Source organism: Urocitellus parryii, chromosome 4 (genome assembly GCF_045843805.1).
Source record: "Urocitellus parryii isolate mUroPar1 chromosome 4, mUroPar1.hap1, whole genome shotgun sequence".
Lineage (NCBI taxonomy): Eukaryota > Metazoa > Chordata > Mammalia > Rodentia > Sciuridae > Urocitellus > Urocitellus parryii.
In genome coordinates, this window is record NC_135534.1 from 13734448 (window position 1) to 13806536 (window position 72089).

At 39.0% G+C, this 72089-nt stretch overlaps 4 protein-coding genes and 2 pseudogenes across 4 annotated transcripts; 4 read left to right on the forward strand and 2 right to left on the reverse strand.

Moving 5' to 3' along the window:
- Positions 1–14354: 14354 nt before the first annotated feature.
- LOC113198799 (olfactory receptor 5AN1-like) lies at positions 14355–15293 on the reverse strand. Its single transcript, XM_026411643.2, has one exon. It carries the CDS (start codon positions 15291–15293, stop codon positions 14355–14357), a length of 939 nt encoding a protein of 312 aa, XP_026267428.2.
- An 8391-nt stretch (positions 15294–23684) lies between these two features.
- On the reverse strand, positions 23685–30832 carry LOC144254180 (olfactory receptor 5A1-like; annotated as a pseudogene).
- A 3751-nt stretch (positions 30833–34583) lies between these two features.
- Positions 34584–35525, forward strand: LOC113198776 (olfactory receptor 5AN6-like). The gene has a single exon (XM_026411624.2). It carries the CDS (start codon positions 34584–34586, stop codon positions 35523–35525), a length of 942 nt encoding a protein of 313 aa, XP_026267409.2.
- Positions 35526–40139: 4614 nt separating this feature from the next.
- LOC113198797 (axin interactor, dorsalization-associated protein pseudogene) lies at positions 40140–40916 on the forward strand (annotated as a pseudogene).
- Positions 40917–56064: 15148 nt separating this feature from the next.
- On the forward strand, positions 56065–57012 carry LOC113198775 (olfactory receptor 5AN6-like). Its single transcript, XM_026411623.2, has one exon. The coding sequence runs from the start codon at positions 56065–56067 to the stop codon at positions 57010–57012; it is 948 nt and encodes a 315-aa protein (XP_026267408.2).
- Positions 57013–71102: 14090 nt separating this feature from the next.
- Positions 71103–72047, forward strand: LOC113198773 (olfactory receptor 5A1-like). The gene has a single exon (XM_026411622.2). It carries the CDS (start codon positions 71103–71105, stop codon positions 72045–72047), a length of 945 nt encoding a protein of 314 aa, XP_026267407.2.
- Positions 72048–72089: the final 42 nt, after the last annotated feature.

The window sequence follows — 72089 nt, forward strand, 5'->3', positions numbered from 1 at the left end:
AAAAAAAACCTTGATACAAATGACAATGGAAACACAATACATCAAAACACATGGGTTGCAGGAACACCATTTCCTAGAAGTTCATAGCAATAAATGCCACGTTAAAAAGAAGAAAGTCTTCATAAATTGCCTGACCATATGCCTCAAGGAAGTAAAAATTTAAAAAATGATAAACTAAATACAAAATTAACACAGGGAAGGAAATCAGAACAGAAATAAGTAGACAGAAAAACCATAGAAGAAAATCAATAGAGTCAAGAACTGGTCTTTGAGAAAACAAAATTAGCATTCCCCTCACTAGACTAAGAAAAATACAGATAAAAAACTTAGATATAAGCAGAAAAGAAGGAGGAGACACTACAAAGCACCTCAGAAGTAAATGGGATCACAGCACTAGTGGGAAGAATTTCAATCTAGAGGAAGTGGATAAAATACTAGAAAAATGTAACCTACCAAGATAGAACCAGGAAGAAATGGAAAGTTTGAACAGTCAAATTGAAAAAAAGAAAGAAAGAAAGATAATTGAAGCAGTCATTAAAAATCTTTCAATAAAGACAAGCCTAGAAGCAGATGGCTTCACAGCTGAATTTTTACCATTCAATGCAGAATTATTACAGATATTTCTCAAACTCTTCCAAAAAGTGTGACTAGAGGAAATACTGAAAAAAAAATTTAATGAGGCCAGTATCACCTTGTTAACTAAGCCAGATAAAAACGCCACAACAAAACTATTATCAGGTTAATATCACTGATGCAGAAATCCTCAATAAAATACTAGCAAACTTAATTCAATAGCACATCAGAAAGATTATGATCATGTGGAATTTATTCCTGGTATAAAAAGCTAGATATAACATATGCGGATCAATCAATGCGATGTCTCACAGTAACATAATGAAAGATTAAAAACCACATCATCATCTCAATAGAACAGAAGAACATTCAATATCTTTTCTTGGTTAAAGCTGTGAGTAGTTTGGGTATAAAAGGAAAGTTCTTCAACATAATAAAAGCCATTTATAAAAAGCTCACAGCCAACATCATAATCAGTGGGAACAATTGTTATTTTCCACTAAGATCCAGTACAGGGCAGAGATGTTCACTCTCAGGACTTCTATTCAACCAGACCTTGAAGTACTTGCAAAAGCAATCACACAAGAAAAATAGCTAAGAGGCATGTACATTGAAACTGAAGAAGTAAAATCATTTATATTTGTAGATGGCATGATCTTATATATTGAAAACCTCAAGGATTCCACAAAGGACTCTTAGAACTAATAAATGAATTCAGTAAATAAACAAAAGGTTATAGGGTAAACAAACAAAAGTCAGTAGCATTTTAATGCACAAATAACAATCTACTTCTGAGAAAAAAAATTCACTTATGACAGCACAAAAACTTATGAATAAACAATTGAGGAGGTGAAATATTTGTAAAAAAAAGCTAAAAAATGTTGATGAAAGAAATCAATAAAAAACACTAATAAATGGAAAGATATCCAGTGTTCATGGATCAGAAGAATTACACTGTAAAAATGTTTCTATAACCCAAAGAATATAAAGATTCAATGAAATTAATATTAAATCACCAATGTTATTATTCATGGATATACGAAAAAATCTAAAATATCCATGAAACCACACACACACACACAAATTACTGAGATTAGAAAAAAGTTGGAGTCATCACACTTACTAACTTAAAACTATATTGCAAGCAGAGCACACCACCAGCGATCCATCTAAAGACTAGGGAAAATATTTACAAACCATATGTCCAATAAGGGACAACATTCAAAATTCTTAAAGAATTCTTTTAACCTAATAACAGAAAAACAAATAACACATTTAAATATGGACATAGGACCCAAACAGAGATTTCTCAAAAAAGAAGACATAAAAAAATAACCAAGTGGTAGAGACCAAGTTGTTCGAGATCACTAATCATCAGGGAAACGCAAATTAAAATCACTGTAAGATATCACCTCCTATATGTTAGGGTGCTACCTATCACCAGAAATAACAGAAGCTGGAAAGAATGTTGATAAAGGAAAAAAGCACTTGTACACTATTCATGGGAGTGGAGATTGGTGTAGCCATTTCAGAAAACAGGAGACAGGTTCCCAAAAGAACTAAAATTAGAGCTACCATATGACCTAGCAGCCCTCTGCTGGGGCCATACTCAGAGCAGATGAAATCACCAGCTTGTAAAGTCATCTGTGCTTCCATGTTCCTTATTCTCCATAGCCAAGATATGGAAAGAATGTACATTATCCCATAATTTCTGCTGTAAGCTTTAAATAGGTCCAGTTATTTATTTATCTGATAAAAAGAAATAAGATTGGTGAAGAAAACGGCAGGTGGTGTGACAACCTGGGTGCGTGTCATTTCTGTACCTATAATACTTATCAGCACCTCTGTTTTCAAAAACACAACCACCAATTAGGGTTTTATCTACCAGGATTCTATTCATGGAAACTGGCTTTTAAAACTGTTTTAGCTGGGCGTGGTTGCACATGCCTATGATCCCAGCAATTAAGGGTAGGGGCTGACGCAGGAGGATAGTGAGTTCAAAGCCAGCCTCAGCAACGTATCGAGGCCCTAAGAAATTTAGTGAGACCCTGTCTCAAAATAAAACATAAAAAGGGTATTGCTTCAGTGGCAAAGTGTCCCTGGGTAAAATCTCCGATACAAAAAGATAAAAAGAAAACCACACAGCCCAAACAAAACAAAAAAAACTGTTTAGTGTGGGTCTCAGATGGCACAACGATTCCAGGAAATAAGGAAGCCTGGTTCATACATTTCTCTATGTAGCCAAAAGGTGGAAAGGTCTAACATATTCTTATCACCTGATTCCTTTTAGAGACCATCCTCACTGTTACTGTTGCTGAGATAAAGATGCCACTTTCTTTATGACCCTCGTGAGGGCCTCTTGGATCTCCTTGTTCCTCAGACTGTGGATCAGAGGGTTCAACATGGGGATGAGGATGACACAGAAGACTGACAGCACCTTGTCCTGCTTTGTGCTGTGGCTAGAGCTGTGGTGCGTGTACACAGAGAGGGCTGTGCCATGGAAGAGCGTCACCGTTGCCAGGTGGGAGGCATGGGTATCGAGGACCTTGGCACAGCCTTTGAATAAGGGTATTTCCTGGATAGAGGCTGCAATGAAGCCACGGGACCACAGGATGAGAAGAAAAGAACCCAAACCTACAGAAACCATGAAGCAGCTTAGTGATGGACGTAACAGAAACCGATTCTAGAAAGTCCCCTGAGGAGTTAGATAAGACGAGGTGGAAAGAACCACTGTGTGCTCTGTTCCCTGCAGGGAGTTACTCTGAGATACACTGCCTAAAATGGACGAATCTTGAATTTCTTGGTTTCTTTTGGATCCCTGGACTCTGCACCCAGGAAGGTCAACACTTAGACTTTTGCACGCACTGGTTTGGGATTCTCAATTACCCAGAAGCTCACTGTGGTTCATAGGTTAATAACTCATGCTGCGAGGGAGCATGACTGGAGCTCATGTAAGGGTAGTGAGCTCAGGGGAGGACTTGGATTAGGAAACCCAGGCAGCATTTTGAGAAATTCTTTTCCCTTTTTTACCCAGGAGCCAGTCTATGGAAGGTAAAGCACCGGGTCTTCCGACCAAGTCGTAACTAACTGAAAGAATACTTCTCCACGGGCCACTGTATGTTCTCTTCCAGATGCTCTGGCTATCGTGCTGTCTAGATAGTAGAAACCCCTAAACCAAACACATTTTCATTTGGATTAACTCAGGTTAGGAAGAAAATCATGGGAATCCTTGAAAGGCAAAAATTAGCAGTCAAACAGCCTGAGTGTGTGCCTAAGGTAGTAAGTGAAAACCTTGGGCATTCACCTTGAGAAAGATTGTGAAATGTCTGGAATAAGTGATGTCTATGAACTACCACTATTTTTCATTATCTGACACTGAAAATGTCTTCCTTCTCCCCATTTTCCAGTCTCCTAGTTCTAACAGTGAATAAAAACAGTAAAACTCCAAAGAAAAATAAGGCTATGCCCAGAGAAGTTAGAACAAACTGTGTTCCTAGAATTAGTTCAGTTACTGTTTCCTGAAATACCATTTTGAAGAGTATTTGGGAGTATGAGGTGATTAATTGGAAAAGAAGGTCAAGGTGCTTGTCATTGATATGGAAGGGGTAAAGATAGTATAAGGCTAATGCATTTGCTACCCCAGGTTGAGAGGTGGTTCTGTCCATAATGAGACTAAACAGAGAGAGAATTTTGTGGAAAAGTGCAAAAAAATTTGATTCATTATCTTTTTCATCATCATCACCACCAGCAGTCATGAAAAAAAAGTGACCCATTGGCAGCTCTAACACACTCTGATTCTCTCCATCTACTCATGAAAACTTGCAGAACTTTCTCTATTTCCCATTGATGCAAGCTTAGGCCTTGTGCTGTTTGTTAAATGTGGTGCTAACATTCACAGAATTGCTCCTATGCTTCTATTGTGTATCTCTTGACTCTCAATTAAATGTTTGTTGGGTCCTCTTGCTCTATTCTCCATAGCACTGAAATACCCATTATTTGTATTTCTGTTCTGTTTAATTTTATGTGTCTCTACTCCAATAAATTCATTATATCATAAGTTGAGTTATTTGCTTATTTAACTCATCCATGGAATTGTAAATTTCATCATAATATTTTGTTTTCTCTTTGAAAGGTTCCATTCTATTCTTTTCCCAAATATTCAATTCTGATCATCTCTTATTCTTTTATCATGCCGTTAATGGTATCATTTATTTTACAGATATTAAACAAACTTATTTAAATTATTATTTAAGGATTTAAAACATCCAACAATTTAAACATGTTAAATAATTTAAAGTCTGACCGAATGATTCAATCGTGCAGTTTTACTTGTCTAATTCTATCTTAATGCCATTGCTGATTCTTGTTCAAGGTGCCCTGCTTACTTGTGTGTTGAGTGGATTTTGATCAGAAGTTCATGTTCTTATGAACTTTATCCTCAGGACTCATTGAGGCTTCAGTTTATTGGATGTGTTCCTCCAGAAATGAAACGTACTAATTCTGTCAAGTTTCTTGGAGGAAATATCAACCAAGATTCTTTCTAAAAATAAATTGTGTCTTGTGCTTTTCAGGAACTCCATAGTGATAAGATGTGGTTACATGTCTAAATAAGTCGATGCCTGAGGTTAAGAACTCGGGACTTTCTTTCTTTTTTAACTTTTTATCAATAGATAAGACTGAGAAATATCTCAGTCTAAATCTGAGGGCGTTGTGCACATCACTAATTTTGTGGTGCAGATTTTCCCCCAGAGATTATCATCTTTAGGGTGTATCTGCTTCAGTGTCATGAGATCATCAGGCCTCCAACTGCACAGACTAAATTCTTCTACTTTTCATACACATGTCCATGAAAAACCAGGCATTAGGCCACTAGGTTTAGTAGACTCTCCTGAGAAAATGCTCACCCCAGTCTACTAAACTCTAAGTTCTGTACTTTCTCATCTAAGTCCAGGAATTTATTTGCTTTCTCACTGACTGAACCATAAAAAAAGGCATATTAGATTTATGGGTTTTGTGAATGTAAAAATCCATCATATTCCCAGAAACATGCGTTAAGCAATATATTTTGAAAGTTTTTGTTATTTCAGCATAGGATTGGCCAGTTTTTAAAAAAATTATAAGCACTTTGATTTGTTTATGTTTGTTTTCTCACTGTCTTTCTAGAGCAGGGACAACCTTGCTTCTCTCCTTGAACTTTAGAACTCTGGGTTCTCTGGGCAATGCACCCAGGACTTGCAACAGTGGCCCTTAGGTTTTTAAGTCTTTGGCCACAGAAAATTACACCATTGCCCCCTGCTTTGATCCCACCTCACATATTTCTCTTTGACTGATATCTGGAGAACCTTGACTTAATATGTCAATCAGTGTGGAAAGAAACCATTCCTAGCAGCTGGGACTGCTAGGAATGTGCTTGCCTGATCTTGACAGTGAGAGCTTCATCAAAATTTTCATAAAAGGTGCTTCACCGAGCTCTCACTCTAATCCTGACCCTGAATCTTAGGACAGAAATGAAGGGCTCAGTTGATAGTTTCAGATGGAGGTGAAATGGTTTCTTTATGTGGGCCTTGGGCATTTGCAAACTACTCCCTTAGCAGGAAAATCATATTCCAGGCAGTCACCTTGGAGGAAGTCAGCTGGCTTGTGCTACCTTCAGGGCCTTGGAGGTCAAGGGGGAAGTGGCTGGCAGTGGACCTGTGTGGGTAGGCATGGCTTATGGAAACGAGACCTTACTGTTTGCACTTACACATCAACACAACATTTCTGTGCGTCCCGTAAAAAAATCTTGGTAATTAATAATCTTTAATAAAGACTTAATATCAACAATCCCTGTTGGAAATTAGGGATAAAATTAGAAGGGTGAAAATTTTTCTTAAAAGCAGGGCAGCAACCCAGAACACAATTTCTGACCGTGATTGCAATGACAAATTGCAATGATCTGGAGAACATGCTAGCATTTCTTGCAGCCCCTCAGGGGTATTTTCCTAGACCCATCAAGGGGAACCTAGAAAAATACTGGATTTATGTAATCATGCACAATGGGAGCTTGCATTATTAAATTTTAATAGAGAAATCATAACCTCATTCACGTATATCTAAAAGGAACAAATTTAAAAAGTGGGAAAAGAAAAATTATAACCTCGGATCTCAGAGTTACATGAGTTAATTCTGCCAGTGAATTTTGTCTCATACATGTGGAAGTGAGAACAAAGGCCTGAGTTATATTAACAATACTCAAAATTTGATTAGAAAGCTGAATGAAGCAATAGAACGGACCAGACATAACTTCTATACGTTCCTATACTAATAAAAGAGAAGTGAAACTTCACGTCGTGTTCAACCACAAGAATGGGATCCTAATTAGAATAAGTTATATTCCATATATGTATAATATGTCGAAATACACGCCACTGTCATGTAGATCTAAAAAGAACACACTAAAAAAGAAATCTGAAGGATGAGTGATGTTAACTAAACTATGAATGACCATCAAATAGCAGATCACACAGACATTAGCATCAGGGCAATGAGGCATTTTAAATAACTTGGAATGTGACCGTGGATATAGAATAGTTCTAATTTGTACAAGTAATCCCTACCAAAACACTAGAAAAGGAATCATGGTACCTTTCACTGGCTACTAAGAAAATGACAGTGGCACTTACTATGTTCCAAATGGTTATTAACTCAACCTTAACCATCAAAACCAAATAGGTCCCTTCTAGTTCTGGTTAGAAAGAAAACGTGGAACTTGATATGCTTAGGCAGGAAAGCACATTAGGTGAAGGGTAGCTCTGGTGCCAGACTGCTTAATTTTGAAACGTGGCTTTGCCACTAATGAGGAGGTAGTCTTGGGCAGACCACTTAATACCTCTGTGTCTCCAGGGTTCACATCTATGAAATCAACATAAAAATCAGCACCCAGCCTTTTCGTATTGAGTCATTATATGTAGAGTGCTCATAATGTCCATGCTTTTCAGCTCTAGGTGGCTGATAATTCTTAATTGGATCTTGAGGGGCCCATAGAAGAATTCAAAAGGGGAACCTGCTAAGAAAATTTCCCAGTCACTTTCTTCCATTAAACACTCTTGAGAATAATTAATGGAAAATGTTGTCTTTTGCTAATTGCTTCTCTCTTCTCATTGGACCCTAAGGACTCCTTTAGGAGACTCCCTGGCTAGAAACTTGCCTTCTGCTTTCTGCTCTCCTGAGGGCCCAGGGCGAGGCTGAGATACAGGACAGGGACAATCCAGCAGTGTTGGCCATGGGCCCACATGGTTTCCAGGCAGAGATTGTGAAGAACACCTTTGCAAGTGACATGGGCGGGGGCATTAAGATGCTTGGGACAGGCACCGGCTTCTGCTGCATGTGTCCAACAGGCTGCACCAAAGGAAGACAAGCTCACAAAACAGTTTGTAAGCAAGAATGAAAGAAAATACAGAAAGCATTGAGGAATCTAGGGACTTGGGAAATTAGAAAAGAAAGCTGATCTTCATCTCTAATGAAAACAGATAAAAATGAAAGTAACTGTGATCAGAAAAGCCCATTATAACTCAGTCTGGAAGCAACAGCCAACTCCAGGCTGTGGTGAGATATGATCATTATGAAACTTCCATGATGCTCAGTTATCTCTTCAAATTGACAAAATGTTTCATAGAACATAGTTTTTAAAGAGTTCAACTTTCTGAAGTGTTCTGATAGTCTTCAGGTACTTGAAATTAAAGAGAGCAAGCAAGATCAAAAGAAATAGAGAACTTATCTCTGTATATAGATATATCTCTATGACAGAGAGAGAGAAAAGAGAGAGGAACAGAGAGATAAGAGATATCAGGAAAAGATTCTGAATATGGCTATTGATCTATAGGACTGACTTGTTTAAGTAGATAAGAAAACAACTATTAAATCAGGATGCACAAAAATTTCCCTGTGTTAGACTGAAACAAATCCTTGGTTCATCAGTCTTCAATGACCAATGAGCAGACTCAGCTTCTCAGATGTAGAGATTCTTCAATTTCTGCTTCAAATGTGGCCGGGGTGGATAAATGTCAAAGTAAAAGCTTTACAGGAAGTGGAGCTAAGTGGTATGGAAAGCAAGAGGCTATGGAGAAAGAAAAGTCTCTAATCACCCAATAATCTGCACCCCTGATGTGGGCGGTTCCTTATACAATCTGCAGGGTGGACTTTTGGCATTGTTATGGACCACTGAGTGCTACATGTCTTCAGTCTTTCACTTGCTAAAGAGAAGTTTTATTGTCATCATTCTATTCATGTTCCACATTGACTAATGAGTGTGTGGAAGACAAATAAATTGTCTTTTAGTTTACAGTTCTCCAAACCAAGAAATACTACAGAGGTATCACCAAGAGACTGCTAGGAATCCCTCAGAGATCCTGACCCCAGAGCGTGAAGCAGTGCTGGAAAGGAGTTTGGACAGTCTCTTTTATAGAGGACATGAGTAGAGTCTTTGTGCCTCTGGGAATAGGAAGAGACAACTAGTATGTGATTAGAAGGACAGACGGGAGGAGGTTGCACTACTGTTCCTCCATATTTATTTTCTTCTCTATTGTCAGAATTACAATTTGTAAATTCTCAGAATAACTTTTGACTGTGAGATATTTTTGACCAAAGAAATAAGAGCAGAGATATTATGTAGGTTATAGGTAAAAGACTTAAGAAATAGTTTAAACTTTGCCATATGTGATTTACCCCTTTGTCACTGAGATGGGTCATGTTGATGGTAGTGGCTGTTCTATTAGGGGTGGTATTGGAGTTGAATGGAGTAACTGACCCTTGATGAATGTAGTGAAAGAAATAAACTTTTGTTTTTTGAACTACTATTTTCTTGGTTTGCTGCAGCAGAATAAAGCTTATATAATAATAATATAAAGTTTATATAATAATAATAATAACAATTAGTAAATAATAATGTATCAGACTATATTAACTAAGCCTTGATGCCTACATAATTGGAAGTAAAACTCTGATACTGTAGACTCATAAAAAGCTAAAGATCATAAATTCTGAGTACTAAATATTTAATTTTTAAATAATAAATTGTGTCAATGAAAGTCTAACCAAAAATCTCCAATTGTTGTTGGAGATTTTATATGACTAGACACCATGAATATTTTGGGTAGGTAAGGATAATTTATTTTTGGTAGGTAAGGATATACAAATGGAACTTCATGATGTCTTCTTTTGTCCTAAGCTTGTAGGTATCAAGGAATGTAAGTAAATAGATTCCCAACAAATCCAGAGGGGATATTTACAGCAAGTTTATCATCATCTGGGATATAGAAAGGGTCTTTAATATATTCTCACCTAAAAACATAGCAGGAGGTTTTTTTTTTGTTGTTGTTGTCACCCAAATTCTTCTGGTTCATATCAGAGTACATCTTTTAAGTAAATTAAAAATAAATTATTGAATAAAATTCATTGCAAAAATATAGAAAAGATAGGAAGGTGTTATTTCCCCTTAAACTTAAGGACAATTATTTTTTAATATCCAGACTTTATTTGTGTACCCAAAGCCACTGGAACTGTGTCTACCCACAGCCAATGTCATACTCGCTGGTGAAAGTTGAAAGCTTTCCTTCTGATCAGGAATAAGACAGGACGCATGCCCACTGTTAGTGTTTGCATATGAGGTGTCCTCCAACGACTCATGGATTGAAAGCTTGGTCCCCAATGCAGCAATATTTAGAAGTGGGGCTCTTGGGAAACGATGGTATCATGAAGGCTCTGACCTCCTCAGTAGATTAATCATTAGAAGGAATTATTGGAAACTGTAGGAAATGGGACCCGGTTGAAGAAAATGTCCCTGGCGTGTGCCCCTGTGGACTGTCTCTCGTACATGGCCCCTTTCCCTCTTTCTCTGTTTCCTGGATGCCCTGATCCAGGGGTGATGATTTCCATTCTTCCATGATGTTCTGCCTCATCTTAGACCAAAAGTTATGGAAGAATAACGCAACAGAATAGTATTCATTCATGAAGAAGAATGAAATCCCATAATTTGCAGCAAAATGGATAGAACTGAAGCGTAAGAAAAACTCAGAAAGACAAATATTATGTGTTCTCTCTCATATATGGAAGCTACCATGATCACAGTACAGTATAGTGACGTCTATGCAATGACTCACAGAAATTTCCCCCAATGTTCTTACGTGGGAGACTTAAAAATCACAAAACTATTCAAAGGCCCAACAGCAGGTAAATGGGTGAGCTCACAGTAGTGTGTATATGCAATGGAATATTACTCTGTCATTAAATGGAAGGAACGGCTGAGGAACTCAAGTTGGATGAATCTCAGAAATATAATGAGTGAAACTAGAAATAATGAGGACACGATGTTTGAGTCCATTTGAGAATCTAAAGAAAGCCAACTTCTTATAGAGTGACAGAAAGCAGATTGATAACTCCTAAAACTAGGGATGAAGAGAGAAACTGGTGGAATAAGACAATAGTTTTTTTTTTTTTTTTTTTGCGGGGGGCAGGGAGCTGCGTCAGGGAGGTGAGGTACTGGAGATAACTCAGGGGTGCTTAACCACTAAGCTACATCCCCAGCCCTTTTATTTTTTATTTTGTGACAGAGTCTTGATAAGTTGTTTAGGGTCTCACTAAGTTGCTGAAGCGGGCCTCAAACTTTTGATCCTCCTGTCTCAGACTCCCAAGTGCTGGGATCACAGGCGTGCACCACCACATCGGACAAAAGGGAGGAGTTTGATGAGAACAAAATGTTGTATATCTTCATTGCTGATGTGTGCAAAGGGGAGAACAAATTAATCAACTGCACACTCAAAACTGATTCATTTTATTGTATATAATTGTGTGTAATATAATTGTACATAAATTTGTATTATTTTTAATTTTTAAGATGGATTTCAAAACTTGACTACGCTTCTCCCTTCATAACACTGGTTAAGATCTTTAAGGCAGAGATTCATAAAACGTGTTGGTGAGATTTATTTCACATTTGACTTATTTTTACAGTTTGATTCATACAAAGCCACAAAGACCCCAAATAGACAAAATGATATGTAAAAAAGCAATTTTAAGCCGGAGGCATCACAATACCTGACCTTAAATAGACACCACTATAGTGAAAAAAATATCATGATACTGGTCTAAAAATTGACATATTGACCAAATGAACAGAATAAAGAGCCCAGAAGTAAATCTGTACATTTATAGTCAACAGATTTCCAACCAAAGTGTGGAGAACACACAACGGGGAATGGTAAGTCTTTGATAAACGGCGCTGAAAAAACTGGATATTCACGTGCAGAAGAAATAAGCAAAGTGAATGTTTGTCTCTTACCATATCCATTACCTTAGTCTAGAAAAGGATTTAATTGATAAAACCCCAAAAGCATGTGCAACAAAAGCAATATTCAACAAAAAAGAACATCAAACTAAAAAGCTTCTTCATGACACAGAAAACCATCAACAGAGTGAACACAACCCACAGAATGGGAGAATATACTTGCAAACTATATATCTGCTAAAGGGTCAATGTCCGAAATATATAAACAGCAAACACAGTAGAAAAAGTAACACGGAGACAAACTTAACAATGGGCCCTGTGGACAGTGGGGAAATGAATGGTTGCTTTGAACACTGGCCTCAGACAGCTAGACTGCCCTTTGGGGTTTCTGGCAGTGCTGAAAGACACGCCCATTTGCAGGTAGCTGCTGTTAATGAGGCAGATTCCGTGCCTGCATGGGATTTATGGGTTCAATAGCTTTGAATTCAGATGCTGCTGCCCTGGAGTGAAATAAATATGGGCTTAACAGCCTCGAGGCACCAGTTGTTCTGAGCAAGAAGATATTGTGCAAATAGAGAAGCCCCATTAGCCTGATCCTGCAGCCTCTGTTTACCTTGCAGAATGCTTTCTGACAATAAATCCCTTTGATGTGCTTCCCTTTAAATAAAGGATTTGCAAGCTTTTTCCTTTGTTAGACATTCAACTCATCAGGTCTGACCACCCCCAATCCATGCTCCTCATTTGAGACTATTTTCTGTGTCTTTTGACTTTATTTCTAAATATTTCTTCAAACTTTTAATATCCCAGGCAGTGCACCCCCCATTCACTTTACTAATCCCTGGCTGCACAGGACATAGCACGAGGCCCTAAACCAGAGTAGATAGTTCTCAAAAGAAGACATGCAAAGGCTGATGGGTATGCAGGGGGTCGTGCCTAACATCACTAATTCTCAAGGAAATTCAAATCAAAACCATAATGAGATCACATCTCTCCAGTTAGAAGGGCCATTAGAAACAAAGGAAAGACAAGTGTTGGTGAGGAGGTGGAGCAAAGAGATCTTCTATATGCTGTTGGTGGGAATGCAAATTATTATGAAAAATAGTAAAAACTTCCTCAATAAGTTAAACAGAATACCCACATGTTCTAGAAATACCACTACTGGACATATAGCTAAAGGAAATGAAATTGGTATGTCAAAGAGACATTTACAAAAAAAAATTGACATAAAAAAAGAGACATTTCCATTCCACAGGTATTTTGTCACTATTTGAAACAGCACAATTATCTAGAATATAAATCATAATAAACTTTGGCAAGGATGTGGGGAGAAGGAACACTCATACGTTGTTGGTAGGACTGAAAATTAGTGCAATTCCTCTGGAAAGAAGTATGAAGATTCCTCAAAAACTAGGAATGGAACCACCATTTGATCCGATTATATAATCCTTTGGTACATATTCAAAGGATTTAAAATCAGCACACTACAGTGACACAGTCACATCAATATTTATAGCAGCTCAATTCACAATATTCAAGCTATGGAACCAACCTAGGTGCCCTTCAACAGGTAAGTGGATAAAGAAAATGTGGTATATATACACAATGGAATGTTACCCAGCCATGAAAAAGAATGACTATGGCATATGCCAGCAAACGGATGGAAATGGAGACTATTGTGCTAAATTAAATGTCTGCCCTAAAAAGTGAAAGGTTGAATATTTTCTCTGATATGTGGAAGCTAGACCAAAATGGTGGTGGGGGTGGAGAAAAGGGGAAAAATTATATGAATATAGAAAAGAGATTAGTGAAGTAGAGGAAGGGGATTGGGAAGGAAGGACAGGACAAGGAAAGAACAATGGAATGAATCTGACCTCCCAATTACCCTGATTTGAGCATGACACGATGTGTGCAGATTTTAAAACACCAGGTTAAAAAAATCATGTTGTACCCCATACATATTTGCAGATATTATGTTGAAAATTCAGAATTACAGATAAAAATTGATTCAATATTATGTAAAAAAATTCTCATTTGAAACCTAACCCATGTACATCCCCATTGAAGCCCTTATGATCCTTTAGAAACAGACATATACATTTTAATACATTTTAAAAGAGCAGTGCTTCTAAGCACATTCTTAAGCTTGCAAGGGCTACGGCATGTCCTTTAGTCACATTGGACTGTGGCGTTGGCATGCTGTGAACTTTACAATCCCTCAGAGCTTCTACAATTCCCCTTTCTCTCAACCCTTTTCAGCTGTAAACTTGAGGATGATTTGACAAAAATCTCCAAATATCTTTCCACTTAAGTCTTTACCTAAAACAGAGTGATCCATATGACTCTCAGCAAAATTGAGAGAATCGAACAAGAACTCCAAAGATGATGTGTAAAGGCAGTGTGGCCTGCTTATATCAATCTATCCAAGTATGCACAATCTGACATAAACAATTTTGTGGGTGTCTGGGGATGTCGTCTGTGAGAATTTATACTTTCATTGAATTTGACCTCAGGACCTGTGTCCTCAGCAGTAGCCTATCTTTTTCCGCAGCCTCTTCAAGGCGTCTTTGATTTCTTTGTTCCTCAGACTGTAAATCAAGGGATTCAGCATGGGAATCACCACGGTGTAGAAGACAGAGGCAAATCTGTCAAAGTTGGAGGAACCACCAGAACTTGAACTCAAATAGACAAAGATGCTTGATGTGTAGAAGAGGGAGACGGCGGTGAGGTGAGAAGCGCAGGTGTTGAACGCCTTGGACCTGCCTTTGGCAGAGGTGATCCTCATGATGGACATGACAATGTAGCCATAGGATATCATGATCAGTAGGACATTGGCTATCCCAAAGAGCATGGTTAGTATAGCAGTCAGGACTTGCACGAAGAAGGTGTCAGTGCAGGAGAGTTTCAACAGCTGGGGCATGTCACAGAAGAAGTGGCTGATGACGTTAGGCCCACAGAAGTGGAGCTGAAGCAGAGAGCATATTTGGGAAAAAGAACCTGTGAGTCCGGCCATGTAGGATCCCAGCACCATGCGAGCACAGAGGGAGGGTGACATGATGGAAGAGTAGAGCAGAGGGCTACAAATGGCAGCGTACCGGTCGTAAGCCATGGCGGTCATGAGACAGGATTCGCTCAGCCCCATGGTTGAGAAGAAGAAGTACTGAACAATGCAGCCCACAAAGCTGATGGTTTGCTGCTCCTGGAAGAAGTTGGACAGCATCTTGGGGACTGTGGAGGTGACGTAGCAGAGATCGATGAAGGACAGATTGCTGAGGAAGAAGTACATGGGAGTGTGGAGGTGGGAATCCATCCTTATTAAAACCATGAGGGACAGGTTCCAGGTCAAGGTCATCATGTAGGTCAGCAGGAACATCACAAAGAGCACTGCTGTGATTCTGGGGAAATCTGAGAATCCCAGGAGGATGAACTGGGTGATCTCTGTGACATTTCTTCCCCCAGTCATTGCCTCCGTGCTCCTGGTATGAGAAAGGGGATAAGAGAATGTGGGGGTGACTCAGGAGGAAGCACAGCATTACCATTTTCATAGGTATCCGCCCTTTCCCCCAGTGGGTGCTGGGGAAGGGGACATGCTTCCCCATCCTTCTGGGAAAGGCTTCAGCTTTTCTTCTCACATTGTCAACAAGAACCGTTCAGTATTTCAGGTTTCCAATTAATTCATGGAGTTCATGAGAATTAAAAAAAGATATTTAGAAATTTCACTGGCAACGTCCACAAAAGTGCCCTCCAAAGGCTGTGATGGACAAGTATGAGGTAGAGACCACTGATTGGAAGAAAAGATTTTCAAAATCCCTCTAATAATGCACTCTACAACTACTGCTCCATAATCCTGAAAGCATAGGTGGTATCTTTCCAAAACAAGGTGAGACAGTGTTCTGTCCTGAATTGTCATTTTGTTAGATTTAAAAATTTTTTTTTCTTCTTCTGCCCCAGAGAAAAATCATTTACCCTTCCCACCAGCCGGCTAGGCTGGTGAGATGAGCTGAGTTCAAAGGAGCTGGATTCAGCAATAAACTGAGAAAAATTGGAAGAAACCATGCAAAACAAGAACATGAGTTTCTAAGAAGGAGGGCAGGAGCTTAAGGGTCAGCTCCACGCTGGACAGAGCTGGAAAGGGAGCAAGAGAGAGTGCACCCAGAACCCCTCTATTTATTAGGGAAAAGACATTCAATAGAATATTCCACCCAAATAAGGCAAGAGATAGGGTTTTGAAAGGTGGAGTCTTGCTTTGTGATGTTTTATGGTCATCAGATTAATTGACATCTTGGAATGTCACACCCATCTCAGGTGCTGTGTGGGATCACAAGCAGAGCGAGAGGAAAGCCACACTCATGTCACAAAGCCCATTCAGTGCGCAATGCCATGGTCCCCTCATATTCTCAAATGTGCATAGCTCACACACGCAGCCCATGGATGGCTTGCAACATACCCTGTTATAAGAAGTTATGAAAGTTTTCCTATGAATACATTTAATGCAATATCCTAACTGGCCTGGAACATAATATCATAATTTATACTTCTGATATGCTTTGTTGGGGAAGAAGCATGCAGGTCTCAAAATGTTATTTAAGAAACCCTCCCGGGCAGCCTTCACATGTGCTCCAAGGAGGAGAGCGCAGAGCACTCTGGCCCCAAAGACTGTCTCAATTTTAGGGAATTTTGCCTCTTGGGAAGCAGAATCATAATATGCCCAAGGGAGGGACATTCACAGCATTGATGAGTCCTCCAAATATTTCTACATTTCTGGACCCAATTTGTTTTTTTTATAATCCCTCTCATGTGTGTGTCTCAGGTGTCTCATGCATACAGAGAACTAATGATACTTACCACCTCATAATATTACTGCATTAACTGTATGGTATAAAGGGATTAACACAATAAGAGCTCAATAAATGTTATAAATTATATCATCTCCAGTATCACTTGTCTCCATAAAACAGGAAAAAGCAAGGATCTAATAATACTAAAGTATTGAGGAGCTCTTGATAAAACAAATTCCTTAATTAGGTGATCTCTAAGCCCAGACTCAAGAATACTCTTAAGAAATCCTTCTATCCTGTTTTACCATGTCATTTCTACCTAGCTGGATTGCAAATTCCCACTGCCACATTCATGTCCCACTACCACCAAGTACCCTGGAGCAGACAGCACTGGCTAGACACATTGCACAGACTAGTGAGTTTCACTACTCAACACTATGCATCAGGTACACTAAGCATTTGTATAACTGAATATTGATTACATTAGTAAATAGTTCTTTTCTCAGAGTTCAGTGTGAAATGAAGAGTATCTTATTTTAATTTCCACTATTATTCTATAAACTTGGAGATTTTTCTGTTATAGAATAGGGTGGTTTCAACTTAAGTTTTCACATATTTTATACAAGATGAATTAAATTCAATGAAAATATTTTGAAATTATAAACTCGCACATACAACATCTCCCAGACACCCACAAAATTGTTCAATTCAATGAAAATAAATCAAATTGGAGATCCATCACCTGCACTGAACTTCACCATGTTCTTTACTGCACTGTTGATATGATGAGCTACACTGAAGTGTATTCTATTAACTCCCAGTTCCCAGAAAAGAATGAGGAGCTGAGAAATGTTTTTCTTACTTATGATAAAATTTGTCCTGAAAATGGATCTTGTTAACAATTTGGTGAACTTGAGGAAATTAAAAAAATAATAATTGAGTGTACTCACGTTTTTGGATAAATGATTTGCAGGTATTCACTAACTCTCAGGATGACTGGAGAAGGAAAGCTGTCTGACATAAATATTGGTTAGGAATTTTCCCAGATGCACGTAGACAACTAAGACCGTTTCCAGTTCTGATCTAAGAAAGACAAGCTCAGTCTGAGAAGATGTTCGAGGAATTTTACAAAATTTCTCAAAATCAGATAAGGCCAGGAATGTGCCTGAATGAAGACTGATCTAAGTAAAACAAGGGGCACATTTAGATCAACACTGTTTGTGCCTAGAGAAGGCATCTTCAATGTCTGTGATGCCCATGCTAGTGTCTGCAGACCCCCAGGTTCAGCAAAGCTGGCCATGGAGAGCTATTGGAAGATTTCAGAGGGCCTAATGAAATTCCCCTGAGTACCTGGGATATCGTTAACACCGTGTCTCTTACTGCTCGGCAGTTATGAATCAATCTGTACCTTTAAGTGGGAATGACTTTAATTATTATTATTTCAAAAGCAAAATCCTGAAGTGCAAAACTGAAATGAAAAGGGTTCTGGGGTGGAGAAAATAGGGAAACATAGTAGATAAGCATGTTTTGATCTTAGGAAGTTCTCCAGGAACTCTAAATTATTAATTTTGATTTAGTGTCAATGGCTGTGAGACTTCATGGGAATTGCCTTATTTATACTTAGATGATCCCATTCTCCTCATTTTACAAGAGCAAAAACAGAAGAAAGTGGAAGAATTTAAGGTCACATCCACAAGAATTCAACACTCCCCCCTCCCCCCAGAGTAATATCTGAAATTTCAGGTTTGAGATCATTCTTTTCACTGAAGGGCAGAAAATCTGGCTAAGAAGAAAGATACAGAGAAAGAACCTTAAGTGCAGGGTGAGGACGTGAGGGGGGGGGGTGAACAGTGGGAAAGACTAATTTTCATAAACCTTGCTCCATGTGGGGCCTCCACTAAACCACACAGACCTCAAGACAGCACGGAATCTACTGCTCCAAGTCTTACCCTCTGACCTTGACTCAGGTCCCCCAAGAAGACAGTTCTTGCGTAAGGTTGTCACTGCCTCTTTATTCTCCAAAGATCTTTCTGAGTGGGCCCGTTGCACTCCTGGCCGGGCGCTGTAGGCCATGAACCTGGCCCTCCACTCACAGCGAGTGAGTGGCCACACGAGGGATCCTCTTCAATGTGCCACTGAGAGCAGAGGTGAGCGGAGAGAAGCCAATTAGAGGAGAAGGCATTGCAGGTCCTCGATCTCTGGGGTCATGGTTATCATGGAGTTTTCTCCTCTGTTGATTTCATGTTCTTCTTTGCCAAGTGGATCAGTTCCTTACTTCCCTGTGGGAGTACATCGTAGTCTGACAATTGTAACTTCTATTCCCCTGACATTGGAGAAATCTAAGTGGCAGAGGACATGGGGATTGTCCCCAACTCTCCACTTAGAGATGAAGAACCTGAGGTCAAGGATGTTAAGAGATTTTCCCTAGGTGGCACAGTTAGGTGGCAACAGCATAATAACAATAAATTAGATGTGCATGCACTTCTGTGTTAACAAAACATTTTTATTTTTTAAATTTTTTTATTTATATATGACAGTGGAACGCATTACACTTCTTATTACCCATAAAGAGCACAATTTTTCATATCTCTGATTGTATACACAATATATTCGCACCAAAAAAATGCCAACTGTTTTCTTTGTTATAATAATATAATCAGCCGATTCATAGTGGGATAGTGAGGGGGACCATGGGAGGAATAGACAAACTCTAGATAGGGCAGAGGGGTCGGAGAGGAAGGGAAGAGGTAGGGGGTTATTAATTATGGTGGCATGTGATGATCATTATTATCCAAAGTACAGGTATAAAGACAAAATGTTTTTATTTTCTGTGGACACACACACACACACACACACATTTCCTCAAACACCTGACCTAAATCAATCACTGCAGTAGTCCTGTTAAGTCAGCCTTGGTATTATTTCCTATGCATATGTGAGAAAATCAAGGAATACACAAATACTAATTAATGATAGAGACATAACTTATCCTGGCCATAATTGGTATTACATAATTTGGGTTGAAGTCTGGCTCTGCCCCTTGCTGGTGGTGTGACCTTGGACAAATGAACCTCTCCACACCTTGGTATTTTCATCTATGAAACGGGGCTGACAGTAGTAGTAGGTTATTCATAGAGTAGTTCTGATACAGGAAGTTAAAGATGCCAAAGCACTTTGAGCATGTCGTATTCAGTATGCCTTCTATTTATTAGTGTCACATACAACATTTGTGCTCTGATTTGGAGATCCTTCCTACATGTTATGTTGCATTTCTAACCCTTAAATCCTTCATTTAGTATATTTACCTAAGATCATTCCTACAAATGTTGTGGTTTCTTTTTGGAGGAGATTTTGAGCAAGATGGAGGAATGTCATATGTCTTGTTACTTTCAATAATGAGATGTTTTGGTCAAGGTCCATTGTTGATTTTCTCTATTTCAGCCAATATTACTTATAAGGAGAAAGAGATTGGTGAGGACAACTAGTTAATAATTTAAGTCTTGTTATTGGATTAATATATATATATTTTTCCCATGATAATAATTTAAAATGTTTAATCCTTTAAACTGAATAGCTTCTTTTTTCAACTTTTATTTTATATATTGAATCTGTACAACATGATAATGTGAGACACATGTATTGTTTCATACCTGGTGAAGAGCATGGCTTTAATGTGTTATGGCTTCAATAAGTTATGGCATCAATATGCCCAGATTTTCTGTCTGTAAAATGGGGGTAATTTTTCACCTGCTAACATCAGGTGGGAAAAGAAAAAAATTAATCCTATGTGATGTAGCTACATGAATCATAAAGTATTGTATTAATGTTTCATGTCTGAACCTTAGTTCATAAACTCTGGTCTGAAGAAATATCTGTTTAGAATTATTTTTAGATTCATTTCCAAATATTTACTTCTATTGAGGTTTTGGTAAATGGCATGGTCTTTACTGATTTCTTTCTCAATAGATTCATTATTGGAGTCTAGGAAAGCTATTGATTTTTATATGTTGATCTTGTGTCCTGCTACTTTGCTGAATCTATTTGTTTCCTTTAGAAGTCTTCTGGCATTTCCTCAGAAGATTAGAAATGGAATCACCATATGATCCAGCTATCCCACTCCTGGATATTTATCCAAAAGATCCAAAATCAGCCTACTATATGGATACAGCCACATCAATGTTTATAGAAATTTACAATAACCATGTTGTGGAACCAGCCCAGGTGGCAGTCAATAGACAAATAGGTAAATAACATGTGGTATGTATACACAATGGAGTTTTACTCAGCTATAAAGAAGAACAAAAACTTGACATATTTATACAAACATGGAGTACATCATATTCTAATTAGGATCCCAGATTTGTGCTTGCACATGATGTGGAGATTCACTGTGGGATATTCATATGTGCACATAGGAAAGTTAAGTCAGATTCATTCCACTTTCTTTCCTGTTTTCTATCCCCCATCCCTTCCCTTCATTCCCCTTTGTCTAATCTACTGAACTTCTTCCCCTTTCTCCCTTATTTATTATGTGTTAGTGTCCACAAGTCAGAGAGAACATTCTACCTTTGATTTTTTTGGCAATGGCTTCTTTCACTTAGCATAATAGTCTCCAGACCCATCCATCTTCCAGCAAATGTATAAATATGTCAAAATATACTCTACTGTCATGTATAACTAAAAAGAAAAATAAAAAATATGATACAATTTCATGATTTTTGGAAATGCATAAAATGTAAAAATATGAAGATTAATAAATGTGTTCAATACGTTACAAGAAAAGAATGAAATTATGTCATTTGCTGGTAAATAGATGGAACTGGAGAACATCATGCTAAGTGAAACATCATGTTGTGGTTTGGTTGTGAGGGGTCCCCCAAAAGTTCATGTTCAAGACAATACAAGAAGGTTTAGAGGAGAAACAATTGGGTGATGAGAGCCTTAACCCAACTGAGTTGATTCCCTAATGGGATTAACTAAGTGGTAATTGAAGGCAGGTAGGGTGTGGCTGGAGGAGATGGGGCATTGGTGGTGTGCCTTTGAGGTATATATTTTGTATCTGGAGGGTGGAGTCTCTCTGTCTCTCTCTGCTTCCTGGTCATCACTGATCCACTTCACTCCACCAAACTCTTCCGCCATGATGTACTGCCTCGTCTGGAGCCCCAAGGAATGGAGCATGCTGTGCATGGACTGAGACCTCTGAAACTACGAGCCCTTACATAATAAACATTTCCTCCCCTAAAAGTGTTCTTGTAGAGTCTTTTAGTCACAGCGAAAAAGCTGACTAAAACAAAGCCAGACTCAGTCAAGGGTTGAATATTTTCTCTCCTATGTGGAAGCTACAGCAAAATAAGGAAAAATGAAGCAGGGCTATCCCATGAAAATTTTGGGACAGCTGGGATTGTGGCTCAGTGGCAGAACGCTTGCCTCACATGTACGAGGCACTGGGTTCAATCCCCAGCACCATGTAAAAATAAATAAATAAAATAAATATACTGTGTCCATCAAAACTAAAAAACTAAAAAAAATGTTAAAAATTTTGGGGGAGATCCGTAAAGTGGAGGAAGAGGATTGAGGGTGAAGGAGGAGGGATGGGAAAAGAGGAAGTGCAGAATGAAATTGACCAAATTATGCTATGAACACATATGAATATACATGGTGAATTTTACCTTTATATATATTAATAAAGCACCAATTAAAAAACAATAGATGAATAGAAAACCAGATGAATAGGGGAAAGGGAACAAGGGGGAGGAGGGGGAGAAAAAGAGGAAGTACTGGGGACTGAAACGGAGCAAATGATATCCATGCGGGCATGATTATGTCAAAATGAACCCCACTATGATATATGACTCTAATGTGCTCATCAAAATATAAAAGGTACAGTAAAATAAGATTCTTCTAAAACTTTCTTGATGAACATGGGCACCCCAACATCTGATTAATCTGCTGCTCCCCTGTCAGACTGAAGGCTCTGGATTCCCCTGGAGGCTCAGTCTCTGGGACTTAGGTTCTGCCTCCCTGGACACACCTCGACAGCCATCTTTCTGAGGTCTAGCATGGTCTCTGGGAACCTACCATGGAGCATGCTCCAGACCCACTTATGCCTAGAAATTGCTGAGTTTGGTTTCTTTCTAGACTCAAGAAATCTTCCAACTCTTGACCTTAAAAGTGCCCCCCTGCCTTCTAATTCCCCCGCACCCCCCCCTTTTTTTTTTGGTACTAAGGATTGAACCCAGAGGCACTTTACCATGGAGCCACATACCCAGCCCTTTTTATTTTTTGAGACAAGGTCTCACTAGGTTGCTGAGGATGGCTTTGGACTTGTGATCCTCCTGCCTCAGACTCCCAAGCCCCTGGGTTTAGAGGCCTGTGCCATGGCTCTGTCATACCTTTCCTTTTTTCACAATTCACTCATTCCATAGTCCAAAGGGCTGAGGTGGAAGGAACAAGGTTATTTGGGGAGACAAACACTGCTCACCCCCCACCACAACTGCCCCTTTCCTCATGTCTCTCTCTAAGTCATTCACTCTTTCTCTGTTTCAGTTTTAGACGAAAATCATAAAATATTCCTTTTCCACTTGTTTTTAATCTTCATATATTGATTTTACATATTAGACCATTTTAATTCTATTACAACACAAGTAAATGATTAAGAATTACAAATCAAAGTCAGAAAGTCGTGAAGAAAAGAATAGTCTATGTGAGGCGTCCTGGCTTCTTGTCACTTCTTCACATGTAATATCTCTCAGACATAATCTGTTCTCGAAAATATAATCACATTTAGGATTTTATTCATCCTGGTTCTAATCAAAGAATTCAGTGCATAGGCAATGAGAGAAAATCGTTTTCCCTCTTTTAAGAAGTCTGAAAGCATCCTTGGGCTCATGGAGGATACTGTCTTTTGAAATGTCACTGTGTTCAATGTCAGTGACGCTGCCTTCCAAGGGGTCATTTGGAGGCCACCAATCACAATGACATCAGGAATTAGAGAAGCCAAGTTGTCACTTGCCTCCATCTAATTATCCCTGTGACCTACAAAGGGGCTCAATCATTTTCTTACCTCTGTTGTCCTCTTAGGGACCATCATATCTGCCCACGGTTACTCTTGCTACTTTCTTTATCACCCTCGTGAGGGCCTGTTGGATCTCCTTGTTCCTAGGGCTGCAGATCAGAGGGTTCAACATGGGGATGAGGATGACACAGAAGACTGACAGCACCTTGTCCTGCTTTGTGGTGTGGCTAGAGCTGTGGTGCGTGTACACAGAGAGGGCTGTGCCATGGAAGAGCGTCACCGTTGCCAGGTGGGAGGCACAGGTATGGAGGGCCTTGGCACAGCCCTTGGATCCTCATCCAAAGGATGGAGGCTGCAATGAAGCCACAGGACAACAGGGTGAGAAGGAAAGAACCAAACCTACAAAAACAGCTGCCAGAAAAAGAATCAGTTGGCTGATGAAGGGATCAGAGCAAGACAAGAGAGTCATCCGAGGAATGTCACAGAAGAATGTTGAATAATATTTGGCCCACAGCAGTAGAGACGAAAGCAAGGAGATGTTTGAACTAAGCTGCTAAGGAAACCACTGTCTCAGATCCCAGCAACCCTCTTCTGACACAGGCCTGGGGCCATGATGGCTGAGTACTGCAAAGGGCCACCAATGGCGACACATCTGTCCTAGGCCATGGCGGCCACGAGACAGCACTCAACCATGGCCATCCAGGGCATGACAAAGTACTGAGTGGCACAGGCCAGGAGAGAAATTGTTTTCTCATCTTTTAAGAAGTCTGAAAGCATCCTCAGGACAATGGAGGAAGAATAGCAGATGTCTATGAAGGACAGGAAACTGAGAAAAAGTCCACAGTATGTTCAGGTGGGAGTGCATCCTGATGAGGACGACATGACCCAGGTGACAGATCCTAAACACAAGCAAATACCCTAAACATTAGAGAGAGGATGTGCTGTAGTTCTTTATCATCTGAGAGTCCCAGGAGGACCCACTTGTCTACAGAGGGGTGGTTTCCATCTCCTTCTATAGATTTACTTGATGATATCTGCTGAAAAGTAAAAAGGTAAGAAGGATATGGTTTTATTCCCAAAAAGGAAAAGAAAAACTTTCATTGTTTTTTTTTCAGTCAATCAGCTTTATGTATGATCTGGAATCATCAAGGTTGACTTGACTTGAGCCTTCCAATCATCCACCTTCACTGAAAAATTCTCTTGGACCAATATCATTCTCTCTTGGGGAACAAGAGACATGAAATGGAATTCATTTGTGTGAAATCTTTTAAAATGTCTTAGCCTCATATTATCCCTTGCCAGGTTCTGGAAATATATGAGACTGTGGAGATAGGTTAAATCAATGAAATACTGTCGTCTTTCTAGGTGGTGAAGCAGGGTGATTAGGCACGGCTGGAGAAGTTTGAAGACTTGTGCTGGGCCTCACATGAACATCTGGGATGGTTGAATAGATGCCTTGAAGAATCTCTGGAAAGCTAACCTTGTATGAATCTATATTGTATTAATCTATACTCAGGGAATGTTGACGATTCCGTACCAGTCTTTCTGCTTTCCTAGTGCTGGAGCTCTATCCAAATAACAGGACTGAATGATTGGTGAGAACTCACCATGGAGCAGTTTGTACATGAATGTGATGGAGCTAACAGAGTGACTCTAGACTTCTGCTGTGATATGACATAAGAGAGGAGGGAGGAGCCATCGTGAGCCCTTATTTGTAGGTGGATATCTGTCTTTTCTTAAGCCAGAGGTATTTGTGAGATAAATTGTTTAATGATTCTTGATTGTGTTTGGCTCCGTGATACTTTAAAAATCTTTGGGGGCTGGACATGGTAGCACACACCTGTGATCCCAGTGACTCGGAGGCTGTTTCAGGAAGATCTCAAGTTCAAACCCAGCCTCGGCAATTTAGCGAGGCCCTGAACGACTTCGTGAGAACTTGTCTCCAATAAAATATAGAAAAGGGCTGGGGAATGTGGCTCAGTGGTTCAGTGCCCTGGGTTCAAGGTTAAAGACTTCTTCTACAAGGGTGATGACTTGAGGTCATGTAAAAGTGAGGATGTTTAGGTACTTACATGGGGATTTGAAAACGGAGGCAGGATTTGGGGGAGTTCTTTTTTCTTTTTCATGTTGAGGCCAGTTCAGGAAAGTAAAACACCCAGTGTTCAGACCAAATGGAAAATAACCAGAACAACATGCATGCATCAGACACTGCATGCTGACATCAAGAGGTTGCAGCTGTCATGGTCTCTAGGTCAGTTCCATGGACTGTCTACCAACCACAACATTAGTATGCTGAAAATTGCTTCTGTATTTCTATTATGTGTCTCTGGAACGCCAATTAGACATTTGTTGGATCTTCTTTATCTTCAACACTACTGAAAAAAATCTATTCTTTTAAAATTTTTCTACTGTGTTCTGCCTAATGTTTATAGTCATCTCTTCCAGTAAATTAATTCTATTACAAGTCATGTTAATTGTCTGGCTATTTAATCTTCCATTGAGTTTCAAATTTCAGTCATAAGGTTTTGTTTCTCTTCTAGAGGTTTCATTTTGTTCTTTTTGTAAATAGCCAATTTTGATAGTCTCCTTTCCTTTCACCTCACTTTCAATAGCATCCTTTCTTTAAACATAATAAATATGCTTATCAAAGTTATCAATACATAATAATTAAAATAACTAGTTTTGCAAGTCTAATTCTGTAGTCTAATTATTGCTGATTATTGTTCAAGGTGCCCTGTTCACTTGTATGTTGAGTGATGTGGATCATAAGACTCCTACAAACTTTATCTTCATGACTCATGGAGATTTGGGTTTAAAATGTGTTCCTCCAAGAATACTGTTTGTTATTTCTGTCGGGTACCTTGGGGTTAATACTAACCCAGATTCCTTTTAAAAAGAAATTGTGACTTGGGTTTTTTCAGAACTACAATAGTACAAATGGGTAGATTATATATATAAATAAGTAAATGTTTGGGGTTAAGAATAATTAGGGATACACTGTGACTGTACATGCCTCTCATCCCAGAGACTCAGGAGGCTGAAGCAGGAGGATCATAAGTTTGAGGCCAGCTTCAGCAATTCAGCAGGTCTTAAGTGACTTTGTTATACCCTATCTCAAAATAAAGAATAAAAAGGGATGGCGATGTACCTCAGTAGTAAAGCAGCTCTGTGTTCAATCCTCAGTACCTAATAATAATAATACTAAGAAAAGATATTTTTAAACTTCTTCTCTGTCTCCCAAACTGAGGCTGAGAATTTTGCATATTACTGTCTCTTCTTTCCCAAGTTGTCCCCTGAGGTTGTCACCTTTCAGAAGTAACTTTTCAATGTCATGGGGTTGCCTTCTAAAGTCACATACTTTTTCTTCTTTCCCTCAAATGTATTCCATTAGAATTCAGGCCTCAGGCCACAGCATTTACTAAATCCCTCCTGGGAAACTGAAAACCAATTCTCTACTCTTTTAGGTCTGTGCTTTCTTGTCATCTCTGCATCCAGGGATTTATTTGCTTTCTCACTGACTAAGTCATAAAAAATATGTTTTATATTTCATCTAGTATTTTTAGTGCTTTCTGTGAATGTATAATCTACTATATTATAGAAACATGTCTATAAACAATATTTTTATGAAAACCTTACTTGTTCCAGATTTTTAGAATTAGGGCCAGGTTTTCCAAAAACTCTGAGCTCTTTTGTTTTATATTTGCATCCTCCCTCCTCCCCCCAGTCCCTTCATACCCCTCTTTCTCTCCCCTCACCTCTCTGTTTTGGAGCTGAGGCATCCTTCTTTCACTTCCCCTGGACTTCAGAAGTCTAGGTTCTCTGACCTTTGAATGCCAGGACTTATATCAACAGCTCTTTGGTTTATAGGGCCTGGGGCTTATCTATGGGTAAATTTAACAAAGGAAATAAAAGATCTGTACATTTAAAGCTATAAAACATTAATAAAAGAAATTAAGGTAATACAGACATATGGAACAATATCCCCTATTCATGAATCAGAAAGGATTAATATTGTGAAAAATGTTCATCCTTCCCCAAGTGATCTACAGATTCAATTGAATTCCTACCAAAATTCCTTATCATTCTTCAAACAAATAGGGAAAAATAATCCTCAAATTCAGAATACCGCAAATGGTAAAAGCAATCTTGAACACTGAAGAAGTTGAAGAAGATACTAAAAGGTTGAAAGACCTCCCAGGTTCATGGATTGGAAGAATTAATATAGTCAAAATAGCCATATTACCCAAAGGAATCTATGGATTTAATGAAATTGCTATCAAAATACCAATAACATTCTTCACATAATTATAAAAAGGAATCCTAGAATTTATACAGACTCACGAATGACTCCAAATAGTCAAGACCATCTTGAGTCAGAAGAGCAAATCTGGGGGCATCTCAGCATCTAGTTTTAAGACACTACAGAGCCATAGTAACAAAACAGAATACTATTGTCATAAAACATTCACAAAGACCAAAGGAAAAGAAGAGAAGATCCAGAAAGGAAAAGAAGAGAAGATCCATGCCTCTATAGCCAGATGATTCTCAACAAGGTACCAGAAAACATATATTAGCCTATTCAACAAATAGTGCTAGAAAACCTTAATATCCACATGTAGATTGAAACTTGAATTTATACAGGTAACAATAAATTTTGTTGGTGAAGATGTGGTGAAAAAGGCACACTCATACATTGCTGGTGGGACTGAAAATTGGTACAACTACTATGGAAAGCAGTATGGAGACTCCTCAGAAAACTGGGAATGGAACCACCATTTGACCCAGCTATCCCACTCCTTGGTTTATACCCAAAGGACTTAAAATCAGCATCCTATAGTGACATATCCATATCAGTGTTTATAGCAGCTCAATTCACAATAGCTAGACTATGGAACCAATCTAGGTGCCCCTCAATAGATGAATGGATAAAGAAAATGTGGTATATATACTCAATGGAATATTACTCAGCTTTAAAGAAGAGTGAAATTATGGCATTTGCCAGTAAATGGTTGAAGTTGTAAAATATCATGCTAAGCGAAATAAGCCAATCCCACAAAACCAAAGGCTGAATGTTTTCTCTAATATGCGGATGCTAATTCACAATAAGGTGGGGGGGGCACCAGGGAAGAATAGCGTTACCTTAGATTAGGTAGAGGGAAGTGATGGGAAGGGATATGAGGGTAGAAAAGATAGTAGAATGAAACAGATATTATTACTGTATGCATGTATGTGACTACATGACCAATATGATTCTGAAATACCTACACTCAGAAAAATGAAATTATGTCTCATCTATGTATGATATATCAAAGTGCATAAGTGCATTCTACTGTCATGTATAAATAATTAAAATAAATTTAAAAAAAATTTAAAAGTAAAGTGGATCTTAATATAAGACCCTGAACTCTGAAACTAGAAGAAAACCCAGGGGTTTTGTGGCTGGAATTCCAAAAAGCAAAGGAAGCAAAGAAAAAAATTGATAAATGGGGTTGCACCAAACTAAAAATGTTCTGCACAGCAAAGGAAACAAGAGTGAAGAAATAATCCACAGGTCAGAAGAAAGTGTTTGCAAATCATATGTATTAGTCAGCTTTTTATTGCTGTAACAAATAACTGGGAGAAACAACTGAGAGGAAGAAAGGTTTATTTTGGCTCACAGTTTCAGTGGTTTCAGTGAATGGTCAACAGGCTCCAAGGCAGAAACACCATGGTAGAAGAGTATGGAGTAGGAAAGCTGCTCAGCTCAGGGCATCTGGGAAGCAGAGAAAGAAACAGGGGCTAGGGACAATAAATACCTTTCTACAGCATGTCCCAGGTGACCTTGTTCTTTCATCCAGGTTTCACCTTATGGGGTTTCCACTGCCTTTCAGTATTCCATTCAGCTACCAATGGATTAACCTACTGAATCCTCATGATCCAATCACTCCCCAAAACTCCACTACTAATCACTGCTGCACTGGGGACCAAGCCTTATATACATGAGTCTTTGGGGGACTCTTCCTATCTAAACCATAACATCATACATCAAATAGGAGCACCACTCACGACAGCTGAGATATAGAATAAGCCTGAATGCTCATCAACAGGTAAATGGATCAAGAATATATGCTGTGTCAACACAGTGGGATACATTATTCAGCCATAAAGAAAAATGAAATTCTGTTATTTGCAGCAAAATGGATAGAACTGGAAGACATTTTGTTAAATGAAGTAAAGCAGATACCATAAGATAGACACCATATGTCCTCTTTCAATATGTAACTATAAAAAAAAGTCAGCCTGAAGTGTAATAGTGATTACTAGGGACTGAGGAGGGTCCCAGGGAGGAGTCAGGGATGAAGGTGGAGAAGAAGTTGTAGGATATGATCAATGCATTCTGGATGCACACGTGGAAATATCGCACTGAATTCCATTAACGTATCAATTAATGTGTTAATAAAAATTAAATCTTGCCATTTCAGAAAAAAATAGATGAACATAGAGCATGACGAGATGAGTCAGGTCCAGATACAGCCTGGAAATTGTGCCAGGAAGGAGGATACAGAGAGTTAGGACAATGGATATCAAAACACAATTAGAAAAATTAGGTTCTGGAGTTTCATAGCCCAAGGAGATAACTAGAGTTGACAATAGCCTATTATACATTCTATGAAGAGCCAGAGGAGAGGAGCTCAGATGATTCAAACACAAAGAAATGACAAAGAGAAAAATGCTAATTACTCGGACTTGATTAGGGCATGTTGTGTGCATGTTTTGAAATACCACAGTGTATCCCATTAGTATGCATAATAGTCACATGTCAATAAAAATGTAAAGATGGAATAATCATACCTATGAAATCACCCTAGCTTTTGTAAAAAGCTATGGACAGAAAAAAAAATGTAGAAATTAAAACAATGACATAGTAGTGATAATAAAATTGTTAGCATATATTTAGTGCTTTTAGGCAATGACACAGTGCACAGGTATTATCTTATCAAAATCATCACAACCATATGAGGTGGTTGTTCTTTATCGAATCTTACTGATTAAGAAACAGGTAGAGTGAGATGGAGGAAAGCAATCAAAGTCACATTGCTTGTTATTGATGGAGCCAGAACTCAACTGCAAACAAGTCTCTCCAGAGAATGAGCCGGTACGTGACTAAAGCCAAAATCAATGGCAGTTTTTAGAAAACCTTGAAATCTGGGGAAACCCTGTTACCTGCATTGTCTTAGACAATCCTGCTTTAGGCTTCTTTTTGCTTGCTGTCTTAGCACAATTATTAACCACTTCCCTTTTCATGCCCTAAGTTATCCAGTTTGGATAATAAGTGATATGGTCACCTTGACTTGAGAATCCCTACCAGAGGACATGATTATAAAGTCTGCAAAGGAAAATTGGAACTTGATTCCATTGGGCCAACAGGGGCTCATGATCGTGTGGAGAAATGGAGTCCTCTGGCAACATTTATCCATTTGTTTTCTGCCACCATCACTCTTGAGAATAATTAACTGAATAGGAGCCTCCGCTAATTGCCTCTTCCCTCTCCACACTGAAACCCAAGGAAACATTTAAGACAATCTTTAGTTGGAAACACTTCTCTGGCAGCTATGGCCAGTAGGAGCCAGGACTCAAAGTATAGGCTGGATGCTCAGATTATGAGGTTTGTGGCTTCTGGTTTCTGAGAGGACCCTAAGCACGTCTGGGGACTACAACACTGCCCTGGAGAAGGCAGCCGAACCCACAGTGCCTCCCAGACCTCTCCAAGGCACAGCTGTCACAGCCAACACTGCCCAAATATCTGGGTGGGTAAAGTCAGAATGGATGGGCAAGATCACTCCTGAAACCCTTTCTCTCTATTTTCCTTCTTTCCATGTGACCCTGCCCTTATATACCCTCAACCCAAAGATGCCAGACATCCAGGCTCAACACCTATTTTTTTTTTTCAGAAAATCCACAATCCCTCTTCCCTGCCTCAACGAGATAATACTAATTTCAATAGAAACTCAGATAGTTGAGCTGAAAAAAATTTCCCCATGGAATTTCAAACCTTAGCCAGTGGGCAATGTGCAGACAGAGGGCGTGGACCTTCTCTGACAGCTGGACTGTGGAAACCAATGCGTTCACCACCAAATTGTCCCATTTTTCCCTGTAAGGGATTTTTAACTGGAAACCTGTTCTAGGATAGAGTCATTATTATTCGTTATCCACACAATAAACCTCACGCACTTCCTACTTGCATGCCTTACATGCCATGATTAACTAAGTCCCCACGAAAGCCCTTGATCCTTCTTTGACAGATGGAGCAACACAGGTGCATAGAAATGCAGGAATTTGCCAGGAATCACAGTAAGTGGTGACACCAAATGTGCTCTCTTTCTCAGTAATTAATTTAATTAATTAGAGGTCATTAAAAGATTTGCTTACTCTGAAATACAGTAGCAGAAGGAAATGAAATAATCCTGTGACATTTGCTTAGAGGTAAATATTTTTTTAAAATTTTTTTATAGTTGTAGATGGACAGCATGCTTTTATTTGTTTAGTTTTTTATGCAGTGCTAAGGATCGAACCCAGTGCCTCACACATGCGAGGCAAGCAATCTGCCACTGAGCTACAGCCCCAGCCCTGTGTTTTTAATCATCTGGGTATTTCTTGACTTTTGTCAAAAGTATCTCAGGTTCTGTTTGTAAAATGTTTTATATATTATTTTTTGCTGGAATTTAGATATGAAATTGATTTTTTAAAAATTGATTTTAGTTATATGCAATACCAGGGCACACCCTGACATTCTCACCCAAGCATGGAACACAACCCACTCCGATTCAGTCCCCAGCACTCCCCTTCTTCCACTCCACGCATCCCTTTTTAATGAATCTACAGTTCACTTAAAAAATAAATGTAAAAATCAGTGTCCTGTGGATACACCTGATGATGGGACAACTTGCCGTATCCTTGCATGCATGTGTGAATGTTCAATTAGATTCAATGAATTGATCTTTAAATTTTTTTTTAAATGTTTATTTGTTCTTTTAAATTATTCATGCAGTAGAGTCAATTTGGACATATAGACACAAACATGGAGTATATCTTACTCTAATCAGGATCCCAGTCTGGTGGATGTACACTATCGTGAGACGCACTGTGGTGAGCTCCTATTTGAACACGGGAAGTTAAGTCAGATCCATTCCACTGTCTCTCCTTTTCCTATCCCTCTCCCTTCTCTTCACTCCCCTTTGTCTAATCCACTGAACTCCTGTTCTTCTTGGGGAGTAGATTTTTAAATTCGATTGTTTTTATCCATTCATTATCCTGTATAGAAACTTTAAAGCAAATATTGATAAAACAAGCTTTATTTCTCGCTTGGCCCCTTTAGAATAAGGATTGAATATTTCTACCATTAAGGACACAATATACTTCCAATAAAGAATGTAGGTTCTTCTTCCCATTTGAATCAGTTTGGGCAAGTTTGATTTTTCTAGTGATGTTTACTATCTAGTTATCTTACCTTTATTTTACTTATTTAGTTTTTATGCTGTGCTGAGGCTAGAACCCAGTGCCTTACACATATGTCAGGCAGGTGCTCTACCACTGAGTTACACCCCGGTCCCTTTACTTTTTGTTTAAATTTTAAAATTTATTAGCTTAAAATTGTTTAGGATATCTTTTTGTTTTAGTGTCTTCATCGTCTAGAATTATGTCCCCCTCCTCATTCTTTAAAAATTTATCTTCTTTTCCTCAGTTTCACACATCAAAGGATCACCTTTTGATGTTCTTGTATTGTTTTAAAATTCCTTCTATTTATTTTGTTTATTTGTATTCTTTCCTAACTAAGGATGATGCTCACATCCATCATTTTTTAAATTCTCTCTCTCTCTCTTTTGGTACCAGGTGAGGGGGGGATGGAACTCAGGGGCACTCGACCACTGAGCCACATCCCCAACCCTATTTTGTATTTTTTTTTGGAGACAGGATCTGAGTTGCTTAGTCCCTCAGTTTTGGTGAGGATGGTTTTAAACTTGCGATCCTCTTACCTCAGCCTCCCAAGACGCTGGGATTACAGGTGTACACCACCAGACCCAACTGTTTTATTCTTTTTTTATAGTTATTTAATATGACTTTTTTCTAAATACATCTTTAGTTAAATCCACAAGATTTGACAGATGGTATTCTTCATTATATTTAAGTTACAAATATTCTGTAATTTCCATTATAACTTATTCTTTGGGCTTCTGAGTAATTTAGAAATATGTAGTTTCCAAATATGATTTTTCTGATTATTTGACTTGTTGACTTTTAATTTAATCTCTTTTAATTACAGAGTGTTATATGATCCTTTGAACTTTTAAATTTAAATTTTTTTTCCCGCAAACCAAGAGTGCTTCAAACTATATTATAAAGATATCCTGTAACAACACCACTTCATGTGAAATACATGGTAGGTACTGTACATATCTGAAATAATTTGATATGAAATAAATTTTAGGAGATCAATTTTACTCTGACTACTTCGCAGATACATAACTTAGGTACAAAGATATTAGATAACTTTTCCTGAGTCATAGCTTATAGATAGAAGAGCCACATTCAAGCAACAGCTGTGTGACAACTAGACCCATGCTCTTACTCACTGAGCTATAAGCAGGGATTATAATGCCATTAATAACACTCTGCAATTTCTAAAACATATTTTTAAGGGACCTTCCAAATATTGTTATACTTTCCTTTGTCCTAGTAAAAGCCTGATAGTTAATAATAACAAGTGTAATTATCCCCTTTCACATGTGGGAAAATTGACACAACCACTGTAGTAACTTAGAGGCAAAGTTAACCAGGGTAATTTCCCCCAAACGCTCAGCATTCCTCTTTCTTATGAGCTCTGTGTGGAGATAAGGTGGTTTATCTCAATAGAAGTTGGGATAACAACTGACTTAGGGATTTGTTCTCTTCTGTCCCTGCAGATCTTGGGACCACCAACGCTATGACAGAAGGAAGGAACCATACAACAATCACGAAGTTCATTCTCTTGGGATTCTCTGAGTTTCCAAAGCTCACCATTGCCCTCTTTTCAGTATTCCTAGGGATCTACCTGATGACCGTGTCCTGGAATGTGAGCCTCATCACACTCATCAGGATGGACGCCCACCTACATACACCCATGTATTTTTTCCTCAGCAACCTGTCCTTTCTGGATATCTGCTACGTTTCCACGATAGCCCCCAAGATGCTCTCTGGCTTCTTCCAGAAGCATAGCTCCATCTCCTTTCTGGGGTGCACCATGCAGTACTTCTTCTTCTCCAGCCTGGGTCTAACTGAGTGCTGTCTTCTGGCAGCCATGGCTTATGATCGATACGCCGCCATCTGCAATCCCCTGCTGTACACAGCCATCATGTCCCCCACCCTCTGTGTGCAGATGGTGGCAGGATCTTGCATTACTGGGTTCTTTGGCTCTTTTATCCAACTGTGTGCTTTGCTTCAGCTCCATTTCTGTGGGCCAAATGTCATCAACCACTTCTTTTGTGACCTGCCTCAATTATTGGTCCTCTCCTGCTCTGACACCTTTTTCTTTCAAGTCATGACCTCTGTGCTCACAGTGATCTTTGGGCTCACATCCGTCTTGGTCATCGTGGTATCCTATGGTTACATTGTTGCCGCTCTACTGAAGATCATTTCAGCTGAAGGCAGGTCCAAGGCCTTCAACACCTGCGCTTCTCACCTGACAGTAGTGATCCTTTTCTTTGGCTCAGGTATCTTTGTTTACATGTATCCCAACTCGGGAGATTCCCTGAGCCAGAACAAACTGGCGTCAGTCCTATACACTGTCATCATCCCCATGTTAAATCCATTGATCTACAGTCTGAGGAACAAGGAAATCAAAGAGGCCCTAAGCAGATGGAAGAAGGGTTTCATCTGGTGCTACTAATTACGGGATTCATTTCAGAAGTACAGTTGTTATACACTCCTAATACAAACCCAGCACTGGTAGAAAGCCAGGCACATGTATAAGAAGTATGTGAAAGCTCAATGTACAGTTGAGACCAAATAAACAATAGGCCGAGCAATCCACAAGTATTTATGAGCATTTTTAAAATTTGTTCTTTTTAGATATTACATGACAGTGGAGTGTATTTTGACATATTATATATGCATGGGAATTACTTATTTTAATTAGAATTCCACTCTTGTGGTTGTCCATGATGTAGAGTTTCACTGGTTGTATGTTCATGTATGAACACACAAGCATTTTTGTAGCTAGTTGTTATGGCAGTGTGACACTTGACTTTAGTGATATCTCATCACTACCTACCATGGCAGCATTTCTAGGACCAGAGATGCTAGTACTAATCAAGGTTGCCAGGAGACAAGAAAGACCAAATAGCATCTCATTTTAAGTGGGTCAGGGATTGCTGGTCAGGGATTACTCATGGCACCTAAAGGAACTAGCTGATCTTTTAAAATTTTCTTTTTTTTTCTTCTTTTCTTTTTCTTTCCTTTTCTGTTCTTTCTTTCCTTCCTTTTTTCCCTTCCTCTCTCCCCCCTCCCTCCTTCCTTTTTAAATTTTATTGTTTAATTTATTTTAATGGATACATAAAAACATAAAATTGCATTTATTAATGGTGTATTACATAATGTCTCAATACATGTATATCTTGTGTGATACTTAAATCAGGTTAAATATATTTATCTCCTTATTCACTTTTTTAAAGCAAGTTAGTTCTCACATTTAACTTATTCCTTTATCTCTGGAACGTTTGGATTAATTTCATTTGTGGATTTATCCAGGTCAAAAGTAACTGTACCACATAAAAGATTTGCTAATTTCACACAGACAGAAATTTGTCATGATAAAAATGTTTAACACATCCAGGTTTAAGTTTTGGTTGACCACTTGGCTGGGTAGGCTTTCCTGGACGATTCCTCATATTTTATACATTTTTGTTTCTCCATCTTATCTCTACCATGTAACCAGAAAAAGGGAATCAGATACTGGCTCTGTGATGGTACGGTGGCCTAGTCCCTGACTTTGGTAACTCCAGCACTGTTATTTTATTTTATTTGGATGCTTAACCACTGAGCCACATCCCAGCCCTTTTAATTTTTTATTTTGACACAGGGTTTCATTAAGTCATTGGGGGCCCCAGTAGGTTGCTGAGGCTGGCCTTGAACTTCCGATCCTCTTGCCATAGCCTCCCAAGTTGCTGGGTTTTCTGGCATGCACAACCACATCTGACAGCAGTGATGTGTTTATTTTACAAGTTTGGCTTGTTTAGTAGAACAAAGCTCTATTAGAAAGTTGTTTTTCTAATAATTAACAAGTGAGACTTGGCTGACTTGGCTGATAGAATTATCTATAAGGCATCAAAACTCTGGAAGTATAAGACTCCTGATTTGGTTGTTTCCCTTGTAATCTTTTTTGGCATTGCTATAATATACCGGGAAATGATGGTGAGTTAGGGTTAAAAATTTCAACCAAAGAAAGGATGCTGAGACAGAAAGCAGACTTCTGTTGTTTATTTTCCAAAAAGATTCTAATTTGCATAATCTTGGGTGGCCAGAATGTGTGGTAATTTCCAAGAGATTACTTCTGATAAAAGAAACTTTATAAATTCTCCCCACCCCATCTGTATTCAGAAAGGAAAATTTCAAGTCCCCATGGTAAGGACTTCAAGAAAAGCTTTTTGACATCTGTAGACACTACAGCTTGAGGAGCTCTAATACTCCATATCCCTGGAGTACAATCCAGCTCAGCAGCTTGCAGATGAAAGGGGGATTTCTTTTGGAGAACAGCTGATTTGCAGCTATTGGGTAGGATTTTATCAAGGGAAGTTAGGATGGAGTTGTGAGCCTAGATTTCATTTAAGGTCTCTAGCACTAACACCTGTTAGTGATCTCATTCAGACCTCCCTTAGCTTCAGCCTGAAGCCAAGGCTATTAGATGACATCTGTACTGGGGTTGAAAGAGAGAATTAAGCAATCTTTAAGCACTGAGGCTTAAAGATTGCTCTGGAGATCCAGCACGCCACAATAAGAAGTTCAGACAGCAATAATGAAAGAGATGGAGGCATCAGGATTGTTGAATTTTAAGAAAAGATAATTCCTTTGATCTAAAGGAAGAGTATTGAAAACTTGTATTTAGTTTTAGCTGGATTCTTAATGCTTTTATGGTCACAAATTATTAAGATCTCTTAAGAGAACTGGTGCTTAGAGTTAAGGTCACAACTAGCAGAAATGCTTATGTAATATATAAATATGTAATAACAAAGCCCATTATTATGTACAATTATAATGTACCAATAAAAGTTATCTTGAAAAAATTTTTTAGAGAAGTGCTTATGTGGAAACCTACTAAATTTTGCAAAACGTAGTCTCAGAAAAGTGATATGGTCCTTAAATTGTAGCCATCTACTTCTCTAGGGGACCAGAATTCATTTTATTCCAATCTCCAAATCATCTATAGGACATGAATTAAAGGATGCATATTCCTGTGTGTGAATTTCACATGAAGGATAAATGCTCAGAGATTAACAGGTCATGACAGAGGCTCATAAACTGAAGACAGTTTTGTTGGACAGTACTATGAGTTTATATTTTTATAACTTTTGTGATTAACTTTTTTGTCTTGGTGATATTTTCAAAGAAACAGATGTGATATGCTAAGGGAAAATAGTCTACTTCTATTAATCCTACCATGCAATATTTTCTCAATTTCCAGGCTGATATTGGAATTTAGCCACAACTAGGAATAGAAAGGACCTGGGATGTGGAGTAGTAAATCCTACATTCTAAGAAATTGCATTTTCTCTTCTGTGATTATAGAAGATAGGGTTTGGTGGCGTCTAGGGCTCTTCGTCGGCTACACACTTCTAACTCAGCACTGAATTTTGATCTGTTGCTCTGTTTATCACTAGACACCTCTATTATTTTATGTTTTAAATTTGGAACATAGTGTTATATATACCAATGCTCCATTTTGCATAAGTGTTCTAATACTTAATTTTTAGCACATGAAGGTAAAAAACTAAAGGTGAAAGTGGAATTCCCAACAGGTCCTTAGCTTTCCTAAGTGAGGCACATCCAAGGAAATGGATGAACGGATGCTGCACCTGTGCAGATGCTCCAGGAAGGCCAGCACTTGGGACATGGGGCATCTTTACACCCGTTCTCACCTGAGGACATGACCACAGTGCCATCTGTAATTCCAATAATTTTAAAAAATCATTAAACAACAAATTGGATATTTCAGAAAATTAAAAAATCGAATTAAAGAACTACTCTGAATTCCTAAGAATTCAGAGGGAACATATAAAGAGATGAACATGATAAAAAGAGGATGAGGCTTAAAGATTGCTCTGGAGAGCCAGCACACCACAATAAGACGTTCAGACAGCAATAATGAAAGAGATGGAGGCATCAGGATTGTTGAATTTTAAGAAAAGATAATTCCTTTGATCTAAAGGATGAATATTGAAAACTTGTATTTTTTTAAACAAACAATTTGTTAAAAATTAACTTCAACTCAAATCCCATTGGAACTTTGGGAGAGAAATGTAGTAAAAACTGTAAAATGACACTAACATTCAAATAAAGTTTGACAATAAAGACTACTTTGAAAAAAATATGTAACCAAACAATAATTAAACACTGTGGAAATTGTACAAACAATAAAAAGAACAGGGATCAAATATTTACTCCAGGAAAAGATCTAGTTTAGATGTAAATTAAAACTTCAATAAAGAAAATATTCACATACTATTGAGAGAAAGATAATTCAGTTGGATCTGGAGGTTAAATAATTATTTCAGATGTAAAATAAGTTTGCATTTGATTCACAATACACAAAATATAGCTTCTCTTATGGATCAAAGAGTAATGAGTCCTCTATTCTGTTCCATTGATCTTCATGTCTATTTTGGTGCCAATACAGTGCTGTTTTTCTTACTATAGCTCTGTGTATAATTTAAGGTCTGGTATTGTGATGCCTCCTGCTTCAATTTTCTTGCTAAGGATTGCTTTGGCTATTCTTATTTTTCCAAATGAATTTCATGACTGCTTTTTCTATTTCTATGAAGAATATCATTGGAATTTTAATAGGGATTGCATTAAATCTGTATGGCACTTTGGTAGCATGGCCATTTTGACAATATTTATTCTGTCTATCCAAGAACGAGGGAGATCTTTCCATCTTCTGAGGCCTTCTTTGATTTCTTTCATTAGTGTTCTGTAGTTGTCATTATAGAGTCTTTCATCTCTTTTGTTAGATTGATTCCCAAATATATTTTAAGGCTATTGTGAATGGGATAGTTTTCCTAATTTCTCTCTCAGCTGATTCACCTTTGGTGTACAGGAACACAATTGTATGTATAATATGTCAAAATACATTCTATTGGGCAAATGGGCTTGCTTGGGCTGCTCTTCAGCGGGTGGCAGTGGTGGCTTTGGGTGGCCTTGTTCATGTTGGGACCAGGCCTGGGAAGGATGGTGCCCTAGAGCCGGGCTTTGCTGGGTAGGGGCAGGATGGGATAGGTGGGAAGTGGCCATGTGGGAGGTGACCTGGAGTCTCCTGCAACGCTGGGGTGCCAGTTTTAGGACAGGCACAGACTGGACTCTTGGAGCCAGCTTGTGGAGGTGATAGCAGAGTATCGGACATTAGCAAGACATCTACAAAAAGAGGCCCAAGCTCAACACAACAATTCTGAACTCACAGAAGAGCAAAAGAAAATCATAGGCCAAATTGCAACAAGCTTGGAATTTCGAAGTCAAGCTTTAGGGTCCACACAGTCCCAGGAAGAATTTAAACTGGAAGACCTGAAGAAGCTAGAACCAATCCTAAAGAATTTTCTCACGTATAATAAAGAATTTCCATTTGATGTTCAGCCTGTCCCATGAAGGAGAATTTTAGCACCTGGTGAGGAAAAGCATTAGAATTTGAAGAAGGTGAAGAAGAAGGTGGTGCTGGAGCAGTTAGTATAAAGGATCTGAACGGCATAGATTTAACTCCTGTGCAAGATACTCCTGTGGTTTCAAGAAAAGAAGATACATATGTTCATTTTAATGTGGACATTGAACTCCAGAAGCATATTGAAAAATTAACCAAAGGCGCACCTAGCTTCTTTGAATTCAAACACTACAAGCCTAAAAAAAGGTTTACCAGCACCCAGCATTTTGCTTTCATGGAGACAGATGAGATTAAACCTGGGCCAAGGGTAATAGAACTACACAAGAAACCCACTGCCTTTCTAAAAGAAAGAAATTGCAGTTATTGACCAAGAAATCACTTTATCTTCATCTACATCAAACTTTGCACAAGGAATGATTCTGACATGAGTAATGTGGAATTTATGTGAATTTTACCACTCAGTAGAAACCATCACAGCCCTGTATAGCATATTCACCCTTCAGGAGGCAGAAGGTGAGCCATACCTGTAGGTCACTGAGTCCACTGCAAAGCTATTCCACAGAACTAAAGTCCAGCACCTCACTGTTGTAATAATTATGATGCCTTTGAATACAGGCTTATTGTAGATTTTGAAACATGTTTTTAATTTTCTATTAATTGTGCAATTAATAGTCTGTTTTCTAATTTACCACTGATCCTATCCTGCTTCCTGGAACAATACTACTGTGGTAGGTATGCTCATCTTCAAACTTAATACAGCAATAAGAACGTACAAGTCTTTACACTTTTGCTCACTTTTGCTCCACTATGGTCTTTTGGTTTGAATTAACTTCAAACTTTGAATTGAAATGGGTAGGATAGTACCAGATTGCTTTGAAGGCAAATTGGACCAGTTATGGTCTGTCTTGTAGGCTGTTCCTTAAAGGTGACCTGAATTCACCCTGATTTGATAATTCTGCTTAGAAATAGTATGCCTTGACCAGATCAGTATCCTATATGGGAGTGTTCCCCAGGTTGTACCTGTGATTTTTTTCCAGATGACCAGATTGTTTTTCTGAAAGTGTGCATATTTTTAGTCATGTTGATTAGTTGTTCTTCTACATCACATTGCTATTCTTTCTGATAATGATTCTAGGGTTAACACTGAAACCATCTGTCTCAGAATAATTACAAATTCTTAGATGGGTTTATATGTCTTCTAAATCATGTCATCTAAAAATAATTGGGTCAGGAGCTAATGAGATACTGCAGGAACAACTGCTGTTTTTCTGACAACCGATTGTGAGACCTTAAAACCTGCATACCTTGTCTTTAAAGTGATCTGTATGCAAAATCTGGAAAGATATTCTATTTTTTAAAAAATAGTGGACAGGACCATCATTTATTTTCTATTTAGATATATTGACATCCATTTGAAAATGTGCAAGTCATTAGCCTATTATAATTTGACTGTTTACATTACTTTTGACTTTATGATGAGACATAAATAAAACTTTCATAGTACATGAGGTAGATATTCCATACACAGAACATAAAGATTTGTGAGGGGCCTTTTGTGGATTATATGTAGACCCACACATTTTAATGTTCACTATTTTAAATAAACAATGCATGAGGGGAATGCGGTGTCAATCTTTGGCCTATTTTACACTAGAGTAAACGCTAGTCATACCATCCAATGTTTGGTTTTAAAATGAGTAATGGTTGTTTCAGCCCTTGTACTTCAAGAGATCTAGTCTTTTATTTTCAGTTGTCTATTAGGTCAATTCTGTTTACTTGATGAATGTTAATAAAAACTATATGATCCTGAAAAAAAGTACACTCTGTTGTCATGTGTATTAAAAAGAACAAATACAAAATAAAATTTTAAAAGAGTAGTGAGTAAAACACATTTAAGCTACAAGAATATACTAGAAAAACTAGATAAATAAGACTGATGAATGCATCTAAGAAAATACAATTAAAATGGCTTGTAAATGAGAAAGAATGTAACAAACTTATAAACCGGTGAGTTAAATCACAAAGGAAAATAAGTTGGGGCTGTAAAGACTTTAAATAACTTAGCTTAAAAATATTTAATGAATGATACAAGTAAATTTATAGGACAAATAATCTGAGGAAAATAAAACAACAAGTAATGACCTATAAAGGGTTAGCATTTTGATGAATATTTTATCCACTCTCCTGAAAAATAACCAGACTATTACAAACCCTACAAAAGACTGAATTTCAAAAGAGAAAAGTAATCTAAAAAAATATGAATTCAGCTTGAACTCAAATAATCAAATATGAGTAAAGTACAACAATTAATGGCACTACACATCACCTTCCAGGTTAGCAAAAACAATTTAATGTGGGTTAAATATTGAGTAGGGTCTAATTGTCCTGGAAGATCCTTAAACAAATATTCCATTTTTTGAAGTGGAGGAACCCAATACAATAAAATTAATTACTTTTCCATTTTTTAAGGACAAAAACTCAAAATTAACTATTGTGATTACTAAGCAAATTCTGCCAATTTTTCAAACAATTCATTTCCTCTCTTATAACCAAATGGCAGTAATGTTTGAGAAAGCTCTCTCTCTCTCTCAGAAATAGTCAGGATGGTGGAAATAGAGACATCTCTATCTCCACCACGGAGAATATTTGCTTACATTCCCAGATAATAAAGATAATGTCTCTCTAGAGGGAAGGGTGGGCCAGCTGCCAGCAATCATTTTTAAGGCTGGGGATATGTTCAGGTCAGTATTCCTCAGCTGTGATCCAAACCTAAACTGTGCACATGTTATCCTCCTGTATCCCACTCTACTTCACCGCCCTGGACTTGAGAGTCTGGAGGAACTGTGGCAAACACGAAACTCATGCTGCTCAAAATTGTAAATCTCTCTAAAATCCATTTGCACTCATTGTCTCCTTACCACCTAAATCTGCTGGCTCGGGAAAGACAGTCTAGCAACTATTAGGACCCAGCTGCTTGGAGATTGCTTGACTGTTTGACACCAGATCAGCACGAAAGACTCAGTAAGACATCAGTGCGGTCATGCCAGTGAATATGAGTGAAATACCAGATCTGCCTTTTAGTAATAACAGATTAACAATAATAGGTAATACATAATGTGTCTTGATCCTTTAACAAATGCCAGGCATTTTTTATGTGCTTTGTATGTCCTTATTCAATCTTTAAAATCCCTTGAGAGATACATTACTATTATGTGATCAATATTATGTTTGCATTTGGAGGCATAAGAATTTAAGTGATTATACTAATGTTTAATGGCTCACAAGTAATACAACAGGCGGGGCATGGTGGGCACCCTGTAATCCCAGTGACTTGGGAGGCTGAGAAAGGAGGATTGCAAGTTAAAGGCAATCTTGATCCTGTCTCAAAATAAAAAAGAAAAAGTGCTGGAGATATAGCTCAGTAGGTAAGCACCCCTGAGTTTATTCCCTAGTAGTAACAACAACAACAACAACAACAAAGTAATTCAAGCAAGGTCAAAATCTGGGAAGTCTAATTCTAAAATCAATGATTCCCTGCAATTTGAGTTTCATGTGCTCACCTTTCTGATATTTCAGATGATACTCCCTGTGTGCTTATATGCCTTTGTGCGTTTTTAAATTCCTTTGCTTAGTTTTGAAAGCTTTTCCTTAAAGTGGAAAGTCAGATGTTAGTCATTCATATTCTAGGGAAAGGTGTCACAGGAGAGCTGGAAAATAAACATTTCTTTTTAGTTTAAATTCTTTGGTTCAAGCATAATACCAAAAAAGATTCACCAGGTGATAAATTTAATAGAATCAAATCAAGATTCTCCTCCCCATAGAACATAGGAAGCCAAGAGCTGGCTGTGAATTAGGAAATTTTGCATGTTTTGTGGGGAGAGTGGGGGTCTTGTTCCTTGTTCTTTAATAATTTGGGGTTAAGTTTAGGGTCTAGAAAGATACAGAAGATCTTTGGATAACCCAAAGCAGCACTCACTAATGTGTGCTCCTTGCTAGGGTATGAACAAGCGGCAGAGCTCCTAGAATTCCCCCATTTACCACATTTACATTAAGGTGGCAGCTGTAGAGTCCAAGAGCAGCAAGAAAAGCCAGGACTGAGAAAGTCACCTTGAATTTTCTGTGGCCACAGAGAGTCATGGAAGAGGACTGAAGAGTTTCCCATATATCTCAAGGGCTGGTGGAGAAAAGAACCAAATGGTCAGGAAGAGGATGAATAATATGCAGATTAATAACCAGAGGTGATCAGAACCATGGACAGCTCAGCAGGTGCCAAAGGACAGGGCTGGAACTAGCTAGGTGCCAGTAGTCAAAGGTAGGTTCTGCTTAAGAACTGTGTGGTAGAGTTGTGGGATACCAAAAAATGCAGATCTGAAAAGTCAAAGTATTCCCTCCAATACCAGTAGAACTCCACAGCTCTGGATTTTAGAATTAATATTAAGGAGCCAATGAAAGAGAAAATCTTAACTGACTGGTTTAGATATTCAGAAACTGGAAATAAAAGATAAAAATCCTAAAATTAGTGACTTTTCTTGGAAGTCTTAACACATAAAGGTAAATATGTAAACTTTCTCTTATCAGATAGAATGGAGGTTCAAATTAGAAATTATACCAAAAAAGCAAGAAATTAGTTACATTTTCACTTTTAAATTGTGTCATGGAAAAATCTTATCCTACATTAAATTGATAGGGCCACAGGTCTGGTATTCATCTCAAGACTAAATTCTGAATTTCCAGAATATCCATAGACCATCATCAAGGGAACAAAAGGGAAGAAAGAATTGGCCACTCCTCTTAGCAAGATGAACTCTAAGTCCTAAACTGTAGAATGGTGGCTGCCTTTGGAATGAGTACCAATCAGTCCCTTGATTGCCCACCTTTAGAAATTCAGTGACTGCTGTGATTGGAATTTAACAAAACAGGGCTGGATTCCATTTCTCAATCCAGGCTGGGAAATCTGAGTTTAGTCTCCTCTTTGAGCTTGCTTATGTGTTTAATTAAGTGCTCTTCACTGGGGCTTTCCTAGTAGAAGAGTCTGGCAGAGTATCCCTCTGGACATAGTTTTATATTCTTTTTCCTTTCATCAAATACCTATTTTAGGGCTGGGGTTGTGACTCAGCAGTAGAGTGCTCACCTAGCATGTGCGAGACCCTGGGTTCAATTCACAGCACCACATAAAAATAAATAAATAAAGGTATTGTGCCAAACTACAACTAAAAAAATAAATTTATATATCAAAAAGGATAACTGTTTTAGGTAGAAAATCTGGAAGTTTGAAGGAATAAGTCACACAGCCCTCTTGGATTTTGGGAAAACTGCCTTTTGCAGCATTTAAAGCTTATGGGGTGTAGGTTCCTACATTCTCTGGGTAGTCCAATATCTTACACATGCACTCCCAAAAGAGAGATTTCATAATCACTTTGCTCAGTCTAGCAGCATGAGATTGCATCTCTCCTTTGGGATTGAGTTCCAACAAAGTTCCAATAAAGCAATGGGGGAAATGAATAAATTGGAAGATAAATTTTGAGCTGCCCTAAAGTAGTTATTTCTGCATAGTGGAATGGGTGACTTTTTATGGTATTGTTCTCTATTATTCAAATTTCCCAAATGATCACTTGCCTATTTTGAATTAAATAATTTAAAAAAATCAAAGGCAGATAAAAAGCCTAGGGAGAGAAAGTGAAGACAACAAAACACACAGTCTTTTCTCTGCTGTCCTACTGTTCTGCTCTTAAAGTTTCCTTGGGATGCTCAGTTTCCTTTTGTTCATTCAGAAGGTCCTAAGAATATCTTTCAACATGTCTTATAATACAACCAGAACAATTTATATCTGGAGCTGATGGCAATAACCATCTCTCTACAGCTGGGTGAAGAACTGCCTCCAAGCAAAGGCTGACCAAAAGACCAAGAAAATGTCCTATTTTACTCTTTTCCAGGAAAATGAATTGAATACATAATTCCTGAATTATCACCCCAACTCCTATTCACTCACTCACTTATGCTAAGACATTCAGTGGGCACTTACCAGTGCACTAAGTGCCAAGAGGCAAAGGTTAACAACGCACATGTCTTTCTTAGGAATTTCACAGTCTAGCAGGGGATGAGGGTAATGAGATACAAGGCAAATTTAAAAATTTATGCAAGCTGGGTGCAGTGGTGTACACCTATAATCTCAGCCACTTGGGAGGCTGAGGCAGGATGATTGCAAGTTCAAAGCCAGCCTCAGCAAATCAGTGAGGCACGTAGTAACTCAGCAGGACCCTGTCTCTAAATAAAATACAAAATAGGGTTGGGGATGTCACCCAGTGGTTAAGTGCCCCTGAGTTCAATCCCCAGTACAAAAAAAAAAAAAAAAGCAAATGCAGGGCTAGGGTTGTAGCTCAGTGGTAGAGCGCTTGCCTAGCACATGTGAGGCCCTGGGTTCGATCCTCAGCACCACATAAAAATAAATAAAATAAAGATAGTGTAAGGGAAAAAAAAGTAAATGCAAATTACATGAAAGTGTGAATCCTGCATGTAATTCTCAAGATAGAGACAGACCATTAAAACCAAATTGGCTCATGACCTTAATATGTAATATATGATAGACAAGTTGTAAATTATTGAAAAATAAATTATTTAAGAAAAGATTAGCTCCTTACATCACAAGTTAAAGTAAATTCTGGATCATTTGAGTAGTTATAAAATGTGACTCCAAGAACAACAACAACAACAACAAAAAAAAAAAAAAACAAGTCAAGAAACACAGGTAAATACTTATCTAGCCTCTGTACAGGGAAGAACATTGCTTAAAATCAATGGAAAAATTTTTGAGCAATAAGATTCAGTGTAAAATAGATTTTCATAATGTTTGTAAATTATAAATAAAATGAAATGGAAAGCTAGAAAGTGTGTTTGAAATAATAGAGTAAAGCTCCTTTTTAGAAATTTATTTGTGAAAATTTCCAAAGTGCTGAAACTGCATATTGGGTTCTTTCATAGTAAAAATTTAGATTTCGTTTAGAATCCTGTAAAGAAAAAATCCAACAGGTGAATTGTTTCAAGTGAAACATTATATAACCATCAATACTCTAATTTATGATGAAGTTCATGAATAATTTAAGCATAGGTAACATTTTGAATAAAACATGTTCATTATAGCATTCTATCTGTAACAAAAAAGACATCAAAACCAATTCATGATGAAAGTCTCCAGATTAAGATGATATACAAGGTGCATTCCTATTCTGGTGATTCATTGGTCTAAAAACATTTTCTGAATGATGTATTCATAAAATGGAAATGGAATCGTCAGGGGAAATCCCTCACTTTTTCTCATCACACTAGAGAACAATTATCTGGACAGTGTAATTAGCTATTATCTTTACATGTTGGAACTAGGGAGGTATTTAAGTGAACTCTCTTTGGAAGAAATTCTCTCATCATGGATGGCCAGGAGATTGCATGCACAGAGCAGAGTTTGGAAGAGAAAGACCTTCCTATAGAAACGTTCTTTTGGAAGATGGTAGAAAGTAAGTGTCCAGTGACTTTCCCCAGGACCAAGAGCATGTGAGTCTGGACAGGATGGGGATGTGGCCAAAAGACCATGCAAATCTCCGGTCATACTCTTTTCCACAGAAGTGAATTGAGTAGATGCTTCTTCAATCATCACCCCAAATTGCATTCACCTTCTGTATCTTCCTAGTCCCAGAATTTAACTCAGAGTCCAGTGGAGTGAATAGACAAATGAACCAGTTTTCTTGAGTTTTTAGCCAAAAGGCTTCACTATTTCAAAATGTTTTTATCAATCCTCCACATTTTTTTAAAACTGTCCATGTTTAATTCTGTTGGGTGCCTAGAGATAATAAGAATACCAAAATCACACAGTTGTTGGAAAGCAGAGTGGAAATGAAATATCTGCTGCTCAATACATAAGGTTTTCATACACAATAATGTAATGCCCAATTCATTTGAAATAAACATTGAGCACATTTTGAGTTTAAAAAGTATACACTTATTCTATCTTAAAGTAATAGAAAAATACAACCATATCAGTTTCAGTATATGCAGTGCTGTAGTCTTGGGACTAATATTAATGATTAGGAAGGAAATAGCTTAATTACTGTTAATATGTGAAAATGTCTCTGGGACAATATAAGATAAAAATTGCTGTATGTGGTAGAGCAAACCTGTGATTGCTGTAGCTCAGGAGGCTGAGGCCGTAGGATTGTAAGTTCATAACCACCCTCAGCAACTTAGAGACTCTGTCTCAAAAACAATAATTTTAAGAGAAGGGCTGCAGCTGTAGCTCAGTGGTAGAGCAATCACCAGTACTGCAAAAATAAATAAATAAATAAATAAATAAATAAATAAAAATAAATATTCCCTAGTTTGGGTATAAATTGAGTCATGGAGATGCAGCAAATAATGGAACATTTACAGACAGCCTATTATGTCCCAGATAATTTCATAGTAATTTAGTAACCATTATAAAGCAATCTCCTAAGGAATTTTGTAAAGCATTTTATATATGCGACTTCATGCTATCCTGACACAAGTCCTGCAAATAATCTTTATATTCCTATTTTACAAGTAAATAAATCAGAGTTCGGAAATGTTAAGTAACTTAGTTAAGGTCACACACTTAATACAATTCAAACCTCTGACGCTTGTCCTAGTCTAGTTTGAGGTTGATATTTATTCAGGATCATACTTAGAACCACTTTTTGAAAGGTCCTTCTCAGTTCACTAAGTGCTCTTAATAACCAGTGGTATCTCAACAAGTAAGTCTGTTCTTGACATGAGCTTGAAACCCAGGATAAGATGAAAGCGTAATTGACATCTTTCAGTAATGAGGATAACCATGAAGGCTATTGGAGATGATGATTATGATGATTATAATGATGTTGATTTAGTACCAGAGATTAAACCCAGGAGCGCTTAACCATGGAGCCACATCTCCAGCCCTTTGTATTAAACTTTATTTAGAGACAGGGCCTAAATTGCTCAGAGCCTCACTAAGTTGATGAGACTGGCCTTGAACTCAGAATCCTCCTGCCTCAGCCTCTCAAGTTGCTGGGATTACAGGCTTTGCCACCACACCAGTCTGGAAGCATTTTTTTTAAGTATTTTGCTGTGAAATAATTTTATAGGAAGCACCTCTGCAAACTTACAGTGTGGCAGACACTCAAAAAATGTAACTATTTTACAGATGAGGAAACTGAGCCTTTGAGGAGCTCAGCTTTGTCTAGAAGCACGAGGTAGCAGAGATGTGGGACTTGAACCAGGTCTATCTGACCCCAAAGTCCCTTAAGCTATGCTTCCTATGAAATAGTAACATCTCTCCTTTATTTTCCACATCTTTTAATCAAGGATCATGAATAACATGAACTGGGAGATCTTTAGTTGAAAGCCTTGTTTTGATGTTCATCCTACTAGCATGTATCTCCTTTCCTAGTTATTATTTCTTTAGGTGTCTGTAATCCCTGAGAGGCTGCAAGCTCTTTGATGAAGCCACTATCAATTCTCATTTGGATTTCAGCAATAGTCTTCTTTATCTTGGTCTGTCTCCTATTCTTTTCTCCCCAGCCATCCTTACAATCTCTGGACATGTCTGGTCTGAACAGCCTTTGCAAAGCCTGTCCCTCTTACAGGAATGCTCTTCCACCAACTACTCCCTCCCTCATCTCCTTTAAGCTGTTATTCATCTGTCACTGCTCAGCAAGGTCTACCCTGGTCAGCTGCTTAAACTGAAATAGGCTTTGTTCCCCAACACTCCCTATTCTCTTCAACCTTTTTGCCAGAGCACTTTTAAAAACCATATATAATTTCATACTTCTTTTTAATCTTCCGTTCCTTGTTTCTTTTGTGTAATAATTAAGTGAATTAATTTGCACATGCGATACTCACTAGTATCTAGCATACATTATGTGCTAAATAAGTGTTACCTCTGGTTGTTGTTATGTTATACTGCAGAGTAGTTTCTTTCTTTCTTTCTTTTTTTTTTTTTTTTGGTACTGTAGACTGAACCCAGGAGTACTTTACCACTGAGCTACAGCCCCAGCCCTTTTTAATTTTGAGGCAGGGTCTCACTGAGTTGCCCAGACTAGCCTCAAACTTTTGATCCTCTTGCCTCAGCCTCCTGAGTTACTAGGATTACTGGGCACTGGAATTGCCAGGCACTTCAGAGTATTTTGAAAGGTCTCACACTGAATTTTCTTCTCCATTTACTGAATGGAGTAAAGAAAATTAACCAGGGTTAAGTTAGTATCTGGCACATATCAAAATGAAGAGGTTTTCTATAATCATAATATAATGGCCATAATGATAATTAATAGGACAAACATCACTCACATTGAAAGGACTTAGGAAGATAAAAATTATGATTACTGTACAGGATGAAGGTAGTAAATGGGCAATTAGTAAAATATCAGGATTATTTATGACGAATATATTTGTGTTTGAAGTTATGTTAAAGGAATATTTTCTTAGAACATTCGAGAATATTCCCAACGTCTACCCAAACATAGGCAACGGCCAGTACATTATCAACTACCTCTACTGCATCTTAGACCTCCTAAGAGGTAGAATACATTGAATTCTCTCCATTTCAAAAGCCAAGAACAACCAATGAATGCTCTGTCTGTTCCCGAGACATTGTCTCACTGTTCCTTTTGATTGAAGACACTTTGGCTGTTTGTTTGAAAAAAAAGTAATTCCCTTTATAGACAGCAAACACTTCCTCTACATTATTCCCAGAAGTAGTTGAATGAATTACAATTTCACTATATTTATTAGGTACCTATAACATTCAGTTCAGCTACTGCTTTAAACCTAGATGCTGTACATTGTGACATTAATGGTCATCAGTGAACTGCATTTCCCCGTACACACGTCCTTTCATAGTCCCCCACCGGATTGAGTCTTTGTTTGCCCATATGGCCTAATTTGGCTAAACACCAACAAGTATCGTGCAGACAAAGGTCAGATAAATACTTGCAATTGAAGCTTGCTGTCTTGGAATCCTGAAATGATGCTTAGAAGAATCGAGGGTGAAAGACTATGAGAGAAGGGACCTCAGCCATCCTAGCCATTCCAGGCATCCCAGGTGAAGCCCAAATCAAGTGTGGGAGGTTGTGTTGGACTTCCCAGCCCTATCTGACTAGACAGTGTAGTCATCCGAGCAGTCCATGGCTACAGGAGGGACCAAAGGGAGGCCAGCTTACGTACTATCCAGTCACCCAGGAGAATCATGAGAAATGATCACTGACTGATTTTTTTATTTTTATTTTTTACTTTTAAGTGGACATATCTTTATTTTACATTTATGTAGTGCTCAGAATAGAACTCAGTGCCCCAAGCATGCTAGGCAAGCACTCTACCACTGAGCCACAACCCCAGCCCCTCACTGATGTTTTAAGCAAATATGTTTGAGCTGATTTTTTTATACAGCAATATATAAGTGACATATTAGGTGTTAATGAAATTATTTCTTAATTTATACTTGCCTGAAAGTACAGCTTAAGGTCTAATGGGGGAAACTCAAATGTAAAATAAGAGCAATAAGTTTTTTATTGTATCAGAAAAAAAATGCAGGTACTGTGGGAGTTAGAAGAAGACACTCCAAATTCATATTAGAGAAAGTTCCAGAGTAGGCAAGAAGATACACTTTATACATTGTGTACTTATCTCTTCATATTGAAACACCTATTTCTTTGTCTTTCTGTAAATATACAAAGAGCAATAATGAATTGTTCCAAGAGTTATTTAAAGTACTTATTTAATCTTCCTTCTGCTGCTTCCCAAGTGACAGTCTTACTTGGCATCTTGCAGATGTTAGGTATTCCACAAAAATTGTATTGTTTGCAAAACAACAAACAATTTCTGAGACTAATACATAATGATTTAATTTAGGCTTTATTAAGAAAGAGAACTAAATCAAACCATTTGGCTCATAGGACATAAAATTTTATTTAGAAAACATAACGTCATATTAAGAGAGAAAGAAAACAAGAAGAGTGGAATTATGATCTGTAATTTAACTGAGTTTACAACAGCTCTTGGAACCATATACTGTTCCCTTGGGCTGAAGTATATGAATAGTTTATTACTTCTCTTTGTTAGTTCTCCAAAAGTAGAGAAAACAGTGTTTCCACATTGAACAACTGGTTTTATGTTTTTATTTTCAAATGCTAAAATTGTTTTTACATAAATTTTATTTTTATGGGGGCTCTGAAAACATCGTTTCTGCAATGAATTTCCATCATAAAAAAAAGCTTTAGAAGAATGGTAATTTTATTCCTTAATGTGTTCAGGCTGGACTGCTGCTGATGTCGATCCCTTGAAGTCATGGGTGATTATTAAACTGCATTTGAGCAGGATTCCATCCCAGGCTTGAAGGAAAGTGAAGGAGCTGCATTTTCTTTACCTTTCTGGGCTATATCTTTAGTCCTGAATGGACCATGGGAAGTAAAAGCAGAACACAGAAGGAAATGAAGTAGAAATAACTGCAGGAATCAGCATGAAATAGCCTTTCTATTTGTCCAGTTATAGAACCATTCTCTATTAATGGGATTACTGGGTCTTATTGGTGTTTTTTTTTTTTTTTTGATACTGGGTTCAATCTAACATCCCCAGCTGAACCACATCCTTAGCCTTTTCTGATTTTTGTGAGACAGGGTCTCATAAGTTGTTTAGGGCCTTGCCAAATTGCAAACACTGGCCTTGAACTTGGGTCTTCCTGCCTTAGCCTCTGGAGCTGCTGGGGTGTCAGTCATGCTCTACCATGCTGGGCAACTACTGGATATTATTATCATTATTATCAGCAGCAGCAGCAACAGGCATTATCTAAATATTTTCATTTCAATTTCTCTTGTTCATCAGTAAATTAGAAAAAGTGTATTATTATATGCATTTTAATTTGTTCCTACTTTTTTATTTAAAAAAATCTTTTCACTAAAAAATGTGAAAGATCAAGCTGGGTGTGGTTCGGTGGTGAATGCCTGTAATCCCAGTGGCTTGAGAGGCTGAGACAAGAGGACTGTGAGTTCAAAGCCAGCCTCAGCAAATTAGCGAGGCTCTAAACAATTTGGCAAGACTCTGTCTAAAACAAAATATACAAAGGACTGGGGATGTGACTCATTGGGTTCAATCCTCCGTACCAAAAAAAAAAAAAAAAAATTCAAAGATCAAAACCAGATCAAATTCACTGAGAACCTTTCCTAAGATCTCAAAAATAATCTCGGAGATTCAGGGTCTCCAGAACAAATGTATCCAGAGGACAAGGAAAAATATAGTATGGAAATAGTATGGTAGTGTTTCCAAAAAATCCAAAGAATCTTTTGTTTAATTTCTTAAAATATAAATTCATTATAAATGAAGCTGATGGACTCTTTCTGTCCTTATTGAAGGTGTTCCAGCATATACAGCAAGTGACTCAGATCTTACTGTTGGAATACAGTCTGAATCTTACTGACGCCAACTGGGTACACTGATAGATGGTATTGATTTGGTGTGATCTTCTCTTTCCAGGTTAAGCCTAAATCCTCTTTATTGAGTATTAAAATCACATTAATAACGTAGAATATCAGATTACTCTTCTTTCAATGTGTTTTCCTGTCATGATTATTGCTCTTTTAAGCACAAAAAAGTCTCTTTGATGCAAGGAGAATAGCTACACTTATTGTATTTTGCAGTGAGGAAACAGAAGGCACAGAGTAGTCAGGGCAATACAGGGACAGAACTTGGAACTCAGTATGTGTCACTAGACTCAGTCGCTTCCATCAAGTCCAATAACCCTAATATTATATTTATAACATGGTGTTAATTCTTCTATAATTTTACTTGACATCTCAGAAAAATGAAAATTTTTTTGTTAGTTCTCCCCAAATTAGCAAAAAAAGAAATGCAGTAAGATCATATTTATTTACTTTTATAGATTCATTATAAAGATCCGAAGGTATAAGTATGAGAACCATCAAAATGATCTCAATGTGGAAAAATGAGAGAATGTTTCACAGCTATCAAAATGTACTGCAGGGCACAGTGGCACATGCCTATAATCCCAGCTACTCAGGTTGCACAGGAAGGAGAATTGCAAGTTCAAAGGCAGCCCCAGCACCTTAGCAAGACCCTAAGCAACTCAGAAAGATCCCGTCTCAAGATAAAAAATAAAAAAGGGAGCTGGGGATGTGGCTCAGGTGGTAGCACGCACGCCTGGCATGCGTGTGGCCTGGGTTCGATCCTCAGCACCACATACAAACAAAGATGTTGTGTCCGCCGAAAACTAAAAAATAAATATTAAAAAAATAAATTTTAAAAAAGGGGGCTGGAGATATGGCACAGTGTGATAAGCCCTCCTGGGCTCAATTCCTGGTACCAAAAAAAAGTACTATAATTTATTAATAAAGTATAAGAAATTTAAAAATTTGGTGCAGGACTGAACAGATGGCACATTAACTGACAGATTTAAAATCCAACAGAATAGCTGGGTGTGGTGATGCACACCTGGAGGCCAAGTCAGGAAGATTTCAAGTTCAAGACCAGCCTCAGCAACTTAGTAAGAACTTGTTTCAAAATAAAATTAAAACTATCATGTATAACTAAAAAGAACCAAATTTTTAAAAAGCCATAAATAAATTAACTAATTAAAAGGGTTGAAGTTGTTGTTCAGTGGTAAAGCCCATGTAGGATAAATCTCCAGTATCACAAAAAATAAAAAGAAAAAAGAAAGAAAACTGAGCAGAATGAGCACAATAGGAATTCCACAAATGGCTTCATCATAAAGTGAAATCATTTAATTAATTGGGTTGGGATGAGTGGCAATCAATTTGGAAAACCAAAACCAAAATCTCAGATTTATAATTCCTATTATTAAAATATCCCACAAAAATTTAATGTAAATATAAACAAACTAAAAGAAAATGTGGGTCAAAGTCGATTGGATCATGTGAATAAATCTTTTTCAGTATAATACCAAGGCCAGGACCTAAAAATAAAATGAATCTGTACAGTAAAATATAATGTAAACCATGTTAATAATAAATTATGAACTTGAAAAATAATTGTCATGATATGAGGGACAATGAATTATATCATTCTTTAAGTAGACAGCTCCTAAAATCAATAATGAATAACCAAATAAACAAATGTAAAAATTATCTATATGAGCAAGTCAGTAAAGTAAATGTGAATGAAACACAATGAAATAATTTTTACCTGTAATATTGTCAAAGATTAATACTAAATAATATAGGCTGTGTTGATAATAGGACGGCAAGAAATACTGTCAGAAAATCTTGATAGTACTGTAAATTGGTATCAACTTTTAGACAGAATTTTGGCAACATCTCTATGTTTGTGTGTATAGAAAAAAAATTGCAAGACTACAACCCAAATTATTAAGAGTAGGTAAAAAATGGAATTTCCAATAGTTTTAAAAATAAGTTTTATATTATCAAGGTTAGCTTGAATATTGATAAACGTTTGTCTAAATCTATGAAACTATATTAAAATAAGAATGTTCCATAATATTAAAATAGTGCATTTTTAACCCAAGAACCTTTCTGCAGATTTAAGAAGTTCCAAGATAATGACTGGAGGAAGGAATAATACAACAATCAACTTCATTCTTTTGGGATTCTCAGATTTTCCCAAGCTCAAGACTGTTCTCTTTATAGTCTTCTTGGGAACTTACCTCTCAACAGTGGTCTGGAACCTGGGCCTCATCATCCTAATTAGGTTGGACCCCTACCTTCATACACCCATGTATTTCTTCCTCAGCAATTTATCCTTCTTAGATTTCTTCTATGTGACCTCCACGACCCCCAAAATGCTCTCAGGCTTCTTCCAGAAGCACAGATCCATTTCCTTTCTGGGGTGCACCATGCAGTACTTCTTCTTCTCCAGCCTGGGTCTGACTGAGTGCTGTCTTCTGGCAGCCATGGCTTATGATCGATATGCCGCCATCTGCAATCCCCTGCTGTACACAGCCGTCATGTCCCCCACTCTCTGTGTGCAGATGGTGGTGGGAGCCTATGTAACTGGCAGCTTTGGTTCATTGATCCAACTGTGTGCTTTACTTCAGCTCAATTTCTGTGGACCAAATGTCATCAACCATTTTTTTTGTGACCTGCCTCAGTTATTGGTCCTGTCTTGCTCTGAAACCTTTTCCTTGCATATCATGAAGTTTGTGATAGCAGTGATTTTTGGTGTGACATCTGTCTTTGTCATCATGGTCTCCTACAGTTATATCATTGCCACCATCTTGAAGATCAACTCAGTGGAAGGCAGATCCAAGGCCTTCAATACCTGTGCTTCTCACTTGACAGCAGTTACTCTCTTTTTTGGATCAGGTCTCTTTGTCTATATGCATCCCAGCTCTGATGATTCTCTGGGCTATGACAAGATGGCATCAGTCTTCTATACAGTGGTGATTCCCATGTTGAATCCTTTGATTTACAGTCTGAGGAACAAGGAAATTAAAGAAGCTATTAAGAGGTGTAAGAAGAAGAAAGTGTTTTTCCATGGCCACTGTTAATTCAAAGTCTGGTAGACTAATGACCCTGCTGACTGGAAGATTCTAGACTGTGCAAGGGAAATGCATTTAATGTGATTCCCTCTCACTGATGCTATGGCAGAATTCCAAGTCAACCCATCTAACTCTGGGACTGGCTCAGTGCCATGTAAATCCCATGGCTGCTTTCCGTCTTGACAGTTGACTCTCCTCCACCAGCAAGAACTCTACAAGGCAGTTAGCATATCAATTTGTATAAAGCGGCAACCTTCAGTTCTTTGGTTTTTGACCCTCGCACATTCTTTTGGAACTTCAGATTTCAGGCCAAAGGAAATGGGACTGAACACGGGGTCGTTGGTCTTTCTCATGCACTACATCACAAGCAGTATAATGACTACTTTGTTCCAGACTTCAAACGCGCAGGGTGCCTAGGCAAATTCCAATCAGTTGAGGCAGGAATGTGGAGAGAAGTGTAATTTTAGATTTTGACCTAACATCTTTGCCAAGGAAATATGTCATAAGGAGTTTGGTCTAGAATTTTTTTTTTTGTATTTTATTTTTAGAACAAAAATAGGGATTGTTTGTAAGTGAATAAACAAAGGAATTTTTATGGTACTCTCCAGTCCTTGGAAAGTTAAAATAAAAAGAAAAGAAGGAATCCCTCAGACCATATATTGAAAAATTAAATTTCTGTTAATATGGCAGACTGGATAGTATAAATGTACCCAATGCTACAAACAAAGATATATATTGAAAATATTTACATATATCTTTTTGAGAAAGGGTCTTGTTAAGTTGCCTTAAACTTGCAATCCTCCTATCTGAGCCTCCCCAGTAGCTGGGATTACAGGCATGTGCCCTTGTGCCTGGCTGATGAATATATTTTTAGAAAATATCTTAAAATACTTTTCTAAGCAGGTCAGAAAAGAAGGAAACTGTTTAGTATGCAAATGTGTATTAAGTAAAATCAGGAATTTTGAAAGCAACGGCAGCCCTGAAGATGTTTTCCACATTGGAAATATTGGCCTATTTTCTGACAGACCTATGAAACTTTGCAACAGGGAGACAAAGCCATGGACTTCTGAAGTCTGACAGGAGACCTAGACATGCATCTGAGAGTCCAGGGGACTACTACTCAGTGCAAGAGGAAATTAAAAGGAAAAGTTCAATTTCACAAGAAAGAAAATATTGACTATCTCAGTAAACTGAGAATATGTGACCATGTACCATAATGGAAGCTGATGGTCTGAATTCACACTATCTATAGAGGTCACGGAATCTTTCAGTGACAATTTAAAGCAGTGCCAGATAGGAAGTGTCCTCAAGTCCAAACTAGCCAGAACCAATTACAAGTTCTCTTTTAAGGATTTTAAGAGATAGTGTAAACCCAGACTCTAAACAATTCTTCCAAATAAACTTTCAATGAAAATTGATTTATACAAACCTCAAAATACACCAGGAAATGGGGATTAAAAAGACACAAGAAGAATGGCAACGTTAGGCCCTAAAAGACCTTGAAGACAACAATTATCTCACTTAAAATATGCAATAAACACTAATAATATTTTTTAAAAAGGGGGATTGAAAATACAGTTAAGAGAACAATAAAGTGAAGTTTGCCAAGGGTTTCTGCATGTGGCACTAGGGTAATAAAACATGTCTGAAATAATTGAAATGCTGGCTTTAAAATAGAAATCATTTTTATATGTAGTTCCATTTACTTTATGGAAATGAGCAATAAGTAATCCCGGAGTGAAGTGAAACCAGGACACTAGAGAAGAGAACAAGTGCCCTCATGTCTTTCTTGAGGACAGTCCAGCTGAAGTAGCAGGCCCTGAGCTTCTGCTATGGAGACCACCCTGGGTGGTGATGGGCCAGGGTGAGGGTATGTCCTGGCGTCTCAAAGGTGATTGTACAGAAAACCCACAAGGCTATGCTCTCAGTGTAAGGAAGTAAGATTTCTCCCAGATCATGTTTAAGTAAACAAATGAAAAATGGTTCATAGTAAAAAAAAAATTACAATATGCAGAATCAAGCCACCATAACTGAAAACTAGCCAGGAAGAAAAAAAAAAAAGGTCCAAAGTCTTCAGATATTGGAATTATCATTAAAAAGAATAAGACAGTTGGGACCAGCTGTGGTGAAACACAGATAAAATCTTTCCCAGAGGGAAATATGTTCTCTCCTGAGGGGACAATACCAAGAATAAGTCAGAGGTCTGGTGACTTGGAGCACTGAAAGCTGATAAAGCAAAATGGAGAGACTTGGTCATCTGTACCATCCTGTACAATAGGATATTATTTGGCCATAAAAAGCGGTGAAGTACTGACGCCCTCTGCATTGATGACCTTAAAAGCACTAAATGCAAGAGCCAGTCCCAAAGGACCACCTACTGTGTTACTCCATTTTCATGAAGTGCTCAAGACAGGCAGATCCACAGAGACCTAAGGGAGATTGGTGGTTGCCTTGGGCTGAGGGAGTGGAGAGGAATGGGGATAAAGTATTAATAGATGTGGAGCTTCTCTTGATGAAAATCTGTGAAATTAGAGAGTGGCAACGTTTGCAAAAGTATGAATAAACTAGAAGTCACTGAACCACACACTTTCAGCAGATGGATTTTATATTGTGCAAAGTGGACCTCAATGCAGTGAAAAGGAAGGGTGGGAAGGAGAAAGGAAGGTACTCAAACATACATGGGACCACAGATGACATTCAGAAATGGTGCAGGCACGTTTCTGAGCTGGATATGCCTTAGAGATCTGGTTATGAAAGGGAAGAAAGAAAAACAAAAGATAGAAGCCATGGAAATTCAAGGTTCTAAGAAAGAATTTAAATCAAAATCATAGCACTTCTCTGTTTCTGAGCGAATCACATACAAATGAAACAGCTCTTTCCTTTACCAACAGAAGAGGACACACTTAAACTAAGAGACTTGGTAAGATGTTCAAGCCCAACATCCTTGTCAGATCCCTGCTAACCCTGCACCGTCTCAGACCTCAAGCTTTGGTAGAGCCATAACTGACCAATATAGCTGGGGCTTCAGCAATTCCCCCTTCCGTTGAGCTATGATGTGGACCAGATGTCACCAAGAGGGAATATCTTGGCACAGAGCCAAATGAGGAAGGAAGGAAGAAGAGAGGAGCAGCCCCTTTGGTTAGAAGTAGGAATGAAGAGACTGAACATAGATCCCCTTGAAATTTAAAACATGGCTTGAAGCTGGGCATGGTGTACATGCCCTATAATCCCAGTGGCTCTGGAGGCTGAGGCAGGAGGGTTACATATTCAAGATCAGCCTCAGCAATTTAGCCAGGTACTAAGCAACTTAGACCCTGTCTCAAGAAAAAAAAAAACAAAAAACAAGTAGCCTGACTTGAACCAACTTGGGTTACCTATTGACTGTCAAGATTACATCATATAACTATGAAGAAGCCTAAATTAGCCAACGAATATGGAATGGCATATAAAATGGAATTAAGTCTTCTATGTCTCTTTTATCTGTCACTGTCACTAGGAGACATCAAAATGTGAAACCCTGTTAGGCTCTCATTAACCAGTAGAGGGAGGCTCATGCCAAGATTCTGCAGTAACATAACTGTTCATAGACAGGGCCAGGGTCTGAGTAGGGACAGTGCTGTACAGACTTTCACGTGTGTAATGCTTTAAAAATTATACCCATCTGCCTCTCACCTTATGGGTGAGGGGAAGAAGAAGCTCAACTTAACCTAGCAAATGAGGCACAGATGAGGGACAGGAACAGATGTGCATAGGTGTCATCCAAAGGGACAAAATGGGGCTGGGGATGTGGTTCAAGCGGTAGCGTGCTCGCCTGGCATGCGTGCGGCCCGGGTTCGATCCTCAGCAAGCACCACATACAAACAAAGACGTTGTGTCTGCTGAAAACTAAAAAATAAACATTAAAAAATTAAAAACAAACAAACAAACAAAGGGACAGAATGTTAGCACTGCTTCCACCATGACCCGAATAGTATCTACATTTTCCTAAATAGTTTTCACTTTAGATGGGATTATTTCTACAAATATTTTAACATGCATGTCTGATAGAGGTTGGATAAATTTCTCTGTGCTCTGCCCCAGAAGTTCTCTTCATCCTGATGGCCCACAACTTCTTCATCCCTTTTAGCTTTGGATAAATATAAAAATATATAAGATATAACATACATACATTTTCAAAAAATACTAAAAATTCTGACTAAGAAGAAAAATACCTCCAGGAAGAAAGTGACAAACTTTCCAACTAACTTCAAGCTATGACTTCCCATTGCAAAGATGACAGTAAAATTACCTTCCTTCCTACTTCACAGGATGGCATGCTGCTTGAGGTTGGCCCTCGAACAACCCCTGTATCCTTTCCGACTCTGTTCGGGAAGAATGTCATCAGCAAAGAACCCATCTAAGCTGTGCTGAGCTTATGACTTACAGATCTATGAGAGAATACGTGTCTACTGTTTTAAACTGCTAAATGTATGTCAATGCCATTTTTCGGCAACGGAAAACTAATAACACTCATGGCACATTTTATTATGCTTTTTCTGTTAAACCACTCCCTCCAAATTTGCACCTGATGAAACTGTTGGTTCAAAAAAAAATTTTGTTTTTCCCTTGGTCAGGTGTGTAGTTCAGGGGTAGGGTGCTTGCCTAGCATGTGTGGGGTTCTGGGTTCAATCACCAGCAACACCAAAGAGAAAAAAGAAAAAAAAAAGAGTTTCTTTGTTGAAAAGTTGTCCCATTTAATTCAAGAACTAGTCACTGGACATCTATTTGATGTCAGGTACCCCAGGCCCTGTGTACTGGGCACCAAAATAAAATGATGAATGAATTCAATCCGAAGAGATGTGAAAGTGAAATGGCTCAAGTTGACCCAGCTCTTCTGAGGCTGAGAGATGAGAGCCATGACAGCTTAGAAGAGAGAAATCATGTCTGGTTGAGGGTGTCAGGAAAGGGGATCCTGGGGTGGCTTTGGAAAATATGATAGTGGAATCCCCAAGAGGCTCCTAGGACTGTCACCAGGCAGTGGATGCCTGGGTGAGGTAAGAGGCCACATTTAAACAGTCAGCCCAGGCTGCCACAGTCTGGCTGGGCACAAAATCACGAGCCATTCCTACTTGGCTATGGCTCTCAGCACCAGGCAACCTGACCAAGCTTATGGACATCACCAGGAAAAGGAGAAGAAAATGTGAGAGATGGTGATAGGATCAGTTAGGGCTGGGATGATGATGAGTCCAGACATTTGGGAAGGTCTAAAAGAAGAAGAAGTCATGAAAACCAGAAGTAGATTCATTGACAATTGCAAAACAGAAAAATGGGACGTTTTGGTGAAGAGCAATGTCAGAGTTTGAAATTTAAGCTGTTTCCCCTTTAGGGTGAGGTCTAACAATGGTGCCACCAAACCATGTGGCTTGGGGCAGTGCAATTTTGAGTTGGTGGAGGAGAGGTCAAGATAGTATAAAGCCAGGGAATCTGATTTACCATCTGAGTTATCTTTCTGGATGTCCCCAGGCCTGTCAGAGAGCCCTGAAACATAGAGGGCTAAATAAGTATCACTTGAAAAACGCAGGGCAAAATGACATCATCACAGTGAGGTGAAGTCAATCTTGATCCGTTTCCTGCAATTCTGAGCTTGAACATTGGTATTGAAGAGAAGCCATAAATGAATGAGCCAGAAGTCGTTTCTGGCCATGCCTTGCTGGGTGTGGTCCCCAAACCATTGGTGATCAACTTGGAAGACTAATATCTTCAGACCTCAATCAAAGATATAACATAGGCAGGGCACGGAAAGAATATATAAACAAAATAAATATATACATTTCTCTCTGCCCTTCCTGGCTGAGAGAATTTCAAGATGAATTTTATATTTTCAGTACTAAGTACTTAAGTACTAAAAGTCAACTGAACAACCAAATGCTTGATACCCTGTAGTCCCTCCTCTCTTCCCCTCCCACCTCCCCAACCATCAACATTCACATACAACAAAGTATCTTCTGTTTGACTGGATTTTTATGACCTCCCCTAGACAAGGCCTTTCCTACCATCTGGGCTCAGCTGGGCATCCTCTCGAGTAAACACTCAACCCACTGCCTGCCTCCAATAACAGCTGCCTCTTGTCTTTAAAATTGAGTCCTGCCAACAAAATGCTGCTTTTAAGATGAAACGAGTTTAAAGTGGTTGTATTTTTCCCAAGTTGCAACAGAGTTTTAGGGGGCAGCTCCGTGTTGCCATGTCTGAGAGCCCACTGAATGCAGGATTCCCAATAGCTTCCTATTTGCCGGTGGTGTTCCTGGTCCCCCCAAAAAAGGCTTTTTAAAGAAATGCTTTAAAAAGAAAACCTTGGGGTGGGCTCCCTCAGCAGGGGGACATTGTGGCATTGTGGCTTCCCAGAAGGGGATCAGAAAATCAAGAGTCTCTTCAAAGAATCGACAATAGGCACCGTCTGCAGAGTGTCACAGATGCCCCACAGATGTGGTTGGGCAACTATTTTGTGGGTTTCACCACGCTGGTTTACAGATCTATTCTAAGACTCAGAAAAAAATTTCAGAGAACACTTTCTCCCAATTTCCCTGGATCCAGCAAAATAAATAAATGATCCAGGAGGGTTGTGTATGCCTGTGATCCCAGCAACGTGGGAGGCTGAGACAAGAGGACTGCAAGCCCAAATCCCTGTCTCAAAACAAAAAGATAGGGTGCCCTTGGGGTCAATTCCCAGTACCACAAAAATAAATAAACAAGTTTTCTGTTTGTTTGGTTTTTTTTTTTTCTTTTTCTTTTTGTACTGGGGATTGAGCCCAGGAGCACTATACCACTGAGCTACATACATCCCCAGCCCTTTTTATTTTTTATTTTGAGACTAAGGTCTCACTAAGTTACCTAGGCTGACCTCAAACTTGCTAATTTCCTGCCTCAGACCACTGAGTTACGGGGATTACAGGTGGGATTACACCCGGCCTCATGCTATTTTCAGTGAATTAAAACAGCAATTTACAAAGACAGACCAGACCATTTTTAAGCAGAAGTGTAATAGCCTGTGATTTTATCCTCCATGTCACTTCCTCCTACTCTAAACCTACCTCATTCTGATCCTGGGGTCCTGCTCTTCCCATGATCACTGGCCTCTGTTTTTAGGCAGCCTTAGTTTTTTTTAACTGGCCAAACTCAGTGGTGCTTAACCACTGAGCCACATCCCTAGCCTTTTTTTTTTTTTTTTTTTTTTTAAGAGACAAGGTCTCACTAAGTTGCTGAAGCTGGCTTTGAACTCATGACCCTCCTGCCTAAACCTCCTGAGCTGCTGAATGACAGGTGTGCGCCACTGCACCTGCCTCTATATCAGGGTCTTAGGAAGTCTCAAGAGAGTCCTGCCCAGGTACCCCCTCTCAACTTTTGACTGACAGTAGGATTGTATCAGATTTTTCAGTCCCTACTCAGCATGATTTTACCCATAGGTACTCGAGTGAAACCCATAGGGTGGGAATTCTATTATTAAAATGAGATTAAAATGGCATGCTGAAGATCTAAAGGTAACCCTTGGTCACTTTGGCCCATGCTGATTGGTTCCTTACTAGAAATTCCTTCTTACAGATTTCATGATTGATAGGGTTTGCTTTCTGTTATCCTGTCTTCCTGAATCTTGGAGTCTAGTCTGTGTAAAGATCACTAAGGTGTCCTTTCAGGCTGTGTGTTAAGGAATGTAACATCTATTGACTTAAGGCAGAGCAGGGCCAAAATGGCCTCGGGGTAATTGCTTTTTAAAGGAAAATATGTGGAAGGCCAGCACGTAGGCCCAGCCTACAGAATTATTCCCTCACCTTCACGTTCCTATCCCTCATGCCTATCTGATGTCTATCAGTGTGGTGAATAACCAACGCTGAGAACCTGAGTTTCCATCTCTGTGAGCTTTGCCTCGGATCCAGTTTCCCCAACCTCAAGAAGGTCTTCACTTGACATTGCCAACTCCTGTACCTGTGATTCATTTTCCTCTTTTCTTTCACTGGTAAATGGGGCCTATGGCTTTCTTTAGTACCTGGCTTTACTTGAATTCCCTCCAAGGCCTGATTTCAGATATTCTTTGAGACTGATGGGCTCCATCCACTCTCACCATTCTAATGAAACTGCGCTGGGAAGACCAGACCTGCCATCTTTCTGGCCGCACCCAAGGATCTTGCCATTTTTCCTCTTTGATCTCCCCAGTCGTCACTGCATGTTGAGTCTTTGAGAATCAGGACAACAACAAACTAATGAGCATTTTTAGGAAGGAAGGAATGACACAACTGGATGAGTACGTTGGGGAAGGCTGTCTGCAGCTTAAGGAGGATAGACTGGATGGGAGAGAGTCTGAAGGAAAAAAAAAAAGAAAAGAAAAGAAAAAAGATCAGCAAGGGTTATTTGCATGTACCAATATGCCACCATGAAACCCATTATCGGGTGTAATTAAAATGCACTAACAACACCACCACCAACAAAAGACCAGTTAGAAAACTGTGGTTAACCGTGAACAAGCAGGCTAAAGTTGCCTGACCAACCCTCTGCACAAATTGTGGAGATAGCACAAGAAAAGGCCTCCTTGATTCTACTGACAAGGTTTTAAATCTCCAAGAAACACCAGAGAATCTTTTCTGAAGGAGGGAAGATGGGAGGCAGGGATTATAAAGCACCACCATCTTCTGGCACCCCATCCTTGTACCTGTCACTCAGTAAGAAGAGGAAAACCTGAGGCTTGTTTGGGTATGGGGTTTGGGTTTAATGATTCTTTTCCTAGAAAAGATTTAATTCCATACAAACTACTGGGTTGACCATGGCGATCCTTCCCCCAGCATCAAGCCTTAGGAAACCCCAAGAATGTAGGCGTAGCACCAAGAGCGGGGGTTGGAGGAGGGGTGTGATTGTGGGGCTCCACAGTAGGCGACTCTGGCCTGGCAGAGGAGAGGCTGGTGGGGTTGTGGGTGGAGAAGGAAACTGCATTCGATTTTTCTCATCTGGATGCAATTTGAACTGCTGCCAACACAAACAGGGTGTGGCTACCGCCTTTCCCAGATCCTTGAAAGAAGCCCCAGTGTCCCCTGGGTTGACACAATGCCCACTTCCTTCTGTGTCCCTCCCCAAGACACACAAGTACACTTTAGCTCTTTTCCAGTTGAATACTTGATAGGTCAAAAACAATGCGTGTACACGGGGAAATCTGACCCTAGTCAAACAACAAGAGGCTATTTTTCTTTTAAACACCACCCGCCCCCAACACAGAGATCTTTTGAAAGACAAGGGCTCTCGTGTGATTGTTGTTTTCCCCTATTGCCACCGTTTTTCAGGCTGTCGTGGCATGTGCAGGACTGAGCATGGGCTTTTGATGCTGGAGGAACTGAGTTCAGATTCCAGCTTTACCAGGAGATCTCTGGGACCTGCGGCAAGCAGCTTCTCCCACATTCCTTCTTATCTAAAAGTGGCTTTAAGAATGTTTTCCTTTGAGGACATTATGAAATAAAACGTACAACAGGCCCAGTCCCCAGAATTGAAAAAACGTTAGCACCTGTCTATGCCCTTTCCTCTTTCTCTTGATTTCACCAAATTAGAATCTTCTTCCCCCCCACCCCAGAACAGTACAGGCAATTGGGTGCTTAACCACCAAGCCATATCCCCAGCCCTTTTTATGTTTCGTTTTAAGACAGGATCTCACTAAGTTGCTTTGGGCCCGACTAAATTGCTGAGACTGGCCTTGAGCTTGTGATCCTCCTGCCTGAGCCTCCCAAATTGCTGAGATTTAAGTCATGTGCCACTGCGCTCTGCCGAATCCCAGGATTTTGAGGAGCGTATAAGGTCACCTAATTCAGATTCTCTTTTAAATCTTAAACCCCTTCATGGTCAAGTGAACTATCTCTGTTTGCACACTTCCAATGATGAGGAACCTACTTCTTTCTGGGACATACATTGACCTTTTAGGCTGTGCTATTGTAACCCTAACTTCCCCCCACCAAGTTTTTTCTCACCTAGTTCTAGTTTCTACCCTTGGAGTCACTCAGAGAGGTGCTTTAAAATGTCCATGGCTTTACAAGGGCCAAAAGATTGTCTGAAATTGCTACTTACCTTGGAAACAAAAACAAGTGTTGGATTTCATTGACTCCAGGGAGATCTTTTTGGAACCAAATCAGGGGCCAGGAATATAATGGAAGCAGGGCCAATGGAAATCAATTTTGCCCAAAGCTGGCCTCTTTACTCCTGAGCCCAGGCAGCCGGCCAAGCTGTCCGCTGGTGCTCTCTGGGACACACCTTACCCAACTACCCACAGAGACTGAGGGGAACCTAGGAGAGAACTGGCTTTCTTTTAAAGCCCCAGTGAGTCCTTCTCTTGGTGGCTACATCCAAACCTTATTTACCCCTTTGGTCAAGACCAGGGCTCCAGGTGTTCGCAGAGACGGGTTTTGTTCTTGCTCCAAGAGTCTGTTCGTAGTCATCTACCTGAAGCTCAGAATATTAGGTGTTGTAGGTGAGTCTGCCCTTCTCTCTTTCTCACTCTGGTTACTAGTGAATCCTAAAATCACAGAATGGCAGAGTAGAGAGGGTTCTGAAGGTGGCGAAGGTGAAGCAGGAAAGATGCTGAGACCCTCTACAGTACTGCTCTGACCTTATGGAAAGGAGCTGGACTTCACCTATTTTGCATTCTAGAATTCTGAGATTTTTGTTTCTTGAAAAGTTTCCTATTGTTTACAAATAGAAATTGGACAGAATATGTGAGCTAGAGAACACTAGTCTAAGTAATCCCCTGGTTGCATATACAGAGGTAAGGAAGATTAAGATTCAGAAAGCCAAATTATTTTTCCAAAGGTCACATAGTTAAAAAAAAAAAAAAGTAGGAGAAATGAGACCTTGAATCAACATTGTCTAACATTCCACCTAGTGTTTTCTTTGCTATTGTAGATTCATGGGTGTGAGCATGAGTGTGTCTGAAATTTCAAAAAAAGATTGCATTTCTTTGAGTCCTCTTTAGTTACCTTTGAGACTCCGTGTTTTAGAATGAGGAAGAGCAGAAAGAACTACTAAAGAATGAGATACTGATTCCGTCATCACCTCTGGTACAAACCCACTGTACAGACGTTCACTCTGTCTCTTTTGGCATTAGTTTCATTATCTATAATGGAAAATTGAGCCTACCTGGCTTCTAGCTCTGATATTTTATTATTTCAATATTTGAGATATATTCTCTGAATTTTTCAGACATCAGGACATCACTTAAAACCAGCCAAGTCCAGTGGTCTTGGAATAGGGCAAGTTGACAGTGTCTCTCCAGTAACTATTTAGCCAGTGAACATAATACTCATTGGACATCTGTCATGTGCAGGGCACCCAGACAGGTGGTGGTGGTGGTGGTGGTGGTGGTGGTGGTGGTGGTGGGCTAGTGATCGGTGTAGATAGCATCTCTCTCTCTCACTTCAGTATTTCCAGGTTTCCTTCATCAGACCTACAAAATCATCTGAATTACAATAAACACTGTACCTCAACTGCGTTATTTGTTTGGGAATTACCACATTCCTCTTTATTGTGGTATATACTTGAACCTGTTGCAATGTAAACAGCCTTGGCAAGATTGAGGTAAGAAAACTTTCCATTGCCATGTTCAGAGCTCAGGTCCTGTAGCATCTGTCCTAACCAGTCAGTTGGAATGGGAGAAGGATCATATCTATTGGAGTCCTATCTGTAATATAGTCCTACCAATTGCTCAGACCCAAGGCCAGGTGATTTCCTAGCATTTAGGAAAGAGAACAGGCTCTAAAGTCAAGGAACTGAGAGTTTAAATCTTAGCCCAAACACTTAATAACTTGCTGATCTTTCATAACTTCAATAGTTTTTTTTTTGTCTGTAATATGCGATTTTTTGGAATTTCAAATTGAAATCATTCAGAATATTGTTTCAGGTCTACCATGTACCATTCCCTGTAAAAAGCACTGAGGTTATAATGCCCTTCCAGAGCTTATGCTAAGAAAGCATAGAAGATCTGGGTGTGGTGATGCATACCTACAATCCTAGCAGGTGGTGAGGCTGAGATAGGAGGATTGCAAGTTCAAAGCAATCAGAGCAGAGCAATTGGTGACACCCCACCCCCAACATTTCTACACATTTTCTAGCAAGATTCATTATGATTCTTTTCTATTTTATCTCCAAGAATCTATGATTTCTACTCTATTACATTTTAGAGTATGATAAAAGCTACCTTCCAATTATTGTGCATGATTGCTACATAAATAGCCTGGTTATTTTTACCAGAATCATCTGAAGGTAAGTACATAGAAATGGATTATGTCCCATAGACATTTCCTTTTAATACTGATTTGTTTATAGTTCCATGGCCTCAGAACCTCCACCACTTATTTTCCATTGATGCAACATCTTCACATGATCCTCCTACGCGTCCTCCAAAGCAAGGTTTGAACATCACATAGAGCTGGTCTCTGGTCCTTGCATCATGACTCACCAGCTCTGGGGCCTTGCACAAGCTGACACATCATTCTTACATCTCTTCTTAGGATTTCCCTCCACCATAAAATGGGGACAATAATAGGACCGTTCCACTGACCGTGAGGATTAACTGTTGAAAATAACAAATGCAAACTTTGGGGGAGAAAAAGAACTAATTTTATGACTTAGCCAATGATGAGCACTGAACGTAGGTCTTTTCATTCCTGACCCAGGCTCTACTCTCCACTGCACCTGCTGATGAGGCAGGAGCATGAAAACAATGGCTACAGCCCCATCACTGCGTGCCCTGTACTTACAATACTGCCTGTCTTTATAGACTTCACACTTCACATTTAGTTTTATTTGCTTACTTCATCCCTCTCTCTCTTTTTTTTCCCTTGATTCCAGGAATTGAACCTAGTGGCACTTTACCACTAAGCCACATCCCCAGCCCTTTTTTCATATTTTATTTTGAGGCAGGTTCTCACGAAATTGCTTAGAGTCTCACTAAGTTGCTGAGGCTAGCTTTGAACTCGTGATCCTCCTGCCTCAGCCTCCTGAGCTGCTGGGATTACCATCCACTCACTTCTTTTGTCTTCCCTTAATCCCATTTACACTGTGCTCCTGTCCTGTTGGTATTTCTGATGTCCCTCGAACACTTTTCCTGGATTCTTGCAAATGCTTCCCTCTCCTCTCCCTCGTTTAACATAAAGATCTCTGAACCACTTCTCAACCCTTCCACACCCTGAATTCTAATCCTGGTATCTCCTTACTTGTCTTTGGAATCCTCTCTGAAAACCCCACCTGCTGTGTCTCGGCTCAGGGACACTGTGTACATACTTCTCTTAGCATATTGCTCATGCTCTGCTGATAATGACCTGTTTTTCTGCCTGTCCCATGTATTGTGTGGAGCAGTCTGAACTTAATAATAATGATGTGTTAATTTCTACATCATCAATATCTAGCTCTACCAAATACTAACGCAAGAGGTTTGGTGGGTGGGTACCGATTGGGCAGGACGAGCATTAGGGTTTCTCAGTGTTGAACCTGTTTTTCCCCTGCCCCTTTTTAATGTCCAGTGGGGATGCCAGGTTTCCCCAGATCTGTGTACTTTGCTCCACTGCTCAAAAGAGCGTGGAGGGACACCATGACCCCATGAAAGCTGGTCAGAACAAACTACCCTGATAAGAAACACCAAATCGCCTTTCTAAGCGTTTTGAGTTTTGAGATATTTCTTTTCATGAGAACAAAAGATCAGATAGTCTAAATCTGACTGACTTTGTAATCGACTTGCAATGTTTGGGGCAACTGAAAACAGGAGTATTTGGCCCAAGTACCATTAGCAAATCCCTTCAGGAAGCCAGTGCGATTGACAAAGAAGGGGATGATGCAGAGAATGTAAAAATGGCAGAGGGTCTATTCAGGGACATGCTGCTTTTATATAAACAAATACAATGTTGACAGGGTGACAATTGTCTCCATGAGAGACCCAATACATTCTCTTGCTCTAGAGGGTAATTCTGCAGCACAGACAGGACATTTGCCTCACAGTTGTGTCCTCTGATTCTGGGAATCTATGATTCCATGAGCAAAATGGTTTCTTCACCCGGGTTTTCCTTGCCCCAGGAATCTCCCTCTGGGGCTCTGAAGGCAGCAGCTCCATGGCTGTGGGAGAGAATGTCAGCACCATGACCAATTTCATCCTGTGGGGATTTTCTGAGCATCCACAACTGCAAGTTGTCCTCTTTTTGTTGTTTCTGGGGATCTACCTCGTGACTCTGGCTGGAAACCTGGGTCTCATGGTCCTGATCAGGATGGATCCACACCTCCAGTCGCCCATGTATTTCTTCCTGGGAAACCTGTCCTTTGTGGACCTCTCATACACCTCCTCTGTAGCCCCAAAGATGCTCTGGGACTTCTTCCGCGAGCAGAAGACCATCTCCTTTGCGGGCTGCGCTGCTCAGTTATTCTGCTTCATTGGGATGGGAGGCACTGAGTGCTGTCTCCTGTCGGCCATGGCATATGACCGGTATGCTGCCATCTCCAGGCCTCTGCTCTACCCAGCCCTCATGTCACCTGCCATCTGTGTGAGGATGGCCGTTACAGCATATGCGGGAGGATTCCTCACTGGACTGGTCCAAACCAGCTCCATATTCCAGCTCCATTTCTGCGGACTGCGAGTCATTAACCACTTTTTCTGTGACCTGCCACCCCTGATGGCCTTGTCTTGCTCCCCTACCTTCCTCAGCCGGGTGTTGAATGTTCTCATGGTGTGCGCAGTTGGTGGGACCTCAGCTCTTCTCGTCTTGGTGTCCTATGGCCACATCATTGCTGCCGTCCTGAAGATCCGTTCGACCCAGGGGCAGATAAAGGCTTTCAACACCTGCACCTCCCATCTGACCACAGTGATCCTCTTCTACGGCTCTGGCCTCTTCTCGTACCTCCAGTCTAGTGCTGGCTACTCCCAGGACAAAGGTAAGGTGGCATCTGTGTTCTACGGAGCAGTGATCCCCATGCTGAACCCCATCATCTATAGTCTGCGAAACAAGGAGATCAAAGATTCATTGAAAAAACTCAAGAAGGGGAAAAAGCACATCGTTCTTTGAGTTAAAAACAAGCATTTTTTTTCCCCAAATAGAGATAAAAAT

What these genes read in the sequence shown, in the direction of transcription:
- LOC113198776 (XM_026411624.2), top strand. Translation starts at nt 34,584, where the DNA reads ATGACAGAAGGAAGGAACCATACAACAATCACGAAGTTCATTCTCTTG.
- LOC113198799 (XM_026411643.2), bottom strand. Translation starts at nt 15,293, where the DNA reads ATGACTGGGGGAAGAAATGTCACAGAGATCACCCAGTTCATCCTCCTG.
- LOC113198773 (XM_026411622.2), top strand. Translation starts at nt 71,103, where the DNA reads ATGGCTGTGGGAGAGAATGTCAGCACCATGACCAATTTCATCCTGTGG.
- LOC113198775 (XM_026411623.2), top strand. Translation starts at nt 56,065, where the DNA reads ATGACTGGAGGAAGGAATAATACAACAATCAACTTCATTCTTTTGGGA.